This window comes from Anas acuta, chromosome 2 (genome assembly GCF_963932015.1).
Source record: "Anas acuta chromosome 2, bAnaAcu1.1, whole genome shotgun sequence".
Classification (NCBI taxonomy): domain Eukaryota; kingdom Metazoa; phylum Chordata; class Aves; order Anseriformes; family Anatidae; genus Anas; species Anas acuta.
This window is the reverse complement of record NC_088980.1, coordinates 33,775,002-33,838,717: the sequence shown is the minus strand read 5'-3', so window position 1 is coordinate 33,838,717 and position 63,716 is coordinate 33,775,002. Positions and strand designations below refer to the sequence as shown.

General features: G+C 42.1%; 2 protein-coding genes across 4 annotated transcripts; both read right to left on the bottom strand.

Annotated features, from left to right (window-relative positions):
• Positions 1 to 15,235: 15,235 nt before the first annotated feature.
• NUP42 (nucleoporin 42) lies at positions 15,236 to 21,854 on the bottom strand. Of its 2 annotated transcripts, none has more exons than XM_068674183.1 (7): positions 20,826 to 21,854; positions 20,469 to 20,694; positions 19,523 to 19,617; positions 19,147 to 19,223; positions 17,834 to 17,920; positions 16,077 to 16,161; positions 15,236 to 15,965 (listed from the first exon to the last, which is right to left on the bottom strand). In XM_068674183.1, the coding sequence occupies exons 1-7, from the start codon at positions 20,917 to 20,919 to the stop codon at positions 15,394 to 15,396; spliced, it is 1,236 nt and encodes a 411-aa protein (XP_068530284.1). In that variant the 5' UTR covers positions 20,920 to 21,854; the 3' UTR covers positions 15,236 to 15,393. The 2 variants fall into 2 exon arrangements, with proteins under 2 accessions (XP_068530284.1, XP_068530285.1); XM_068674184.1 differs by having other exon boundaries at positions 20,469 to 20,676.
• Positions 21,855 to 22,007: 153 nt separating this feature from the next.
• Positions 22,008 to 45,196, bottom strand: KLHL7 (kelch like family member 7). 2 transcript variants are annotated; one of them, XM_068674181.1, is made up of 11 exons: positions 44,885 to 45,196; positions 41,835 to 41,937; positions 40,814 to 40,907; positions 39,524 to 39,648; positions 37,098 to 37,273; positions 34,325 to 34,499; positions 32,777 to 32,919; positions 28,082 to 28,322; positions 25,285 to 25,486; positions 24,913 to 25,010; positions 22,008 to 23,266 (listed from the first exon to the last, which is right to left on the bottom strand). In XM_068674181.1, the coding sequence occupies exons 1-11, from the start codon at positions 45,002 to 45,004 to the stop codon at positions 22,983 to 22,985; spliced, it is 1,761 nt and encodes a 586-aa protein (XP_068530282.1). In that variant the 5' UTR covers positions 45,005 to 45,196; the 3' UTR covers positions 22,008 to 22,982. The 2 variants fall into 2 exon arrangements, with proteins under 2 accessions (XP_068530282.1, XP_068530283.1); XM_068674182.1 differs by lacking the exon at positions 44,885 to 45,196 and having other exon boundaries at positions 40,814 to 40,930.
• Between the last annotated feature and the right edge of the window lie 18,520 nt (positions 45,197 to 63,716).

Sequence of the window (63,716 nt, the reverse complement as noted above, 5' to 3'; positions counted from 1 at the left end):
CATTTTGGTGACAGGACACTGAAGGCAAAGTGATCTCAGCCGAAATCTGCTCCTTTTAAGTTTTTCTAAGAAAAAACACAAACTTAGTGTACTAAGTTATATCTCCTTCCCTGTATATGGTATATTTCACTTATTATGGGCTTGGCTTCAAGAGTTCAACACAGAAGCTCAGTTGCTTTACAGTTCACTGAAATTGCCTTGACTGCTCAAGAAATAAGCTCAGCACTTCTCTGTAATAGGAGCCTGAAAAAAATGAAAGCGCTGGCAGCTGAACTTTAGCATAACATTCTCTTTAATATGTTAACAACAAGAATGTGGGCAAAAATTTGCATTTTTTGGACTGTATTCCCACTCACTCATGGCAGTAATTCAGACACTCACCGCTTCTTTGGAGGCCAGACCCACTTGTGGACATACAGGCAATGGAAAATGAGAAAAAAGAACAATACATTATGCAGCACCCAGCTTTCTACCTATAAGCCCTGTTTAGATAGTAACATTTGTGGCATAAAAAGAAGGCAAATTCAGCAAGTGGAACTGCTGTGCTCCTAGAGATGTGCTGCTGTAGTGCTAGGAATTACATCCACCTGGACCCTGCTCCTGTATCTGGCAACAGTGAGGAAAGCTCATTCTGTGGCCTGGAGGGAAAGAGAAGGAAAAACGTACTTTTTGGTGTTGTTAATTTTTGTTTCTTTTGTTTTGTATTGTATTTTGTTTTCCAAATTGATCTGCTGTCGCTTGCACAGAGCTGTCACGTCTTGCTGGGACGCCAGATTAACTGGCAAGGCGCAGGAGGAGCAGCGTGGCCGTGCCCTGACTTGCCAGTTCCCACATGTACCAACTCAGCACCACATCCATGCATCTTAGGCAGGAGGAAGGACGGGCTGCTAAGGCAGCTCTGCAGCCCCCCAGGGCTGCAGCACAGGTGGAGGGGTTTGTGCTTGCAAAAACTTTAACAGAAACCGATGGCTTTCTGTCATTATGAGAAAATATCTATATTTTAATGCCCTACTCCCCAAAACATTGATTAGTAATCTCTAACACTTGCAATCACATGTAGGCAGAGAAATACAACATCATATACATTGAGTATATCAGAATTAGTCTTCTGAGTTTGCCTTAAACACTGACATCCTTAATTTATCTTTTCTGTGATGCGATTCTGATTCTGTTTTAAATCTGTATTGGGACAAGGCTATTTTCTTTTAGCTTTCTTTGCCAGTGCTGGAAAACTTAACATGACTTTATTGTGTTACAGTGTGAGAACCAAAAAATTGATTTAATGCAGCAGCCTACTCACAATCCCTGGCTTAAGTGAAATACAAAGGCTAAAATCTTTCTGTCTGTCATGTGTAATGCACTGATCACCAGAGCTATGAGGTCTGCATGGGAAATATTAGATGACTTGAAAAAAATTGTTACAGAAAATGTTTGTGCATCGTGTAACAGAAAAATCTGGTTCTTAGATCTATAGTTTAAATTGTCTCTCCTGAAGGAGCAGAAGAGCTTAACAAATCTTCCCCTGGACATGCTTAATTGCAGCTGGTTGCTCTGAGCACTACTGTGTGCCAGGAGCCTGAAAGGGAGGAGGCTCCTGCCTAACACAGGGGGTTACATTTTCACTGCAAATGGTTGGGTTCTGCTGCAGGGGAAAGGAGGTTTAACAGCTATTAAATAACTGGGATGTAATGTAAAATACTTGCAATTCTTCTCAGTAAAGGACATTACACACAATTTGAGTGGTCTGGATTTAGTCCTGTACTGTAAGTGCCTGATGTCAAAGTAGAAAAATTGGAATAGCCCTAAAGAAAAGAAAATAAAGAAATGAGTAGTGTAAGTGAAGAGGAGGAAAACGGATTGTACATTCAGACCCCTATAAATTTACAGTGATTTTTTTATGTGGTAGTCACAGTGAGTAGGGTTTAGATGGAGGCAAAAAGTTGTTTTTATGAAATAAGAACACGATAAAATGAAAATAGAGATAATCTGATCTTTTGTTTGCCAATTGTTTGCTGCATTCCCGAGTACTCAGTTCTTCTATTATTGCATGATACAAAAGACCTTTCAGCAAGTGGAACTCGTTATTGAATGGCGCTTTGTAGAATTAAAAATAGAAACACAAGAAAAATCAGCATGTGCTAAGACACATACACCAAGCTATGCTGTTAATCATTTCCACTGAGCAGTTTTCTTAGCAGTTTGACTTTTGTGGGTGTTCTGATAGCAAATAGAAGCTACTTTAGGTGGGTGCTGAGGACAGATGAATTAATTACTAATACATTCGTATGCATTTAAATTTTATTCAAGTCAAGAAGTTTAATCAAGAAATTGACAAATGTAAAGAAACATGGTATACAGCCCAAGCTGCCGTGTTTATTTTATTTAGAATATGATGTGAAGTCAGAGCTTCTTTACCTTGCAGTGGTATTTGTTGTCAAGGGTGAAATTCTGAAGTCCAAAGACAGGAGCAGCTTTGAAGCCATCTACCTGCTGTGACCACTGTGGCTTTGGGTTTTACACAGCTATGCAGTTATGTTCCCATCCCTTCCCATGCAGCCATGCTTTTAACTGGCGAAACAGTCCGTATTTATGGATGTTTACATTTTTTTGTAGAAGCAATCTACTGAATAGTAAAACCCAGCTGGAATGCACCGATCAGTGAAAATGAGCACACGAACCTCATAGTGAGGACGTTAGCTACGGTGACATTGCCTGCTGGCAGTGGGCAGCGAGGGGCAAGCAGCACCAGGAGGCTCCGTGGGTATGGTCTGCCCCTGTTGCTTCATAGAAAGCCCAGCTCTGTGTGCTGGTAGGTGTATTGAACTGTAAGATGGCTCAAAACTGTCTCGATTAAGCCACAGGTGATCCATCAGAATAGGGAGTGTTTGGTTGTTTTGCTTGTGTCTTCACACAGCACAAAATTGATTAATGATGTCTTCTGTCTAGCTAGAGAGAGAAAAAAGACTTAAAAGTAAATGTGTGGGGCTACATAACTGAGGAGAGAATGGAGAGAGATTTCTCAGGAAAGAAAATGTGAAAAACATCGCTATTGTCTGGGGATGTGTAGCAGAGGGTCTGCAAGGCTTCTTCCTTCTCCTCCACCCCAGTGGTCCAAGCAGCCAGAGGTGAGGGGTTTGAAGTACCTCCTTCTGCAGCAGGAAAAAGACTCATGAAGGAGGATACTGCTGGCCCTGCTCTTTGGGTGAATAAGTTACTTCGCTTTCTATAAGTAAAGGGAGAAAAATCAAGAGAAGGACGGGTTTAATAATACCTTAAGCAAGCTGATGGTCATAAACATGACAATATATAAAAACACCATGCTGATGTATATGCAGTAAAGGATAACAACCATCAGCACTCTGTTTGGTGCACAGAGGGATGGCAGCATGTTCCTGACCCCATACATCTTCCCAGCACCTCTAATACCCTACTAAGATTGTGTGCTCACAGTGATTGAAAATGTTTAAGGGCAACTTTGATTTCTTTCTTTAATTCACACAAAATGGAAAGGCTGCAAGTGAAAGTGATCAGAGATGACACTTTGGTGGAGGAGCCCATCAAAATGTCCTGAACCAGCTCCCTTCCCTCTGAATAACCAGCTAGATCTTCCCCTCAGCTCATGCAGTCTCTCCCTGGGAGGAATACTTACAGTGATGACTGCTTCTCTGCTTAAGCAGTTGAAAATGTTTCTGGCTATCTAGGTTCAGGGAAAAACTCTATTAAAATCACTAGGTCTTTCATTACGGATTTCGTGTCATTTCTTCAGGGCTCTTAGAATTAGAACATCTAGAAATAAAACAAAGAGCAAACAGTGTTATGAAATTTTTGAAGTCGTATATGGCAGGGCTTAAGGACATTATGTGAATATCTTGAAGGGCACAGGGAGTACTTTTGCACTGTTGCATATTCACATGGTTCGGACATCAGGTGACTTTTGCTGGAAAGCTTGAAGACAGTGTGTTCATGTAGACAGAAGGCAAAAGCCCCAGCAAATAATATCTTTTTGAAATTTTTGCTCAAATTACAGAACCCACCTCTCCAACACAACAGCACTGAAAGCAGAGGGATGTGCAAATTATGCCTTTCATTTATCTGTGACATGTTTTATAGTTTTCATTCCCATTGTATTTGAATGCTTTTCATGTGTTTTCAGATTACACAGAACACCCTCTCATAATGTACTTCTTATAGCTATTAATTTAAAATAAATAAATAAAAAACTTCAGATTTACAACTGAAGAAAGGTTATTTCCTGCTGGATGAGGCCCACCAAGTCCAAGGCTTTGAGATGGCTTCTCATTAAAACAAAGATCCCCAACACACAAGAAAAGCTTTGGATCTCAAGAGCTAGGTCTGATTAGAACATAAATGGGAACTACTCACTATTTAAATAGGAGCAAATATAGAATAAGACAAAACAAGCAATTTAAAAGAAACTCTACCCCTGCTCACTGCATTCTCACTGGAGACAAGTCCTTTTCTTCTGCTGCGCTCAGTCTGGGGTCATTTCAATGGCTGTAGGGCTATATATGTCTGTAAAGTCTATATCCTAGTAGTGGCCTTCCTTTAAGTTCCTTTCTGAATCCCAGTTCCTTCAGTGTTTAAGTCAGTCCACCAATGCTTTTGCAGGACATTGTGTGGGAAAAGAGTTGATGGATACAAGTTTTTTGCTAATAATAATTTACAGAGTTAATGCTGCGAGCAGACAGCTCTGTGCTTCATGGTACATCGCATTATTTTCAGAGAGCTTTTAAATTCAGTTAAGAAATGACTGGCCTGGGGTTTATAATGGACAGCTTGGGAGAGCAGGAAGGTATTTAATTCTGTTTCTTATGTACCTGAAAACATACCGAATAGAAGCAGTTCTGTACCAGTCCATGTAACCTTTCATTTACCTTTAAAGTCTCCAAATAAGCATATACTGATTTAAATCCTAACAGCCTGCAGCAGATTTCCAAGCTGAATAGGGTGGGGAATTTTAAAATATCATAGGAATAAATAGAAGACTTATCTGGCTAGGGAAAAGGATTCCTTTGATGTGTACATCTTCCCAAGTCTCTCTGTAATTAAGAACCAGCAAAATGAACTTGCTAATGGAATCACTTAGTGTTAGTATCACAGTAGTATTTAGAGGGCATAATCAGCCATCGCTGCTTTGTGCTGGGCATTTCATGAACATATAATGATAAGCTGGTGTTGCACGGCTGTATTCCTGTGCCGTTGTAGTTCTACAGTGTGGCCTCATCTCAGTTGGTCTTCTACCATGGGAGCTTTGGTGTCCTGGACAAAGGCAACCCCACCTGCTACTCGCCTATTATCTCCGTGATTTACCGGTAGCAAGGGAAGGTTGCTCCTGTATTGCCTCAAGCTCTTGTGGTAGCCATAGGGCCAGCAGGTAATCTTTGGTGGCTTCCGAATTGGCCAACACAGGTAGCCCAATTTGGGAACTCTTGTTTGACTATCTCAGCAAGTTTTATCATGCTTTGTATGATAACCATGTGAGAGGTCGCCACCTGGAGATGACACGGTATGAGCGGACAGAAGTTACGTTAGAGGAGATGTGGTTATCAGTTCAGTGATGTTTCCTGGTGGAACCACTCAGGCAGAGAGCCCACCTGAGTGGTTCATGAGCTTCAGTTTGCAGGTGAGGCTGAATATTCTCACTTATACCCATGCTTGTCCTGAATGTTTTGGACCCCTTTTTTTGCAGGGGCAGTGGCTGACCTGCAAAGTAAAGGGGGCTCTATATACGGAGGCCCGGTCAGTTCTCTCCAGTTTGAACAGAAGGAGCTAGTGCTGGCAGAGTGTTTGAGCCTGGCACCTGTGACAGAAAAACATCTCAGATTGTCTGAGTTCATTCACATTCAGCCTGTCCTGTACCTTAAGCCTTATGGAGTAAGTTTTGTTAGGTTTAAGACTAGAAGATGAATGAATATGTTGTAGGCCTCAGCTGATATCTGTAGCCAGCACTTTTTCAATTTTCAATTGTTTTGGCAAAAAAAGGTATTATCTGCCACAGGAAAGACCAAGGAAATGAATATGGTGTTACATGATATGATAAAGGGTTAGTGACTAGCCATGGGTAGCAACTGTCCAGTAGGAGGGGGAAATAAAGTTCTAACAATGGTCTTTAGACAGCAAGTTATTTCATTTCATTTACATGAAACATCGTTCACAGTATCTGTCCCATTGCAGAAGCTCATCTGCTCTGAACGTGTTTTCCCCATGAACTTCAGGGGACAGGAAGGATGCCAGATCCTGTGCCAGTAGGATTCTAGGAATGATGGTGCTTGGGGGTCTATCAGCACAGATCTGGAATTATGGATATTTTCGTTGATTTCAACTAAGTATGGAATGAGCAGCAAGTTAGCAACCCAGCGTGAAGCTGGGAGCCTCCATACCTTGCTCTATCTGGACTTACAAGCATAGGATTTCTGTATTGCTCCTCATTCCTGGATGAACTTCACATTCGGAAGTGAAAGAATTGTGCTTTGATATTTAAAACAAGTCGGCTTTGGCCCACAGAATGTGTGTATGAAACTTAATTTCCTTGAGATTGGTGCCCTTTGTCCTTGCTAATACCCCAGTGGGGCGAAGGCTTTGCAAACTGGATTTACATGGGTGCTGGTCAGCCAGCCAGCCGCTGGCAGTATTCATAGCAGCTGAGCTGTGCCTGTTTTTCTCTTAGTCGAAGCACTAATTCTGGTCTCCCTCTTCATCCAGCTGCCAATTCTTAGTCCAGCTATGAGAATACAGTCATCTTCGAGGCTTAAGTGCTTGGAAATTGGCCACAGGGTTTTAAAAAAGGGACTGGGACAGAAGGAATGACAGACAGATGATCAGACAGTCTAATCAAAACCACGTTGTTTTCTTAGGAAACCTGCTAAAACAATTGAGTTATTTTACTGTAAAACAGAAAACATCATGAATTGGACCTCAGCAGTTTTCTGGCTCCTGTGCACTATCTCAGAAACTTAAATTGCTGTTTGGAAGTGCTACTTCCATAGAGATTTTTTTTTTTTAGATAGCTAACAGGCAGCGTGACAGCTCTGTGGCATGGTTTCTAGAGATGGGTCCACGCCGAGGGTCTGCAAGGGCACACCAGACACCGTGTCTTCTTGGCTTCTTGGCTCCAGGTCCTCCAGCTGCATGAGTCCCCATGGGCCCAGCATCAGAGGTGGGAGTGCTGTAAAAAGCAATTTATTTCCTCTTGCTATATACCACGTACTGCAACATATACAGACTCCTAAGTAAGTGATCTAAGATGCAGAGCTATAAATTACAGCCACACACAAACCAACAGATTTTAAAACACACACACACACACGTTGTTCTCATGTACTTCTCAGTTATTTTAGAGGACTCCCTCTGTTCATGACTGTTTCTGTTAAGTTATTGTTGGAAGAATAAACCTTCTCAAAGTAAATCATCACACGGATGGAATGGGTCCAGTGATCACTTAAGTGGGAGAAAATCTCTTTGCTGCCAGAACCAGTTTACAGCAGCTGTGATCACGAAGTGTCTTGTGTGCATTTAATTGTTTGTTCTCCAGCATTGTATTTAATATGGAGGTACTCTGCTGCTCTTTTTAATGTAACACAATATTTTTTTCCAAACAGAAAGTAGATAAATCAAGAAGAAAAGGTCAGAAAGAGTGCTCTGCTTTCATCAGGACAGATAGGACAGACAGCCTTATATATCGTCAGATGCCCAAGATGACTTTGTTACCTTCATGCGGACCTATTATTGGCAACTGGATGTGTTTCCTGATGCAGGGATCAAAAAGTATTGTTTGTGTTACTTGTATAATGTGTGCTCTTTGCTAAGCATTGCTCTTTATTTGCACTGTGAAAAGAAGGGTGGGCTCATGCTTCAAACATACAGCCAAAATTTTGGATGTCCAGGCTTTTTCCCCTGGCAGTGTCAGGGATTTCCAGTACACCTGCAGCAAAAGTGCTGGAGTACTTTGTGCCATTCCTTCTCCTTTCTCATCCTTTGTGAATCATTGCTCAGAAAGGAAAAACAGGAGAAAGTCAATCAGACTGTCAGCAGGTACAGACAATTAAGCAACTGCTAGCAGAGAGGTCACTATCGTGTGGGGGCCCAGAGCTGCTCCCTCCTTCCCTGAGCTGTACACCGGGTGGAGAACCTGGTAAGAACAGGCTGGAGGAGTTGACTGGTGGCTATACAAGATGATTAAAAGCTGAGGGGGATTAGTTTTGCTAGAAATATCATATGGTCTGGGGTTTGAACATGTGAATGCAGGGTGCTGGTAGGACACACACTTGAGACAGCACCAGCTGGAAGAACAAGTTGTGCTGGAGCTGTGTCACCACCTACCTGTGGCGGGGTACAGCTCTGCGTCTGTTCTCGGCTGGCTCGGTGGTGATTGGAGTAATGCACGAACCCGGGGTCACCAAAGCCGTATGCACACGTCAGTTCCCATGCAGGCATCAGGAACGGGCACAGAGCTCCAGGGCGGTGTTGTTTCTGGTGGCCATTTCCCTCGGCAAATCCTGGGTGAGAAGGCCGAGCGGGTCGTGTCCCTCACACTGCATAATCTGGGGAATAAGGAGGTTGGTGGGAGTGGGAGACATGCAGGGCAGGGAGTCAGGCAGGTTAGATAGAGACAGAGATGTCTGAAGCAGACTCCAGGAAAGAGGCTCTGCTGTGAAATGTTAGCCTTATCTGAGGGCAGGCAGATCTGCCTGCAGGCCAGGTCCTTCTTTCATGCCGTGCCAAGTTCCTATGGAGAAGTTCAAGCAGCGCCTTGCTTTGTGAGAGCAACGTAGGGCATCCTCACCTGCTGGTGGGCATAGCAGAGGACCTCTTTGTCCCCAGCACCTTAGGAGCTGCTGAGCAAGCTCCAAGGCAGTGGGGGAACGCTGAAGGCCCTGGAAACCTCCCCTTGCCTTGTTGCTTGACCTCCCCAGAGGGTGACCAGTGACACTTGGACAGCCAGAAGGTGCTGGGGGCTGCCAAGGGGTGCAGTGCTAACCCTCTGTTCTGGAAGAGTTTCATGACAGAGTGAGCTGCGACCAAAGGTAGAAGACCACAGATGACTGGTCAGTACAACGAACTGTTCAAATCCTTTCGCCTCCCCTCCCTGCTAGGACTTTTATGTCTGAGGAAAACAGGGTATATAAAGCAACAAGTGCTATCGTGTGACTGACTAGTCATCCAGAGACAGCTTTTGTTCTAAATCTGTAAAGCTTTTTTTTTTTTTTTTTTTTTTTTTTTAATGTAACCCTTTGTTATAAGTTTGCTGTTTCAGTTTTATATGATTTTGGACCTATTTCACCATTACATATAATCCAAGAGAAACCTGGCTGTTAAGGAGGAGCCTGTATGTGTAGGAGTAAGCTACAACATCAAAATCTCATGTGATTTCAAGGAGTGCTTTAACGGCTGAAGCGCACCAGGAGCCAGAGTCCTGCAGATACTTGTCAGGCTGAGAAAAATGCAACAGCGCTGGTTGGACAGAAAAGGTGAGCTATCTGAGATCAGAACTGTACCTCAGCAGTGCCCCTTTTAAAGTGATGTGATTTTACACATACACACACACAAATGTTGCTTCTTCAATTCATACGGGAGGGTGGGTATACTCTGTATAATTAGGACTAATCTAATTACTTAGTACAGCTGGGGCATTTATATTGGGTACCTTCATGTGATTTACAGAGATAAGGGCATGCTGAAGACTTCCAGAAGCATGTCTGGATGCTGACTAGAAAGCATTTCGTTTGCCAAGAGTGCACTGCCCTAATGAGACAGAAATTCAGGTGGAACAGGATATAAGTGCTGCAGGTACTTGAAAACCACCAGTTCGCTGTTCTGATGACTACTATGCAATTAGCAATGTAACAGAGCTGCCCGCTGGAAGGCGTAAGATGTAAAACTTGTTTCTCATGCCTCTCACGTGACATGGTAAGGGCAAATCCCACTCACTGCCTGCAGAGAAAAGCACAGAAGACGAAGCAATCCACGTAACATGGGGAAAAAAATGTTGCCCAGCCTGCTGACATTTAAATCTCCTTGTTCTTGCTCCTCTTCCCTATGTTTTAAGAGCCATTTGTGTTATCTTGCAGGAGGGTAAGTTTTAGCAAAGAGCCTGTTGCATGATACCATGTTGTAAGATCATGCCTAGCCTTATTCTGCAGAACAAACCAAAAGCCTGCAACAGCATCATGGGTTAAATAAGAGTACTGCCTAGGGCTGCCTTGTTAATAACTGCTTTTTTTTTTTTTTTTTTTTTTTTTAATTCTTAACAGAAAAAACAAGCATTTGTGAGTGAGTTTCAAGACTGAGAAGCATATTTGCTTCCAGTGCTACAGAGAGCCCTAAATCTTTCCCAGGAGAGCAGGGAGCAGCATACAGCTCCTGCTTCAAATGCTCTGCTTCACACTCTTGTCAGTCTCTTCACAAGTGCTGGTGTGTTCTGGTTCAAAGGCGAGGGATCAGAAGTGCTTATGCTGACTCTCAGGTCTCTGAGGACATGTGCCGTTAGCCCTGACAGCAGGGATTTGTATCCTGTGTTGTCGTTTTGGCCTGGCCAGATCTTAGCAGAGAATTAATAGGACTTTCCCAGCGGGAAAACATGCTGCCTAAGGCATCTCTGAGTAAGCACTTCAATATTCTGGTTACTGGTCAAGGTGTTGTAAAAAAATCCCATTTCCTCCCTCCTGTGAGCAAACCTCCACCAGGACAGTCATCCCATACTACGACCTTCACTTTCACCAAGCAGGCATTTTTCAGCTCCTCTGATTCCACCCAAATCCTTGTTTCCAGCTGTTGATCACTTTGGCTGCTCTCTGAATTTCTATTTGTCAAGCTCCTCTACAGCAATGGTGTGCTCAGAACTGAATGCAGTGTTACTGAATTGCCCAGTGAACAAGATTCCTGTGTCTCAAACTATGTTTTCCTGATGGAATCCACTGTGGGTTCACCTACTGTCAGTACCCTGAGACCCTGCAGTTTTCAGTCTCTCCGTACACTCACTGGTAGTACAGATTTATCTTTCAGCTGCTGGCTTGTATGAGGTCAAATACAATTAGGTACCTACCAATAATGTCTAAATAGAACCTATGGATTTTCTCCTCAGATATTGACCAGGTAAAAATCAAATTACAGTTTCTCTCTCTATCCTCAGCATTAGGATCAGCATTAGTCTGTAGATCACAGACATAAAGGACTCACTCACTCATCAATGTGTGTGACTAATCTCTAACCCTAATCACTTCTGACAGCCTTCGTTGTCTATTCCAAATGCTTTAGGGAAAGTCAAAGTATCAGTCTCTAGAATCCCCCAAATTATTTGTAATCATCAACAAAAGAGGTGCCTCTGATTGCTAAGCTGTAGTATTTCCCCATTAGCACATCCCTACTGCTTTATTACTTAGCTAAACACTCACTCGTACTACGGTAACTCCGTTAGCTGACTCCCTTACTGACCAGTAAAGCCAACTGTCTGGACTCCTGCTGTGCTGCAGTAGAATTACATTCCATAAATATTTTCTCACCTGCCATTTATCAATAACTGCATTACATCCACGATGGTTTCCAACCCCCGCCCCATTTCACATATTTATTTTACACAGATTGCTACCATCTGTTACTGATCTCACCTCAGTGCACCTACACTAACAGGCTCTTTGTATTTCCCTCCCCTAGATGTTTGTGGAAGCTCCTTTCCTTATCTTTGTCTTTTGCTAAATCATTCTTGTTGATGCCTTTAGCTTTACTCTTTGTGGCTTAAAGCCAGTCAGTTGATTATTTGCAGCGCCTCCCACTCTCAGAGCAAGGCTAACGCACCTCTTTGCAGCCAAACTACAGAGCACATGATTACAATGCTTAACTTGTAAGAGAAAATAGTGTTTTCTGAGACTTGTTTTTCTCTTCTCTGTTAATAGCTCATGTTTTGACATCTCCCACTGCTGCCAGCATCGTCCAGAGGATTGAGGGCAGAGCAGATCTCCTTCGTTACATGCTGGGTTGCTTCCTCTGCTTGGGCAGCGGAGGGCATTTCTCTGGCATGCAGCCAGGCTCTAGTGCTGCTGTCTGAGGATTAATCCAGGATCTCTTGGAAACCAAACTTCAACTAATTCTTCAACTTAGTTGTTTGTACCACACTGCAGGAATTTCAGTGACTCATAAATCCTGTTATTTCAAAGTTAGGGAAGCACTTGAAAACATCACATGGAGCTTGAAGGTCCTAGCCTGCTTCTCAGAGCAAGTCCTGCCGATCACGCTGTGTTACACCTCCGTGCTTGGGCTTTCACCTCGTGTTTCCTGTTCCAAAACAAGGCACAGTAAATAAGCTATGTGACTGCTGCCACCCTATATGTATTTTTGGACACCAGACCACAATACTATGGCTTTCTGGATGGCAGCCCTCTAGCAGACAAAAAAGCAGATGTGAAAAGGAGAAGTTAAGGCAAAGAAAGGATCTGAAAAGGAAGGAGCTGAAAGGAGCTGAAAGGAAGGTATTATTTAGCCTTCTTTGTACTCATAACCAACTCTGATAGCAAGTGTAACAAACGCAGAACGGGACAAACTGCAAAAAATGAAATAGAGAGCAAATATTGGGAAAGATTGCTTTGATCTACTGACAAATTGTTGCTTATTTTCTGCAGTTTAGTAAGCCCATTAGAGCAAGACTATTTCTATTCTGTCCTTATCTCCACTTCTGCAGCCAAATAGACAGCTTGACTTTTGCTAGCAATGTCATATCGCCAATTCTTGTCTCACACTATTCTCTGTCATCTTTTTAGATGCTCAGAAGACCATTTGAGATGAAACATCCAGCCTTTAGTATTTCCTTTATAGGCATTGTTTCATTTTTCTTAGCATGTGAAGAGAGGATCTAAAAAAGTAATTGTTAAAAAACTTGCTCAAACATGAATTTTCATTTATCATCATCTAAAGCAGGAATACCTCCCTGAACCTTGCTCTTTTCATTTCTTACAGCAAAGTGACCTAGGACTTTCAAATTCCCTTCTCCCCTTACATCCCTGTAGGCTAGGATGATGTTTGAGAACATCTAGCCAATGTTGTTAGTCAGATTTTTCACGGTCCTATTATCATTAGTTATCAGTACTTTGACTTAAAAAGCCCTTACACATTTCAAGGCCTTGAAACATCTTAGTGCAGCATAACAGCAGCAACCTGCTGAGATACTAAGAGAGCGTAAAGGTTTTAGATGGCTCATCGCTTAAGTTTGGAAGTGGGCTGCTTTAGGGTCTTCCACTGCATGGCAGCAGCACTGAGGTGCAGAAGGTCAACAATCTTTCACTGCCCTTGTGTATGAAGATATTTCGACTTAGGAAAGATCCCTTTAGCATTCATCAGAGTATCCTTAAGTGCTATTTAGTCCCCCTCCCCCTCCTTTTGGTCCATTATTATTATTATTTTTTTACTAAACCTATTTCAGAGGATAAGTGTTAAGGAAAAAATGAAAAACACAGGCGACTTCAAAATCATTGCTGCCTTAAATGTAAGCCAAAATTATCCACAGTCTTCTGAAAGCATGCCGGGGATCCTTGAGGTTGTCAGTGGAACTTCTTTCTGTTACACCTTTACCCCTAAATATGTTCTTGCCATGCTGGAATACTGCTTTAATATGGCAACAGTAAAAAAAATGTTGCAGGAACTTAAAAAACAAACAAAACTTTTAGCTGTCTGATACACTTGGGTTTGAGAATCACTAAGGCTTCACAAATGAAATACAGGAAAGGGTATAGGATAGACCAAGTTTAGGCAGTTGTGGAATTCATCTAGCAAGCCACACTTTGTTGTTGTTGTTAAATACTAAGCTTTTACAAATGTGAGTTTAATAGCTTCTGTAAAGTTGTGGATTTTCTGCAGCTACGTAATGGATTTTGGTTTGTTCCTCAGTTCCTGTGTCAAAAGCTGAGTAACTGGCACAAGCGATCCAGTGCTAAGTGAGCCCTAAGAGATGCACATTTCTTAATTTGAACAAGTCTTAGCACTGCTCCAGAGATCCTGCTCAGAAAAACACGTTTCATAAGATTGAAACGGGGCTCCAAGCCAATGTATCAGTATTTTGTTTATGGGTTGCACAAAGCTTGCACTGGTTCATTAACAACAATAACAAAAACCAGATGCTTTACTTCATCTGCAAAACAATCACCCAAAAAGTTTAATAACAGCAACCCAGCACTGTAACATAACACATGCAATTTTATGGTTCGTGTACACTGAGCACATGGACTGAGGAACTCCGATTTTACTGGAGCAGAACGACTGCAGAGTGCCCACCCATACCCTGTCATACGAGATCTTAAACCTGTTCACGCTATTTTAGCAAGCCATCTTCCTGCAACAGCCTTTAAGTAGGAAACACATTTACAGTCAAGTTTTAAGTAGGACCATGAGTCCATAGCAAGATCTGAAATGTTACCTTTGACATTAAAGAAACAGCCAATTGACTTATGTATATCAGAGGGTCATTTTTTGCTTTCCTATTAAATAAGAGGTTAAATGATTTTAAACTGCCAATAGGAATGTGTGGCCAAGAACTAATATTGTCTGCACCTGACTCTAGAAGCTCCTTTGGAAAATTTCTGACCACTGCTTTATAGCATCTTGGCAAAATACCCTCGTATCATCAGTTCAGTATGGGTATGGCACATGCACCCATCAAGATTCGAGGCCCAGACAACAAAACTGCATCATGTCATGCAAATGTCATAAGTAGTTTTACAGTTGCTGAAAAGTTTTATCTAAGATGTGCCAAAACAGCAAACAGCAAGTTTCTTATTCCCGATGAATGCTTTCAGGGCTGCCCCTCACCGAGTGTATGACTTGAACGCGTGTAGCATGACCTCAGGCAGAACAACCAACAAAACCTAAATTGTATCAGCTGGGAAAGGGAACTGCCTCCGGGGCCACAGAGGTCTCCTGTGTGGTCTGCTCCTTCCCTGCCCAGCCACAATTATCAGAGGCTGCATGAAGCCTGTAAGTAAGAGACAAAAGCAAGGTGGTCCAACAAGCAGGCTGGCACTGTGTGCATTTCTTTCTAGCATTCTATTCACAGTAGCTGTGAATGCCACACCAGAGCATTCCTGCCTTTGACAAGAGGTTTTTAAATACACGTTTTGCCCACAAGTTCACAGTACAGAATATAAAAGGGAACTTTTACTAAGAAATTTTATTTTCAGTAGCTTATTTCATGGATATAAAAAGTCAACTCCAAAATAAATACAGAATGAAAAAATTCAATTTTTAAGTGTTTATTACTGCAGAAGACTGAGATGAAATGAAAATTTATCTCAGAGAGAGGCATTTTAACTCATGAGTCAATCACAATATTGTGTATTTGAGGTGTCATAGACCAGCTACAAAACGTGCCATTTCAGAATAAACGTACAAGTCTTAAATATTTAAAAGTTCTAGCGGTGGTGGCCTAAGAGGTATCTTTCCCATGATAAACCTTTTTGCTTCAAACTGTTTCAACTCCTCTGCTGTTAATTCACTCTTGGATGTAAATAACTTATCCGCTGTACCACCATTTGTGAGCACAGAAGGCACTGGTGTTACGTTATGTCCAGAGGCAGTGGCAGCCTGACCAAACAAAGTGCTGTTTGAATGTGAGGGGGACGCTTGTGCTGCTGCATTAAAAGCTCCAAAAGCTGGAAGTGGAGTGCTGCTTGAAGAGTTCACAGTAGAAGAACTGCCAAAGCCTGAAAACCCAGAAGATCCAAAACCGCTGGTTGGTTCAGAAGAAAGCTTAAACGAGAAGGAGGCTGCAGAGGGAGCTGATGGGTTGCCAAAAGCAGGAGGATGGGAAATGCTCGTGGAAGACATCGCACCAAATGCAGGAGGATTGCAGCCTGCAGAAGAGCTCCCAAAAGCAGGGGCATTTCCTGATGAGGCACCAAAGAGACTGGAACTTGTTTTAAAGGAGAAATTGCTGGCACTGGTACTGCTGCTGTTCACAGGAAAACCTGCAATTACAAATGCATTTAGAATGGGTACACCTGCGATCCTAAAACACTGCTATTTCAATCCCGCAGAAGAAAACTCAAAAAAAGTTGGTTCATAATGCAGGAACTTACTCGACGCCCCGAAGCTGGATGTTTGCTGTCCTCCAAATCCAAATGAAGGTAATGGCTGCATGACCGTGTTCTTTAACTCAGTGAGCTTTAAAAATTCAAAATACATAAATGAAAACTACATTCCAAAGCAGGCAGCTATCTTTCAATAATTATATGGAAGAACAGAACAGCTGCACCATTCAATTTAACACAACTTAGACAAAGTTAGACACTGATCATTTTCACTAATTGCATGCAACTGCAGGTATAAAAAAACTGCTTTGAGGCTATTTTCTGTGAAACACCCTAGAAGTACAAATATCTTCACTGACAGAAAAAAAAAATTGATAAATTGCAATGACCAAACACCTCTCTGAGCTCTCGTTTTTATCTCATCTTTTCTAGTCCGTTTGATTTGAGCCACTGCTTTGGCTTCTTCTGTTCTCTGACCTTCACACATCTGGTCTTCTGTGCTGAAGTCCAAATCCCACCTCCTCACTTTCAGCCCTGGACATATCGAGGGGTCTGTTCTTAAACTTGAACGCACTTCAAGCAGACTTCAGCTTGATCGACTTACTGTCTCCGTGATTATTTAATATTGGCTTTAACTGTTCTTGAGCATCCTCTTCTGAAACATCTCGATTCACAACTGTTTGCCAGCTTTCCAAGAACAACTAGCCTAACAACTAGTCTTTCCATTTCACCTAAACACAGCCTCTCTTCTGTATCAAATATGTATCAATTTCTCATTCTAGCATTACCAAAATGCTCTATTTATACTAAAATGGCCTGGAGGACAATTCTGTTCTGGTCTAGTGATTACGCTTCAGAAAAGCCATCATCAGCACAGGGGAAAAAAGGTGGGGCCGGCTGTTTGCACCCTGCTACGCATGCATATGACCCAGACCCATCCTTACGGTACGGTTACTCCCATGTGGCTTGCAATGATAACATTTTCCAACCCTGGGCACTGCTTTGCTAACATCATCCTAACTGGAATCATCCCGATTCACTACTACTTTCCTTAGGTAACTAAAGAGCTCTATTTCTAATCCAACTTGCAAGTAACTCACTGATTTCATGATTCCAGAGAAGGGTGGATTTGACACCCCAAACTGCATTCAAAGACTTCCATGTTCATCTGACTCAGCGCTAGAGCATTCACTCACACTTCTCTCACCAATAAAAACCACACTGAAGCAAGGATGAGGCAGGTTTCAAGCTCCAATTATTCTCTTATGTAATTCCTCCTTCCAGACTTCGCAGTTTCTCTACCATTTTCAGACTACTGCCAAGATTTTCATGCTGCCAGTCAGCCAAACATTTTCATGCCAGGTGTTCTTCCTCAGAACGATTCACGTATCTACCACTACAACTGCTGCTAAATCCAGGAACCAAACATTTTCAGGTCTCAGGTACTTAGTTGCAAAAAAGGATGCCCTAGAAGAATCATGTGTATTTGCTTGTACAACAGTATCCTGAGATATTCAAAGCAATACTTATCACCTAATTTTATTTATTTATTTATTTATTTATTTTTTACAAAGTTGTGCAGTTAAACCCTTTAATAACAGCTGAATTTTCTATGGAATATTTGGAAGATCCTTTTTTCATTAAAAAGAAGGTGGAATATTACAACTATGTCATTTAATTAATAGCCTTTTTAACAGAAACTATGTGAATCTTAAAAAAAAGACAAAAAAACACAAAACTTTGCCAAAGATGAAGCAAAAAATGACATCAGAAACAGAAATATTTTACCCTTCATTGACACTCACCAATGCTACTTTTGTTGTTGCATTTAAAGTCTTCAACTGCAGCAGCCTGTCTTTCCAGCCTTTTACTAATTGTTGGACAGAATTTAACTAAAACAAGGGAAAAGACAAGCATGTTTTTATTAGACTTGATAAAATGGAACTAGAATGATCTGATAGCAAACTACAAGAAAATATCTAGAATTAAAAAGAAAAAGTTAAGCTAAAAGACAGAATTTTTTCTCTCTTCAAATTTCAAGGCGAGGAGCTGAAATTTTTATTAACCCAGAATTCCTTCAATTCTCTTACTATTACCCTTTATTTTATTTTTTTACACTTTACGCAACAGTAAGATTAAAAAATGTCCTGGAGCTTTCTAAATCTAAGCTCTATCACTATCTGAAATAGGTGCTTGCAAAAAAAAAATACAAAAGATGCGAGTTTTATGTATAAAAGACTAAGCTTTTCTATCCTTGTTTTTTATCTGTCCCGTTTACTTATGGGCTCGCTAATTAAGCTGAAGTCCTAAGTTTCTCCCACATTTTCAGAGAAACAAACACACAAACAACCCCTTTCAAAACATAAAACAATTCAGAACAATATAATAGTATTATCCTAAAATATTTAGTTTTGCAGAAATTAACTTCCTTAATTTGAATCAGTCCCTTCAATGTAGTCCAACAGGTTGCTGCACAGAACATATGCAGCAATAAATAGTACTTGTGTTTGGATAACTGTGATTAAAGTGCTAAATAAGAAACCCCGAAGTTATTAAATAACTTATTTTTCAGGAATTTCTAACTTGAATTTCCCACATTTAAGTTTCCAAGAACACCCTATTTGAAGTCTAGACTAACAAATTTTCCTTAAAAATTAAGAAAGTATTCTGATGTCCCAAATACCTGTAAGAGCAGAGCACTTAATCTTTTTGTAACTGAATTTCTTAATTTTTCAAGAAGATCTTGCATCACAAACATCAATAATGCTTTTGTGTCTAGTCACATGTTGCAAGATCACATTATTTAGTATCAGTTCTTATACAACAGACTGAAAAATTCAGATTTTGACCTGGTTTATCAACAGAAACACATGCTTTGGATACTTACATATTTTTGAGGACTGTATCATATAATTATCGGAGAGAAATAAGAAGTTACGGCAGAGCACTCAGACTAGCAGCTATTTTGTGTACTATTTAGTGCACAGCAAGTTAAAAATACTTTGGTATTCTGATAATCTCCTTGAGTCTGGTAATCAAGTGAGTCAAGAGTTGACACCCGAAGACAAGTAACAAGTCCTATAGTGAAATAAAAAGCCAGTCATTTTAAAATACTTACATAGGTCTGAGCGCTACTGTTTGCTCTGCAGTTATAACACTCCAGACGCAATTCTTCTGGCGAGAAATCTTGAAAGCCTGCAAGGAGACAAATAATCAAAAATCTCAAAGAAAATATAACTTCCAGTCACCTTCTCTAGTTAGGAAGAAATGGGCCTTACTACACCATCTGTGATAAGTCAATCACTGTTTGTGTTGCAAAAAGGATTAACTACAGAAGATGCGAGTATGCAAAATGAGTTGGTAATAATCCAACATTCCTTCCTGTTGCATCACAAGGCAAGTGATCACCTTGAAATATATATACGTATAATAGACGTGGATAAGGAACATTTTAAAAAGTAGCAGTACGCAGTGACACTAAGAATATTACCTACCTGTAATATTAGGCTTGTCTTTCATAGGTGAGTAAGATGAAAACATCCATTGTCCTGAGGATTCCCAAATTTCCATGTCTTTCACTATACATTCACTAGAGAACAAAGTGTAAAAACAAATGAAGGAGGAACTAGGCAGTCAAAAGAAAAACACCACAAGCAGAGTCAAATTCAAGTACCTGAAAACACCAGAATTAAGTTTAACGCTAAGTAGGATGCTACTCTGGATGAACAACAGAACTACACAATTCTCTGGAAAAAAAACGCACTCATTCTGCAGGATACGTGTGTCCCTTCAAAGCGTTTTACTGTATCATCTAAAGTATAGAGTAAAGCAAGTAAATTAAACTAGGTCTTTAAAAAAAAACACACGCAATGTATGTTTAATCCCTGGATGGCACGTGCTGTCACAGGCTAGTTAGAACCTTCTCAGTATTATAAGATATTATGATGTGAATGAATGTGCACAGTATTAAATAGCAAAATTCAGTAAAGGGGGAGGAAGTAAGAGAAGTGCTCTCAATATGTTTTGGAAAAGAATCAAAAGCTTAAAAAAAGCTTTGGTGGAAGCACAGAAATAGAAGCTACGGCAACAGGCTGAAATCCAAATGTAAACAAACAGTGAAAGGTTAAAAACTGAAGCGGAGAGGCAGATTATTCCACAGTAACGAAACGTTACAGGCGCTCAGATGTTTGTACGATAATACACAGCTTAGTTTCTCCTTCCTTATCCTCCTGTCACAGCTGGCTGGCTGCCCTGCCCGGGTTCAATGCAAGGATCCCTCTCTTCCCATGGTACCAGAACTGAAAAGAATTACATGAAGCAGGGTTTTCTGTGCTTCTCCCACACATCCCCGCTGCCCTCCTGGGGACCGCACCCTCTGCGTTACCCAGTAAACTTTTAGCTCATCGTAAGTCCTTCCGAGGAGGCAGGCTGATAACTTACAGAAGTTTCTCGTCTTCATCCCTGTAGCCATCGCCGAGGCTTTGGCTGCTTAAGGCGGAGAACCTGTTCTGAGAGAAGTCGGCGCTCCTGCCGCTGCCGTGCTCCCGGCTGCCGCCCCACGCGCTGCTCCTGAAGGCTGACGGCTGGATAACGCTGCTGTACCTCTGCGTCGAGGCGCCCCATCCTCCTCCTCCTCCTCCTCCTCCTCCTCCCCCTCTGGCAGCGCCTGCCGACACAAGCACAGCTCCAAACCCGCCCAAGGCACCCAGGTGAGCCCAGCCCCTGCCGCCGCCGGCTCCGGCCGTGAGGAGCGGCAGCTGTGGCAGCTCCCCAACCCTCCTCCCCCTCCCCCGGTACCTTGCTGGCGGCCCCCTCCGCCGCGGGGGTGCTCGTTCCAGCACTTGTCGCCGAAGCGGCAGCGGCCCTGCAGGAAGAACTGGCAGATGGCCATGGCCGCCACAGCGCGCAACCGCCGCCGCGTCACGGCCGGCGCCAGGCAGCAGCCGGGGGTGGAACGGGGCGGGGCGGGTGCCGCCCGGCGGCCGCCGCCATTATGCGTGTGCGGGGCGGGGCGGTGCGGGGGTGGGCTCAAGGTAGCGGGCACGGTACGAGTCGAGGGAATGATGAACAGCGATGCCCTGGTGGTGCCCGTAACGGGGAGCGTCGTGGCTCTGTGGCCCCACTCAGGTGGCGAGGCACAGAGGGGCACAGAGCAGGGCCGCCACCACAGCGCCCCTCACGAAACGGCCGTTACGGGGGGCCCTCACAGCCCGGTGCGCACCCAGCCTGCTTCTTACAACCTGCTCCTTACGCGTTTTTCAGTAACCTAAGAAGTTACCCCTTCAGAACAAAGTTAGAAAAAGGCGCTTCACGTTTTTAAAAGCGGATACGAAAAATCAAAGAGCCTGTACAGCCTAAAGAGTACAGAAAAGTGTTTACAGTATTTTATAAGGATCAGAAAGGGCACTGACATTTGTTTCTTTCAAAAACAGAAAAGCATGGGGGAAAAAAAAAGCATTGTACATCATTCACTTACTCCTGAATAGAGAACCGAGGTACATAAACCCCTTTAAGCCCTTGAGCGCATCTACTGTTCTCCATACATGCCGAGTTGTTAAGAGGTACAAGAAAATCTGGAAGAAGTTTATCAGGAAGAAGGTTACAAAAAAGCTTTGAGAACTGAAATTGCACTACTTGTGAGATCTTCAGAAATAAAGTTGACTAAAAAAATCCACACCACCAGTGACACGTAAGATACAGGTGGGCAAGCATCAACCTTAACTCTGTAGTCCCACAGACCCAGACCTGCAAGAATGGGCAAGTTAGAAAAGTGACAAAACTGGGATCTTCATGAACTAGCATGGCAGGAGGACAGACCTGCATGGAAGTTTGTAGTTTTTCAGAATAATGTACACAATATCGACATTGATAGCCTGACAACTTGAACTCTATGCTGGAAGAAAAATTGTGATCACTTTTAGTATCATGTTGGCTGGAAACATTTACAAAACCAGAGATTAATAATCATGTGCAACGTCAGAAGACTTCTGCAAAATAACTTTAATGACTTGGTTCGTGCCATTTTAAAAACAGTCATTTTCAATAAAAATCAATACTTTTCTTTGTATTGACTTTGCTTTCCCATTCTTATTCACTTCTTTGATAACAGTTTGGCATCCACAGTATGTACAGCCTGGTTGCCTAGGAAGATGTACTGAGTTTGATATCTTGAATTTCCAACTCGATCCGATAGTGCACAATTATTGTGGACCTTTCCCTCCCCCCTGCCTTTATAAAATAGGAAAGTCTTTTGTGAGAGCTTCCCAAAATGCCAAAGATGACATTAAGCAAAGTATTTCTCAAATCTATCTATATATATGGCCTGTCTGACTTTAAAATCGCTATGCAGTCATGCAGATGATGGAAGATAATCACCAGAATAAAACACCTATTGTAATCTGGAGAGCTGTATAATCTATCCCCATTCACTATAGGAATCTAAGTACTGCTGTCCTTGGTCTTTCCTGAGCAAAATAATCATTGCATCCCAGTAAGATTTTTGCAGATATGTATGAATGAGAAAAATTTGCTCACATTTCTCATGACCCAAGCTATCTTTACTCACCTTTATCAAAGGAAGAATCTCTGTAACTGTGCTTGGGGGTCATTTAACCAGAAACATTATCTTCATCAAATACCTTGAGTTCTTCTAAATAACTGGTTTGGGTCTATTTTTTGACAAGGCCACACAAAGAGTCCTTTTACAGGAAGATGGCATATGTGTTCAGGTAGGTAAGTGGATTCTTAAAACACATCCCCATCTCAAAACAGACAATAAAATGGGCATCACAAAAATCCATGTTATACAATAAGCTGTATATACAAATTGAAGGACTGCATTTCAGTTTTTCCTATTACTCAGTATAACAAGATTCAGTAAAACATGGAAGCAAAGTACCAATGGCCATCTTTCCCCAAGTCCTTGAAGAATTTCTCAGGATCTCCTACACGTCTTCAGGTCTCTAATGTTTCTTCATTTGCACCACAAGTGTCTACAACACAGATTAAACAACTCGTCACTGGGAAAGCACGGACTTTGGAGTTGGCTATCCACTTGTCTGTTTCAGTATTATATTCAAGAATGTGCCCTAAGCGACCAACACCCTGAAAACCAGCCAGGACATAGACTATAGATCCCACAGCAGCACACTTCACTGTTACACCTTTCCATGGCATTGGAGACACCATCTTCCATTCATTCATCTTGATATCGTAATATTCTACGTTATCAAGGCCACCTACAAAGCAATGAAACAGATAACTGCTTATTACAATGTACTGTCAAGGCTGAACTTGAGCATACAAATGCTTAATAAAAGTTTAGTTATTTGCAAGGTTTACATTGAAAGAGAGATCAAACTAAAAATCCTTGAAAAGGAGGGCCACAGGCTTCTTTACTAGCTGCCCTACTCTTTTTAAATAGGGAAAGAAGAGTAGAAAGGAGACTGAAAATGAGAGATATTGTTACAAGTTTCACACTATAAAGATTAACATTTAACTTACTAAAGATTCTAATGTGTTGCTTCATGAACAGAACAAGGCCCAGTACATTACGGATTTGTGGCTAATAACCAAGAGTTAGGAAACTACCTTAAGCTTGCCCCTAGTGCGATCATGTCATTCTAGAGGAGTCTTCAGCATACTTTTACTTAAATAGGTCATATACTGACGGGGGATGTTTCTCCAATAAATTTCAAGGATTTTACTATCGTAACGGCCTAAGTGCCTTTGGAAGGGCTAATAGTTTCAAGTTATTCATTTGATCTATAAGATCAATATAAGATCTCTATAAGATCAAAAATATAAGATCTATGTAAGATTTGTTTCTTTAGGAAACGGGCAGTTATCATGCTTCATATGATCTACAAACAACTTGTTATCCCTATTTAACAATGACTATGAGGCACAGAAAAGTTTCCGCTTCCAGACATGAATTATTGTAGAAATGAATCTCTCAGGTCTAATCTCAAGAGGTATAAATATTTCATCCCATAGTTCTTCACCATTATATTAAGAACAATTTATCAGTATGGTTGCAGAATATAAGTAGCAAAATACTTATTGCCTCGGTACTACACATTCAGCAAATACACTAAAATTTTGCAAAGTGGCAGTTCATAACTATTAGATAAAGCACAAAGATTTTATCTACTGCTATTTTTAAATTAAGAGTCAATCATGTTGGAATCGTTTCAGTAACTAATTAAAGTAAAAGCTCTATTCTAAAACAGTATTAATGTGAAATTAGATATTCTAGTTACCATAAATAATAATTAATAAATCTCTTAGAAGAGAAGCTTTCATTTTCAAAAGCACTTCAGAAACCCTATGTAATTAAAATTAAAATTAAACTGTCCTGGGAGACAAGCTATCACTCTACTTTTACAGATCAGGAGATAGATCATAAAGTGACCTGCCTATGACAGTCAGTCATATTTCATTAACTAGGGCAGTCAAGAAAATTCTTACTTTTTGACCACTTGAAAATAGCTCACTTAGATTGAAGTTCCCAAAACAATGGCTACATTTTTACCTGTCTCTTAGGGGAATAACAAAGTTTCTCAAATACATAATAAAGGACTAAAAAAGCTAACTCATCCAAAAAATTACCTTTTCTTAAGCTTAGCCATACTAAGCTACTGCAGAACTAGGCTAAAACACGGTGCGTTTCTGAATTTAACTGTATTATCATTAGTAAAATGCTTTGGGAAATGAGATATAGTGATGTAAGGAGGAGAAAGGAGGGCAACAACGATGCATCAGCAGCACATGTTTTATAGTACTGCTCAAAGTTTTTCAGCTGACTAAAGTAGAATGAATTCTTTGCAAAAGCCTCCCATGAAACCTTGTGAGACCATGCAGAGGATTACAAGTGCTGGAGTACCTGAGCCATTTTGTCCACCCACAGCAAATATTTTGTCCTTTACAAACACCAGCCCATGATTCTTCCTGGCTTCAATCATTGGACACAGCTCAGTCCACCTAGAAAAAACAACACAATACCACAGGAAAATTGACAATTTAGTTCCTAGAAAATAAATATAAAATACATAAATAAATCCTGGAGTTGGGAATGTGAAAGGAAGCTGAAGAAAATTAGCCTTTCAAGTAAAACTACAAGTAACTGTTATGTTACTACTTAACTAGGGAAAATACTTTAATGCACACAATTCTTCCTATTCATCTCTATTTCATGCATTCCTTAGCTGAACAAAGCTAAGTGACCAAAAACATTCAGAGTTGATACAACACTTACGTTTCGGTGGCTGGATCATAAACTTCACAGGAATTGAGTACTCTTCCAGAAACATTGTTTCCCAAGCTTCCTCCACACACGTAAATGAGGCCATTCGCCTCCACCATCCCATGGCTGCAGCGCTGAGTCAGCATGCTGGGCTTTGTGTGCCAGCTCTCCGTTCTCGTATCGTAGCATTCGAACAAATACAGGGCAGAATTTCCTTCAAAAAATAAGAAACCCACCAAAGTGGCGTTAATTTTGATGGTCGTCCTTCAGGAGGAGAGTAACAGTAATTATCAAATTTGCTTTGTTAGTTGTAAGGGGAAAGGTGCTTTTCCACCACTAAAAATAGGGCCAACCAACTCGAAATTTGGGACTATTCAAAAAGCACATACTTGTAATTCTTTTATTGACTCTTTTGTTCCAAAATATTTAAGTTTATAAAATTGCTGCTTGTGTTTGAAAACGAGTATATGTTATGCAGGGTTTTTTTTGGAGGGGGGGGCAGACTGAATCAAGATGTGCGTTATAGTTTGATCAGCTACTGATCAAATTGCCATCAATCCACGCTACTCTCAGTACTTGGAGACATACGGAACTTTTGGATGTGGAGATGAAACCAGCTTTGTGAAGTTAGTACAGATTCATAAGAGTCTCTCTCTAAGCAAAGTGATTTGTACAATTCCCAGCATATTTGCTGCTTCTGAATTAGATAGCTAGATTATGTTAAAGCATAATTCTGACTTATTAGTGACCACAAAGTAGCTAGCCCTCACCATTTTACTTTCTTCCTGGGGCCTGGCAGATACTTAATATTTTCTGGAAGTGCAAGGTCTGTCTTCCTCCCTCAAGGGCCAATAAAACTATTAATTAAATCAAAAGTAATTTTTTTTTTTAATGTAAATAAATTGGAGCTTAAATACTTGTGCTTGGATGACTAGCCATAACGAAAGCAGAGGCGGCTGGATACAACCTGCTCTGAAAAGAGCCAAGCGTGTACACTAGCAGCACTCGCTCCCAACTATCATCAAGATATGTGGAAGTGTTATGTTTCCAGACCCAAAATACAGTAGACTTCTATAAACTGTATATTTATTTACTCCTACCACATAATTCTCATATCATTAAGAACTACAAAACGAGACTTTTTTTCTTGATGTAACTATACATCGGTATTGCTTTGAAGTTGTACAAATTCTTCTCCATGGGAAGTAGAGAATAACTGTCTTTAATGTCATTGCTAAAAAGTGAAAAGCTGCTGTTTTCACTCAGTAACATGTTAAGTATTTGTTCTGCACCTGATTATAGTGGAAGAATTCAGGAGGTTTAATGCTCTAACTCTGCTGGGTATTGCAAGTAAACCTGGATTCCATCAGTTCTAAGAGGTGAAACAAACCCTGTTGTCTCAGTGGCCTGGCACAGTACTTTGTTTTCCAAGCTCTCCAGTCAATGCAAGCAGCATGCAATTTTTAGATTTCTTTACAATTAAACGCACTACAGCATTTTCCCCAATTAATAGGTCTACATAATTGTTTGCTCCAATTTAGAAAACACTGTAATGAGGATAGATGGACTTGTCTAAAAAAAGCAGTGTTCACTGAACACCGTAGCAAAAATGAACTTGCAAAGTACATGAGTTTGTTTATTTTTATATGTTACTTTTCTGTCTTTCCCACGGAAGATCTAATAGGTTTTCGTGTTCCAAGCCCTGGTTAAACCAGTTTTAAGTAATGGGAAGTGTTATATCACATTTATCACACTAGGTGGCAGCTATAAACTGTCTTATTGTAAGACATCTGTTGCAGCAGCAGATATTTTAGAAGTCAGATAGCATTACTAAGTCAATTAATGGGAAGTTGCAAAATCTTGATAGTGTTTGGCACTGATTACAACTACTTTTTCCTGCTCTTTCCTCTGCAGTAAGACAGAACTCAATAGGATTTACTAAAAATTTCTCCCTAGATACAGTGTTTCGGTGTTTTTTTTTTTTAAAAAAAAAACTTTTTATGGATAATAGCATACCTACATCTCTACTTTAATCTGATGCATGTTCAGGAAACCAAATTTAGACAAAAATTAGTAACAGTTGCTATTATGCTAGGGTTTACGTCATCCACTAGTGTTTTTTGTTTGTTTGTTTTTTGTGGGAAGGGGTAAAACCCCCCAGTGGTCTTAGTTTAATTACAAGGACAAGTTTAACTACATCTAAATAAAGTAGTATTTAATCATCTACTGAGGCAAGCCAACAGTAACAAATTAACAGAAGATAACTTCTGATTTTTCTGTGAAATGACAAGACTAAAAAAAAAAAAAACCTGAGGTATAACTTCACCACCAAAACCAGTAACTCAAAAGCTTTATTTCACACTTTTTTCTTTGAAAAAAATAAATAAATCATGAGGCCCAACTTATACAATGTATGCCATTGCCAAAATGCAGGTACTCTGGCCATATGCCCGAGAAAATTTTAAACCAGTTCTGTGGATTTATGGAGGTGAACTAATAGCAGAGTGGGATGGCAAATCATGTTTGCTTGTCCCTAGTTAACTCTGAAAAGTACAGTGTGCTTTACACGCCAGTTAATGTGAATATTATCATTTCAATAAGTGAAACCATCTTAAAAACACAACAGAAATAGATTGTTGGGTTGTAGGGAGGAGAAAATTCTCAATATGGGAAAAATAACTCATTAGGCTAACATGGCAACGTGCAGTTTCGTTCCAACAGAATCATGCAAAAACCAGAAAAATCTCCAGGTATCTTTGTTTGTGCTTTTTTTTTTTTGGGTTTGGTTTAAAGATTTTTAGTGTCTTACCCACTTCTGAACCACCAGATGTATAAATTTTGCCCTCAGCAGCACAGGCTGCAAGGCTATCTCGAGGTGTTGGAGGTCCTAGCTTGGAATACCAGCTATCCTTCACCACATTGTAGCAGTCCATTCGCTTTATAGGGAAGAGCTGGGAACCACCCAAAATATAAACTACGTTGTCCCAGAAGACACAAGCTGCATCCCTGCGCTTTTCAAAGGGACATCGGATGTCTGTCCAGCTGTAATCCTGCATTACAAAGAACAGGTAATGTCTAATAGATTGTAACACTTACCTGCACAGCGAGTGTTTTTCAAACAGAGCTTTTCATAGAGATTTAGATATGGTCAGTTTTAAATTTCCTTTTCAAAACAAACATGAATACTGTTTATTGAAGAATACTCCTCAGGCGTACTCTTGAAAAATTCGCTTAGACACAGACATAGTTAGCTGCAACGAACCATGACATTATCAATTTCTATTTCCTCATTCCCTCTGTACACCCCGTACAGCTTCCCTGAAAAACAATTTTTTTTTCCCCCAACAGAATTGACCTCCTGCTGTTATCAAGTCAGAAACAATGCATGTAATCAATAAAGCAGAATTGCATTTTCTTTTATAGGAATGGAAAAAGACATCTTACATCTAAAGAAAATAAGTACAGAAAGTAAAACCAAACAAAGGCAATGGCAAAAGGGAAAAGATAATATCCAAATTGACAAGCAACTCAGTTAAAAAGCTCTGTGATACATACTTTATTACCGTAACAACTAGAAGCTTATTTACAGAATTTACAAAACACAAATGATCTATAGCTATCCACAGTTGATAGCATGAGAAATAGGGTAATGCTTTATCACAAATACTGACAGTCATGGTGCCTGGAAGCTGATTTTGCATGGATTGGCAAAACCAGCAAGTATCAAATATAGGCATTAAGGCTACCCAAAGCCTTAAGAACACCAAACTCAGCAACTGATGGCAGACCAGGATAGCATACAGAACAAGAAACAGTTCTTGAATAATTGCATCTCACATATTCCATGCCATCGTGAGCACAGCTTGTATCTTATGCTGAACAGGAAAGCTTGGGACCTGAACTTATCTCTGTCACCTCAGACGGTCTAGCTAAACCTGCTGAATGACCTTCATCGTAATGGTTCACACAAGACATTACATTATTACATTTTCTTAGCAAGGACATACTTCAAACACCTTGGTCAATGAGGAGGAACAGCGACTCCTACATGGGGGTTCAAAGAAAGAGGCAGAGCATGTTATAGTCCAAAACATCTTACAATCTTTTCCTGTAGCATCCCCCAAATCAAGAAGAGCTGGCAGGTGCATGTGGCCCTTTATGGTGAGAAACACGTCCTGAGGCATCCTAGAAAGGAAAGCCATACTACAGCATGGCAAAATAAATAGCTGCATAAATCTTAAGAAAAATGTCTTAGTGCTTTCTGCAAGATCATCATATTTTCTGGCTCAAGTTTCTGGCACTTTTACAGAAATCTGTTTTCCCTTACTGTTGTAAGGGCTGCGATCCGACCCACTTTTGTGGCTTCAGTTCCTAGCCACCCTTTCAATCACACCTTTACCAAATGAAAAGCCAGAGGCTCTCCCATAACCTCAGCACGCTCAGCAGAACCCTCCTCTTCCAGCAGGAGGCAATTAGGTCCTTTTCTTTCAGTGCTCTTCAGTGCGTTCGCCTGTACCCCACAGTATTCATCTCAACAGGGCTTTTGCGCTTACAAACAGTTGCTTGCCACCACAGCCAAGATCTGCAACCCAGGGCAGTGGGAAGCCTCTTTTTTCCTCTTTTTTTTTTTTTTTTTTTTTTTTTTGCAGGGGGTGGAGTGGTGGGGTTAGAAGGAAAGAAAGAACGAGATAAATATATGCTGACACTTCGCCTGCTGACCTTGGTTTTCAACAGCTGGTGATGCAGGACACCAGAGGCAGAAGCTGTATCTTTGTATTTAATCATTTTTGAAAGTTTTTTGGTTTTTTTTTTAATTAAAAAATTTAACTCACTAAAACTATCTGAATTCTTGGCAGCTACAAGGCCCTGCAGTGACAACAATTCCAGATGTCATAACGGGCCATCCTTTTGTTTAATTCCTGTTTCACTTGCTACTTCCTCTTCCAGGGAAGAACAGCAAAGATGTCTAACATGGACAACCTTGCCATTAACAGCATATCACCTATAGCTCCTTATCTCCTCCTAAGAGGCATGCTGGTTCTCTTAATTGTCACAAAACATCAATGCCAAAATCTGTTAATATTTAATTGCCATTAGTGGATTTTTTATTGTTAAAGCCTAAAACTAGGGTTAACAGAATAATTTCAAAGGAGTATTCCTACCTTAAAGTCATATGAAGTTATGTATAAATTTTAATCAAGAAATCATGAAAAAAAATTACTTCCAACTTGGGAAAAAAGGTTTTTTTTTAGTGCTCTGTGGAAAACTCAACAAGAAAGTATTTCCCACCACCACAAATAGAGCACCTAAGATTTTCAGTATAATTCCGAAACCAAACATCTCTACTCAAAATAGTGCCAGATTGCTCCACAAGAGTTTTATGCTCCAGTCTGCATCTGTTCCATCATTTTGCTCTCTTGAAGTACATGCAACAAAGTATTAAACAAAGCACAACAAAGACAAAGATAGTCAACGTAATTCTGTTAACAGTTTCAACAAACACAGCCTATTCAATAGCGAAATAATTTTTGCAGTATTAGTGAAAGTTACGTCACTCACAACCAATATAATATTTTCAGTAGAAAGATTACTTAAGTTTGTTTTGAACTATTTCTTTCGCTGATTCAATAATTAAATTATTGAATTTAATTAAAATCAAAAGTAGAGGCTTAGGTCACTATTCAATCAACCCAGAAGACAACAAAATAAGGAATTTCAATTCCTTCCCAAGGTCCTAAAACCTTGCAGAAGTCCATATATAACCTCGATTTTTGGCACTCTGATACTCCTGTTACTTTTGATAAGACTAATTAAAGCAGGTTAAACATGTCATGGAGATTTGCAGCCTTACATCCCACACTTCTTTCACATGCACGTGATGCTAATCCCACAGGGGTTCTGGATCCTTGGTTTGTGGCATTTAAGAAGCTACAGTCATAGTCAAAGATCAAAGACACACTCTAGGAAAATATCCAGAAAAGGACCTTTAAGTAACTTAAGAGCTAAAAATAAAATAAGTAAAGCTATTGAAGAAGACATGACAGGCTAGCTAAGAACACTTGAGGAAGCATATAAGCACTAGAAAAAAGACACTGAAGGGAGACAATGCTTATTAGAATCAAGTTCTCCAATTACTTTCTTCCTTCTCCTTCCCTGTCCCTACCCTTCTGCCCATGCCCAGTCCCACAGTTAATCCACATGCAAGACCATACAGCTCTAGCAAGAGGTAATTCTGCAAGATTTCTTCAAAAAAGAAAAAATAAAAGTCACCTACTCTGTTCCTCCCACCCCACCACGTCTTACTTGAACATACGCGTGAAGAAAGATGAACGTTATTCAAGAATTTGGGATTCTCAATAAAAATACAAATTAAATGTCTCGCTTTAAGTCAGCAAATTTTTTTTTTTTTCTCTGAACTTGATCAATGCTCGTAAGAGGTGGCTTCAATTTTATTTTACCTAAGGGAATGCAAATTCATGTTGGATGAGTTCAAAATGCACCCCAAGGCCTTGTTCATTCTGAATTAGATCTGACAGGGCTCCTGTTCATTATGCAGTTCAGAGAGATAACACACAACTGTTCAAAATTCTAACAAGCATTTAATATGCTGAGGTGAAGCAACTGGAATCTCTGCAACAAAATATTACAGTTGTGTAACTTCATAATTTATTAGAGAGCATTGATGCTTTGGTAGAAACTTATTTCTGTTTTATTGCATGTGCTTGGCTGGTAAAACAGTGTACGGGTAATCCTCCTGCAAGCAGCCAATGTTCCAACCTCATCTAGTCTGCAGAGCTGTAATAAACATTCCAGTGGCTTGACTTCATTCAGGAAACGTGGAAGAAAATATCAGGCAAAGCTTGATTGCTCTAAATTGGCCATCTCTAAGGGTTTTGTTGCAGAAATTCACTTTTCCCCACACTTCTAGGGTAACTGGCTGCCGATTCTTCTAACATACTGTTAGTTCGTGGAATTGTGAACCACTGGAATTTAGGAAAGGTTACACATTTATACTGAATGAACCAAAACCCCTTGTACTCTAAAACAGGTTCTATACTATCATAAAAGCCAATGTTTCAACTTACACTAAGAAGAAACTGCTCTGAGTTAGTCTCTGGACACATACGCGCATGCACATGCATATGGATTTTTATATATTCCTAACTGCCTGCCTGATGTTTCTGTGACCTTTTAGTTATTTCCAGCTGTGGGATGCACACACCAATCAATTCTTGACTCAAAAGTACTTCAGATCTCCCTATCTAATATTGCCAACAAACAAGCACATAATCATTCTACTCAGAATGAAGTCCTACATCTAGGTACACGGATTTGAAAACGCCTAATTAGCTACACTCTTCCAACTGCACACCCAAGAGGCAGGGAATACATCCTTCCCCACACCGTTTTGTAGAGCATTATGCCTTAGTTAATATCATCAGCAAATATAAACCGCGGAAGATTACAGACAGTGAATGTTAATGCATTCTGAGGTAACGATTACCTTTGGATTAAAATATCTGCAGGACTGGGGCTGTGAGCCTCCAAACAAAGCAATGCGGTAATCATGTTTTTTTCTTCTTGGCCGCGTACCTTCCACTAACTCTTCTCTGTCTTCTGGGGAAAGGAGATGGTATCGCATCCCACCTGGAAGGAACACAACAACTGTTGTAAATCCAGCGTAGCTGAGAAAGGGATGTTTCAGAGCCAGGGAGGGAAAAAAAAGGGGAGGGGGGAGAAATCAAGTTTCCACAGTACATCTGTACAGCTTAGTTTTGTTTTTTAAATGTAACAACGTGCAGTAGCACATAGGAGAATACATCCAGATTTACATCCCATTTCAATCTGCCTACTCCATGTGAAAACAGGACACGGATATGGATGCATGTCACATACCAATTTATCTATTGGCTCAATTTTTGCCAATACTACCAGGCAACTAAGTTTGCCATGCTGAAACTGGCAAAAAGAAGCACACCAAGGATGACTAGTACTGGCAGAACTGGGACCCCAAGGAGCACAGCACCAACATTAAAGAAGGAACTTCAAGGCAACAAGGAGTCACCACACCCTGCTCCTTACCCCGTGGTTTCTGATCAATAAGGAATGCATCTATGAAAAACCCTCACTGTTGTTCATAACTTGACAATGCGAAGTATTAGCTACATTTGCTATAAGAAAATTAGCATTTTCTTACAAAAGCATTCCAAAGAATACAGAAATATTAGTGACATTACAAACCAATAAAACAAAAAAAATGTATTCCTTCAACAATCCACCTAGTTCCATCTCATGCAAAAAGTATGACTGAAATTCTGATGGTTGGCAAATACTTACCAACGTATAGGCTAATTTGAACCTTGCTTGTTGACTGAAGGAAAACGGTTGTATGCCAATTTTAGATTTACACTAAAAAGAAGTTGCCTAAATAACTGCTACTGAAATGCAAAAATTCTTCGGGAATATTTATCAACATCTAGGCTTTTATTTTTTATGTGATAAAACTTCAAATTTGGTGTCTAAAAGCACTTAAAACTTATTTCCTCATCTCATCTGTACCTTGAGAATGTAACTATCTGTTAGCTTCAACTTCCAGAGTATATTAGAGATGTAAATAGCACAACAGAGGCTTAACATTCTTATTTGCATAGGGAAGCTTCACAATATTAAAAATTTATTTCTTTAAATTTTAATAATTCACATATGAATATTAGACACTGAAGTTACTGTCATGTCCCAAAGGCACGCTAATGCTTCCAATTACCCTGACAACCCATTGACAGAAACTTCATTACATTACACATCACAGAGTTAACATCGTTTGCTGATGACTTTCACTTCTTTCCTCTTGTTACATAAGAATGTGTGCTATTTACATGACAATTTGCTAATCCAACTTCAAATAGGTGCAACATCCTCAAGGGAACACAGTCAGATGTATTTAATGCAAAAATGTTGTCAGAGCATTTTAAACCAATTTTCAACAATCTACATTCCACAAAAATTTTAAGTTATACAGAACATCAAAGATTTCAACTAGAAGTCAACTTACTGATCACCATTTTAAGGCATTCTGGGTTATCCTGAATAAGTGGTTCAGCCTGAACTGTTTTACTTAAGAAGTTCTTTGATATAAGAGGAAATCGGACTTTAGCAAGAATGTCAACCATGTATGGCTGGCGATTTGGCTCATCATACTTCAGCCATCTGACTGCTGCATCATAAACCTTAAACAAAAGAAAAGGAAAGAAAAGGACAATGTACATCACCACAGACTCAGACAAAAGCTAAATGTCAGTGCTCTGAACAGATTCTTCTACCTATTAAGGGTTAACTTATACCAACATTTCAGTACACGGAGAATTCACAAGTGTATACATCTCCATCTTCCAAAAATGCAAGACAACACTCAGGCATGAAGTAAAATCCCTGTACAAAACTTTTTTTTTTTTTTATAATAAAAACTTCTACTGCCATTTAACCTTTTCTTCAAGTGGGAAGCATGAATCTGCAATTCATATTTATCTGGGCAACGTTAAAACTAGTACGCTTCGCATTCAATGTCACAACACAGATAATACTTCACCAGAAGTGCTGAAATAGCTCGTGCTTTATATAGTGTCGTGAGCTGACAAACTGCTTCTGTTATCGAATCAGTGCTGGGAAGTTCCAAATGCATTGCTATTGTGTCTTGGGGGACCATTTAAAAATATATATATGCTTTTTTAACTGCAGACTGCCATAAGTTTACTGTTCTGAGACTCTCCTCTCTATCTCCTCTTTACAGGAAAAGATAATGGGTTTCCTTGGCAGGGCAGGGAGGACAGGACAAGCAAGGTAACCTGTTTTATTTATGACTGTCCTCTGAGTCAGGAAGGTAATAGTGGACTTCCTTTCCATTCCTATGTACTAAGATATTTCAGTGCTGCTCTCAGACATAGCAAGCTTATCTGCTACGCTGCCATTTCAGAGTCAGCACTCGTTTCATTACAAGTGATTAACACGTTCAATACCTACTCGTTGTAGCTGAAACTGATCACAGTGATCACTTGTGAGTGATTTAGTTCTGCCATTAAATGTCTCTCCATATTATGAGTTATTCAGAAGGATTGCTAAACCTCCTCTGCTGTAATCCTGCAAAATGACCACAGAGCAAGGAAAAGTAGAGAAAGAAAGAAGGATTTAAGGCTCAAGTTCCATCAGCTAAGGAAATTCAGCAGAATGTTGGCATACAGTGTTCCTGTCCCAGTCAACAACAGAAACACTATTAGCATTCAGGAAAAATAGGCCACTTAGTAATCAAAGCTGCCCTTCCTGTTTCTGCTAAATGTAAATATGCCTTATACCATGCGAAGACTGGACTATGGCAACTTTCTATTGGTACTCCTAAGAAAGACGATTTTTTTTGGTATCACTAACTTTGCAGTTTCATACTGTACGTTGCCACTTAACAAGAGGAATTTTTATCATGCCGTGCTGTCTCCCTGAAATTTCTATCACCCCCGCCAAGTTGAAGCATCCCATCTTTATCAGCAAAACTTCAAGAATGTAAATTCTAAAGTGTAATTGCCACTACAAACTAATAAAATATAACACTTCTAGCTTTGAGACTGTTACCCTGTGGCCTGAACTCTTCCCAATCCATGGTAAGAATTTTGAACTGTGACCTAAATCGTATTTATACTTATAAACTAGTTAGCTGTCATATTCTTGTCACCTGATATTATTCCTCTACCCATAGTAATTCTTATTTTCATGTAACAGATACATTGAAGAAAATGCATTAATTATGCAAAGACTAAACTTCAGAGTCAGCAGAACACCCATTTCTATTTAAGTGCACACACATACCATCTTGATTACGAGATCCCTCTGTTGCACTTCAAAGAGGCACACAGACTCATGATGACATAGCTAAATGAACTTAAATTATCTAGTTCAAGCGCCAGAACCAGCTAGAAAGGCAAAACGTCAGTATGGTTTCAACAGATTTGATTGAGAACCTTCAAGAAGTACCCAGCAGCTACAACCATCTTGCAATCACCTCTTTGGGCTGCACTGCAGACACACCTGTACTTTATTTCCTTGCAGTAGGAAGAACATTCTGGCAAATAACCATTCAGAGCTGTGGTATACTGAATCAAGTTTTCCAAATGGGACTGCTGTGAACGTACTTTCTACCACAGTTTACAGCTTTTAAATGAATGGAGTTTTAGGCCCTTTCCAGCCAACCAGGCTTTTTTTATTTTTTTTTGTATCTATTCCATAAATAAAGGCCTTCCACCAACCTGTCACTGTCAATGCAGCTAGTTCTGACTGTTTGGTGCACCTTACTCCTAAGTTCCTGAGTTCTGGCAGATTAGTTTATGTATGCATATTTCCATCAGCAGCAGCTCTTCTCTGAGACAAGCTGAGGCTCAGCCCATACTCAGGTTGAGACACGCAGCCATTAAGGTGTACGTCTCACCCCAGTCTGGGAGCAACTCCTGTAATATAATAAATTTAATTCCATTCATGTTACATGGAATTGAAAGCCCTACAGCTATCACAATACAGAAAGCTATTTCGCTTACTCCCTTTATTACTTCTCTTTGCAGCTTGCTGAGACTACACACGAAACATCCACACTTCAAGTGTGGATGCTCATTAACATCGGGTTTTGACCAACCTAGGATACTTTTAGCAAGCACTGTGTGCATCACACACTGTAGGAACATACGAAGTGAGCTGCCTCAGCCTGTTTCTTGATTAGAAAACCATAGTGAAGTTCAATGCTCTTCGCTGCTAGTGGACAGAGCTCTTTTACAATGAAACAGGGATCTCACCTGGTCTTCTGCCCTCACAGTTAGCGTATCTTGGTTCAAGAGGTGTGTCACACGTTTAACATCAAGCTGAAGAAATTCATCCGTCTTGTAAACTTCAGTGAAGTGTTGATGGATGAAGTCATCTGCAGTGGCTTTCAGTTCTGGACAGTCTAGGCATTCTGCTAACACACTTATACCTGCAAAGGAAAAATTGAAAAAATAATTCCCAACTGAACTGCAATTACTACGGAGAAAGGCGGAGAGAGCTGGGGCTGTTCAGCCTGAATAGAAGGCTCAGGGTGACCTCACTGCAGCTTTTCAATACTTAAAAGGGGCTTATAAGAAAAGATGGAGAGCAACTTTTTGCTCCGTCAGACAATGACAGGACAAGCGGAATGGTTTTAAACTAAAAGAGGGGAGATTTAGATTAGAGGTTAGGAGGAAATTCTTCACTCAGAGGGTGGTGAGGCACTGGAACAGGTTGCCCAGAGAGGTTGTGGATGCCTCATCCCTGAGGGTGTTCAAGGCCAGACTGGACAAGGCCCCAAGCAACCTGATCTGGTGGGTAGCATCCCTGCCTATGGCAGGGGGTTGGAACTGGGTGATCTTTGAGGTCCCTTCCAACCCGAGCCATTTTATGGTTCTACTTTTAATATATTAAACTAGAATAAAAATACCATAACTTTGGTAATAGTTAGAAACCTAGTTCATATTTATTGATATGCTTTTTCTCTCTCTTTTAAAAAAAAAAAAAAAAAAAAAGAAGAAAAAAGGTGCTGTTACAACTCATCTGCAACTCAAGACAAACTAAGATAAGCCCTAATTTGTGATCCCTATCCCTGCAGAACTAACTGGAGAGCCAGGCCTGTAGCACTTGCTGCATTAACTACTTCCCCACTATTTCCTTCCCCATTGTGAAAGAGCCAACAGCACGTTAACCAGGTCTGAGCCACACTACAACAACCCAGTCTAACCAGCACAGCTTGAGAGAGTGCTTCCAGGTTTCATGACCTCCCCTGACCTGGTCACGCAGCAGCAGTCACCAACCCAGCCCAATTTCCTGCAAGGGCCACAACCAACTGGGACTTTTGTGTGTCGGTAGCAAACTCTGCTGCAGGCTGACACAAAGAAGTTGAGTTGATACTGCATCAAGAGCAGAAAGTTGGCATAAAGGTATAAAAGGCAACTGCTACTGAGAAGCACCGTTTCCAACCCTCCCTCTAGTAACCTGGTAAGCTGATGGATACTCAGCAGGAAATCTGCTCATCATGCTGCAAATATTCCCTCTCCTCCTCCTTTGGAGGTTGGGGCAGTGGTAGAAGCAACCCACCAGTGAAAGGCAATCCATGGGATGCAACTCTGAGCTTCTCTAAGTAGTAAGATGCAAAATACAATAATAAAATCCAAGCATCTCTCTGATGAGCTGCTGTCCAAGTGAGAAATAACAATTTTGAGAGATTCCAGATTCACCACGGTTTCTTTCAAATACACATTTTTATGAGCTAAGGGCTTGCCCGTGAGTCTGCAGAGAACGCATTTCAACTTGTAAAGCATATCTTGAGGAAGATTTGATTTAATCTCTATCTCCTTTTTGATATAAATTAGCAAAGTATGCAAGCGTTAAGAGAATATAATTAGCTTTCTAGTTAACAAAGACCACAGAGGACTGAACATGCCCCAAAGCAAGCGTAAGTGGCATTTTCCTTAGAAAGTAACGTCTTCCTTCCAGCAGTTGTTTCGGAGCCACTGCTGTACTGCACTGAAGCACCAGTTGAATCCTTTAATTCAGAAACTGCACAAAACATTTCTGTTGATATTATAAACATCTATAACATACTTGAGATATCACTAGGAGAATAACATAACCAAGGTCAGTAAGAAGCTTTATAGATTTTCTTTAATCAGAGACTAAAGTGCTCCAAATCTTGGAGCACCAATACACACCAAGTTCTGCTTGTTACCTTTTTTGTAACTCAGAGTTTACAGTAAGGCTACAGGGCATATTAACTACCAAATCCGCCCAGATGACAATCACAGACATCACTCAAAAGAAGCAATTAAAAATAGAGCAACATAAACTTATCCTCTTCATATTTTTTAGAAGATAGGCTAATTTTGTATGAACTACGAGCATCAAATTCCACCTCCAAGTACAGTAACAACAACTGAAAGCTCCACCTTATTAAATACGTAAGGATCTCAAACAAACAAGAAGCTACAGGCTGCTGCTAAACTGGGATGAGACCTAGCAAAGTCACTGGACCTTGGTATTGAACAGAAACTGCCAGGTCACTTTGTTTATGGCAAGGGAAAACAGTTTAGATTGAGCCAAATTATTTTTCCACCTATCTGGATTTAGCTAAGCAGTACTGTCTTTTAGATGATGCTATCTATGTTTTGAGAATAGCAAAGTTAAAAACAAAGTAAAAAGTCTGCATTTCTCTTACCAAGACAATTTGAAGCATCGACTTGTTCTTTCAAGAAATCCACACACATTTTTTTCACAGGTTCAATCTGATATTGGTTTGCTGCATCTAGTAAAGACTGGACGTTATTGCTGTTAACAGAAATTCTGCGGAACAGAAGACGCAAAGTTAGCACCAATACCTACTTCGTTGGAGCCAAAACACCAACTTACACCAATTGAAATAATGGCAAAATTATTCCCCTGCTATTTCCCCTGGCATCCTTCTCTTACACGCAAAGAAGACACAGCCTCCCCTCATGCTCTTTCCAAATTGCTTTGGTTTGCTGTACTTTGCTAAGGAAGGGCAAACAGTCCCGGATTTTAAAGGCTAAGCCTCTAACACAGGCCATCTGGAATACCATGCTAATTACTTTGACTTGTGTGGTGAACCATTTTTACGAAACAGAAAAGGAACAGAACCTTTTCCTGACAGCCACCTACTCCCTAACAGACATCAGCAAATTTGGTCTAAACTCATTGTGGACACCGCTCTGGTTGATCTGTCTAAAGCATGTGAGCACAACAACTATTTGGGAGTGCCTGAAGAAAAGGTCCAGAGCCCACAGGCAAGCGTTTGTGTGCCAGCAGAGGCAACAGTACGGCTGGGGCGCTGACACTGTGTCTGACCACGGATGAAGCATACAAGGCTCCTCTGAGAAAACAGAAAAAGCCTTCTTAAGGAGAGTTAATCCCATCAGCACGAAGATGAAGGGCCTGCCATCCATCTGCCATAAGAGCTCGTTGCAAAGTGCTGTTCACAATCCTAGCTGTTTGAGCGAGCTTTGTATAAACACTGCAGTGCCTGCAGTGCTATTTAAAACCAAGCATGGGGGCAGCCTGAGATAGAAGGGAAATGCTGTTCACACAGTTGTTATCCACTCGGCCCGACCAGAGGTGAAGGTGCAGCTCCCAGAAATGGTTATCTGTGATAGCTACTATGGGCATAAAGAGAAACCCCTGCTGGTATCAACAGGGGCCTGGATTTCGGAACAATGGGGAATATCATTTGACTCCAAGACTGAAGCCAGAAGCATTCTGAATTGCCTTCTGGAGACAATTACCACCCTCTTTCGTCTGTGGGGCTTCCTACTGATTAAATAAAAAGGAAAAGGGGAGGAGAATAGAAGGTCTAGTCACATCAGACTTCAAATGAGTAAAGGATTATAATAGTAATAAAACTGATGAATCATGAAAGCATTATTTTAACATTTTACCATTTACAATTGGCAGGCTTTCTAGCAGAAATGTCATTTTAAAATACCAAAACTACCTTGCAGTATAAGCAAACTCCACAAGCTGTTCAATAATGTCAGGTTCTGCATCTTTTAGCTCCACTTCGAAGGACTTGGATTCAAGCATATTCGCTGCAAATAGATTAAAAGACAAACTACATCAATAAGCCACTCTGGTTATTGTAGTTTCCACTGTTTGCAAAATGTAAAGTGATCAGACAAAAGGGGAACTTGCTAAGACTGCACACAGTTGATTGGTGTGTCCCGGGATTATTCATGCAAGTCATGAAAGAAAGGAGGCAGTGTGACAACCAAGAGAACTCGTGCGCACACGTGCTTCTGTTGTGTCAATTATGCTGTAAGGTGTATTAAATAGAAAGGGTCAGAAATGCTGCTGACTGCAGTGCATTCTGCCAAGCCAGCATTACCAAAGACAGGAAGCACAAACTGCACTACTAAAAGCTATCTCCATATTCACGCTGATAATAGAGCCAGCTCAGAGCTCCCCACGCATTGCAAGTTCACCCGCAGATGGTTACAGGTCAACCACTGGAAGGCACACACATTTTACTGTTACTTACCGTGCTATAAAACATGCACTGAAGTCAATTTAACTTTTGCATGCCTTACCTATGATTTGTAACATAGATACTACGTGGCTGAATTTGTAAAGTTAGCACAAACACAAGAACGCCTATGTTCCTGGAAGCCTGTTTTGTACGCGGCAGTGCCTAATGGTGGGAAGGAACAGGGCAGGAATCCTTTGTGCCACAGGAGTAGCAACTCCCAGTTTTCAGGTTAAGGGAGGGAAAGCAACTGCAAGACAGTGTGTGGGCTCCAGCTGGGCTTTCATACAAAGTAACACTTGACTTGATCAAAGGAGAGAAAGTGAAAACGAGGGGAATGGTTAACAGAGACGAATGGAAGGATACAAACTGAAATCTTCACTCACACTTATCTCTGAAATTTATCACTTTCATAAAATAAACAGCTTGTCAGCCACGTATCTAACAGCATATTACCATGAAAGCATAAAATCAAACGATTTTGAAGACTTACTAGTGAACATCAAGTTAAAAAAGTGACTTGCTGAAGCGAGCACAACACGGTGAGCTGGGATCTTTCTTTCCTGAACCATAAGAATGACATCACATAGAGTTCTCTGAATCAAAGGAAAAAGACAAACAGAAAAAGATAAGCATTTTTTGAAACACTTTCAAAAATATTTCTCTAACAGCAGCTTAAGGAAATCCACCAGTGTCCTCAATCTGCATAACTCAAAAGAGTATCATGTAACAAAAATATTTTCTGAAAGGCAACCAAGTCAAACCTTTGGTCAGGTTGAAGAAAAAAAGCTCAGTTTTCCCCATGAACTTGTACCTTAAAGCTGGTCACTGAGAAAATATGAACTCTAAAGCTTTTCCTGTGACATTTACATCAACCTCCTATAACAGTCTCTGCAGAATCTAGCGCGGGCTGCATTGACACTGCAGCCTTTTCATCCATCAGGGGCTCTCTTACCTACCCAGCTGTCAATTTTCATAAATAACTCAGAGGATCCCAATACCCGTAGAATCCCACCACACTGCCCAGAATGAAAGTGATGAACAAATTCAAAACATTCAGCTGGATATGTTAAATGAAGCACATCCCAAAACCACCACTTATATTGAAGAGTTTGAATGCTCACACCCCATCAGCAACTAACTTTCCGACAAAATACACTTTTATTTCTCATTGTTTGCTCATTGCATATAAACAGCGCGTGACAGTTCATGTAGGAGAGAAACTAGAAGGACAAAGTAACAGAACTTAAAAGTTGTCAGGAGACAAGAGGAAGGGGTGAGGGTAAAAATATATTATTTGAATAGATTTTAAAGTGGTATCCTTGCTAAGAACACACAGACTGAAATGAGGGCATGCCATATTGCAGTTAATTATAACATTCTCTTATTAAGAAACACTGTTTTTAGGAAGTTGGCTTCTCAGCACTTTCTGTTACTATGTTAAGCTCATGAGACTATTTTGGGTAACACCTACCTACACCCATCCCAATGCTAACCCCAGAAAGCAGCACTTCTACTGTAGGAAGGAAATACACTTGATTAGAACAGTGTTAGAATTTTCTCCACACACAGACTGTTACCCAGGGTTCAACTCAGGCTGATAATCCACATGGAGCCTTGTGAAATAAATCTGGTTTTTAGTTTCTTAGAGGACACTCATCAGAGAGTGGAGGGGTGTATGACACCCAACTTTCTTTGTGCACCCATAGCTTTAAAACATTTAAGACTGAATCAATAAAAAAGACCATGTGAGAAAAATTTCAAAGGAAATCTTTTAAAGCTGGAATTCCCAGCACATCTGGTTCAAAATAAGCGTTGCACATTAGCACTACAAGATACCATAAAATTCTGGGGGCAAGCTGTGCTAAGGCTTGCAATGCTGCTTGACCTACGTGCTGTGTTTGTGAGGTATGCTTAGTGTCCACATGTTTACTGCCTCAGCTCAGCATCTGAAGCATCTCAGATATCCTAAAGCCTCTCTGGGCGTGGGAAGAAATATTTGTCAGCCAGAACGGATCATCGCTTTCCTTTCTCCCTCTGTGATGTGCCTGGGTGTGACTGCTCCGTTTCAAACACCGTACAGAAATTCCCAGCAAGAACTTCGTTCCAAAAGGGCCCACTTGCATCACTCCACAGCTCCAAGGATTCAATGCAAGACCAGCATTTCGTCAACCAGAGGACACACCCAGGCATCAGCTGGCATTGCCGAGCTTTGTGAGTTCAGCGACACCTTGCAAACCTACCCCAACTTCATTCTCAATAGCTTCCCTCTTGGCACATCTCCACTCAGCTACAAAGCGGTAACAGAGGATTTATGCGTGTCACTAAGCTATTTGACAGCACACTCACAAAGATATGGGTCACCTCATTCTGGAGATGAGCAACAACTCCTCCATGCTCCCAACATCTCACCAGAACTAAGCGCAGATGTGTTCACAGTTTGCTTTAAAATCCCATAAACGTAGCAGCTGCCTCCAGATCCCATCTCACACAAAAAACAGCTTCTTAAGAATTAGCCGTACCTTCCACCCAGACCATTTTCCTACATCATTAAACCAATGCAGTCAAATTGGTGGCGTTCTGCACGCAGGTTGCTATAAACCACCACAGGAAAGTTTTCACGCACAGCATACTGAGGTTTTATAATCAATCCCGTACAATCCCATTAAAAAGTTCTCAAAACACATACGAGAGCTTCCTGCAGGTCCTATTGAACCACAGCATAATGAGCCAGCTGATCCAGTACGCCTTCCTCTGGCTGCTCCTCCCACAAACAACCAGAAGCAGGAGTGCCATGAGCTACATGCAAGTTTCTAGAGGGGTGGACAGACGTGCAAAGCCACCACCTGAGGTCTGAGTTGAAGTTTTTGGGAAACTCTGGCACAATAAAAGACGTCAAAATCCAGGGTCGCATCCCCGCTGGCACCCCAAATTTCAAGACATCCAGAAGTACCCACAGGTGTCACAGCAGCACTTCAGCTTCACCCTCTCACACCGGGGCTTGATTCCCTCTACCCAAGAGCAAAGAGCACCAGCACCTGGCGTCCCCCTGCCAACAAGGACAGTGGTACGAGACAGACAGCGCCCAGCTGAGTTACTGGGCTCAGCCGCACCCTGGAACATGTTTTACCTGATTCAAAGCAGAAGGAAATCCTACAAGAAGTAGGTCATAGGCTCCGAGCGCCAACGTCAGTCCTAGCGCCCCATTACCTGCAGCCACCACAAACCCTCCATCGAAGCCAACTCAGTTCTTCATACACAGGGGCTGAGCTACGCAAAAAGCTTTATGCACACAAGTGCAGTTGACAGCATTATTAATAAAAGATGTATAGGACATCGGATGTCGCCTTTCAGGACACAGCCCAACAGGCGGGCACGTTAATACCCGCCGAGCAGCAAGTTCCCCTCAGGCTTAGGGAGCCGCGCAGACCCCGCGCCCACACCACAAGTTCGGGGCTCTCAAGGAGAGGAAAAGCCCTCACCGCTCCTCAAATCAGCACGGGCAGATTTGGGGGGTTTCACGCGTTTTTCAACGCGCGTTACCTGCTTGCGCATGCAGTTCATGACGCCCATGAAGCCGGCCAGCAGCTTGGCCTCCTCGCGGGCCGCCAGCTTCTTCTCTGTCTTCTTCTTGCCGCCCTTCTCCGCCCCGGCGGCGGCCATGGCCCCTCACCGCCGGCACCGGGGAGCCGCCACCCCTCGCGGGCCGCATGCGGCTCCGCGGGGAGCCCTCGGAGACCGCCCCGCAGCCAACGGACAGACGGACGGACAAACGGCCGGGCGGACACACAGACAGACAGAGGGGGGGGGGGATGCCGGAGCGGAGGAGGCGGCCCTGGGGCTGAGGGAGCGAGGCGGGGCTGCGCAGGCGCGGGCGCCATTTGGCGGGGCGCTGCCCCCGGCTGGGGTTAACAAAGGGATGGAGAGGGGTTGGGGAAGGGGAACTGACAGGACATGAAGGGGGCTACGGGAAGGCTGGGGAGGGACCCTGTGGCACGGGGTGTAGGGATAGGACGAGGGGTGATGGGCTTAAACTGAAAGAGGGGAGATTTAGATTGGATGTGAGGGGAAATTCTTTGCTCTGGGGGTGGTGAGGCGCTGGAGCAGGTTGCCCAGAGGAGCTGTGGGTGCCCCGTCCCTGGAAATAGCATCGCAGAATGGCTTGGGTTGGAAAATCTCAGAAACCTCAGAAATCTTCTCCCACCACCCTGCCATAAGGCAGGAATGCCACCCGCTAGATCAGGTTGCCCAGGGTCTCATCCAACCTGGGCTTGAACACCTCCAGGGAATCCCTCTCGCCCAAGAGCCCAGGTCAAGGCTTGTTTTTAGAGGTTTATGCTCAATTCCTCACCTGAGGGGTTTTGCAGCTGTGTTGTTCTAGGGACTGGTGGTAGTTGTGTGCATTTGTGAGTGTTGAGTGAATGGTTTCATCCCATGCATGGAGACCACACCAGCTCTTTTTTTGAAGTTCCTCTGGCTCAGCCTTGCTCTGGCAAGGTGGCAGCAAGGCTCAGGCTTGTGTGTGCTGAGGAGAGAGTTGTAATGCATTTATCATCGGATTATGAACTCAAAAAAGCTGGAAAAGACCTCCAAGATCATCTGGTCCATCCATCTCCCTACCACCAATGTCACCCACTCAACCATGTCCCTAAGCACCACGTCCAGCCTTTCCTTGAACACCCCCAGGGACAGTGACGACACCACCTCCCTGGGCAACTTGTCCCAATGTCTTACTACTCTTTCTCAGAAGAAATGTCTACTAATTTCTAACCTAAACCTCCTCTATTTCATTGAAATAAATGCACTGACACACTTGGCTTTACAAATTTTACTATATAAGAGATATTCACAGATGAAGAGTGCATGTGGGAGCGGTGAGGTCCGGCTGTTCCAGCAGTGGTGATGAGTGGGGAGCAGAGCGTGATATCAAGGCAGCTGCATCACCACGAGCAGCCTGGATGCTGTATTAGAAAGAAAATTCTACATTTAGCTTAAATTTAAATGGTCTTATGAGTAAGTGTCCTAGCTGAGGTGAAATCCTATATTATTTTTTGATGAAAACCAGCTAGCATTTATGTGTGGGTATACCTGTGTTTATATATGCACTGCTGTGTGTAAATATACAAAGTCACAAATGAAGAACATGTCAAGATGAGAAAAAAAAAAAAACATATTCATGTCCTAGATTTCTAAGACACCAGAATCTTGGAGTGATGGCAGAAAATCATGTAATCTCAGGACAGCATCTCTTACTCAGAATTTTTAGATGGAAATTGGAAAAAGTAGAAGTCAGCTCCTCGTGAAATCTGAGAAATTAAATTCAAATCATTTAAATGAAATGGGCAGTTTGTAACACAAATTGGGAATTTAATACAAGTGAAAGCATTATAATACGTTGTGTCTCATCTAAACACGTTATTCTCAAATCACTCTACAAACATTAACAGTTTAATGATGTCTTATCTTCTGATTCACAAACTGAGGTTAAAATTAAAAACGGAAAGGGATTATACTCTTCTCTCAAGTGCATTTTATTTATGAGTTTGACAGGGAAATAACTGTTCTGGCACAAAGTATCATGTCTATTGCGGTTTTGAAAGTATATCAAATTGTATTTTGAGGGATGAACTAATGCTGCTAACGGGGTTAGTGCGGCACAGCTGAATACTCTGAAATGTTTTTGTGAGCATTGTTTGCTTAATCCAATAATTTCTAATCCACAGCGTGGTAGAAATGTTTCCATTGAGAAGCTGAAGTAATATCTGTGTTATGCTGAAATTTAGAAGATTAGGAGGGCCTGGTTCTGTGGTACGGACTCAAAAGGACACTGAGTACTGGTTGTGTTCAAATCTTTGCTAGACTGAGACACAAACTCAGGATATTTGCAGCAGGATGCTCTTCTGCTGCTTTGACATTGGGGTCAGATTAATTTCCCTTTTGTCATGCTAGCATTAATAATTTCTTATATACTGTTTATAAATGGTGATTGTTCACTTCTGCCTTGTTTTCTTTCCAATTCACAAAGCAAGACTAGGAGTAAAGAAGGCAAAGAAGACTGGACAAAAGACTAGAAGTTCTGAATCTGAATGTATGTGATAACACCTTATTTCACCATGATTTGGACTGATGATGGCAGCTACTGCCATGATATAGATAGAGCTGTCATTCTAGCTTTATGTCTTGTTATCTTGAGCCTGGGCCTACGCACCCTCCCCCCATGCTACTCCTCTGTTCAGATGAAGAAATGCTACTTTCACCCTCCCCTTCCTCTACCAGCACAGCCTCTGCCTCTTGTGGGAAAAGTGGGTATGTTGGGGAAGGTGGGGAAAATGAGGAGAGTTGAGGGTCTTAGGAGGAAAGCGAGGGGGAAGGAGGGGGTTGTGCTGGATGTGGAGAATGTCTCATGCCAACTTGCAGTGCAGATTTCACCATGAAATGGTGGATCCTAAGGGAGCTCTCATCCCTCTGAGATCAAAATGCTGGGAGAGAAGCCCCTCCGTCCTGTGCCAGGCCACCTCCCTTCAAAAGCATGGCAATCCTCTCCCAAAGCTTTGATGTTACAGTGATGCCTAGCGGTATTATGGTTCTATTTTTGGCAGCACTGTAGTGAAAGATTCAAATGCCTTTGGTTGGCTTTTGTGGCAGGTCAAGTGTCTTCTGCTTATGTGACATGAATGACGGATGGACCTGAGGGGTGCTGCTGTGCAAAGAGCCGACAGTCCTGATGAAGCAGTGGAGACAAATAGAAAGCCGTGGCTCTAGGGAATGGCAACAGGCTTTGCTAAGTGTATGCGGGCTGAAGCAGGGCTGGCACTTATGGCAAGAGAGAAAGATCGCCCAGATGATCCTCTAATTATATATTTAACACACACTGCTTTAAAAGCCAGCTCTCTTGAGTTTGTGATCAATTGATATTCTGTTGGTTAGAGAAATACAAGCCAACACATCACATCAGAGAACAAAAAAATAAATGACAAGCACTCCAATCAGACGCTACTGGATGAATGGGAATGTGACATCAAAGATGAAAACAGACACTTAACTGGGGATGGTTTTAAGCCAGGGATTGTCAGCAAGTTTGCCTCTGCAACATACCACTTGTGGGTCTCAGGTGTATTATCTAGCAAAGTGGCAAAAAGCTTTCTAATTTTGTAATGTTTCTGATTCTTTTTATGTTAACCCATCTCAGATATTTCAAAACAAAACAAAACAAACCTCCAGATTGTTCTTTATTTACCCCAGATGAGTTCTTTTTTGCAGTACAGCTGCACATGAAAACCTTAACAATGTTACGGCAGAAGGGGGACCAGGACAATTCGCAGCACTGACACTCACAGGGAGCATAAACTTCAAGGATGAGGTGGGTTTATCACCCCATTAGCTGGGACACCTTACTACATGCATTAAGGAAATCGAATAACGTTTACTTCCTTGCTCTCTCCGAAGCAGTGGGACGGCTTACTCTGCTGAAATCAGCATTCTGGTTTTGACTGGTACATTTTTAACTCTCACTGGTCTTCAGAGCATGCTCTTACTGGCTGCCAGCAGCCTCTTCTGTGCAAGGACGTCTTGTGCCACCTTTTGTGAGTCCTTCTGAGCTGTGCCAGAGCACGGGGGGAATTCTGTCTGAAGGATTTTCTCAGGTCTGAACTATTTCCAGGGTACTCCTTCCTAATCAGTTTATTAGAGGTCCTTCTGCTTTCTTGGCTCGGAGAGTTGTTTTACTGTCTTGAATTAAGGCTTTCTCAGCGCTGGTTTCAATTTTTCCTTTCCCTCCCCCCGTCATGGTTTAGACTCGTGCCTTCAGTTTAATGGAGGGCAGACTTGCACTTCTGTGAACTGTGGCTTACAACAGCCCCTGCTATTGCAAATTTTCTCTTCTGGTAGGTGCCTGATGCATCAGAGCTTTAAAGGCAGAGGAAAGAGAGGCTAAAAGGTGTTTGTTCTTTATTTGCTTGTAAGAAAGCAAATTTTACATCATTTCTTACATGATGTAAGAAAGTTAGTTTATTTGCCTTTTTGCATTAAAGGTTATGGTCCTGCTTGGTTATCCTGAGAACCCCAGACCACAAAATAACTCATAAGCAAAGCCTCAGCTGACAAAGTGACTCTTTGCAGACCACGTACCTGCTGAAGTTTTGCTGCATGTTACCCCAAGCAGGAAATGAAAGTGGCACTCCCACCTCAGGGAGCAGGCAGAGTGGGGCTGCCCTGGGAGACGGGGGGAACCGAGGTGACCCCAGTATGGCTGGTCACTGTGCTGGGATGGGATCTGCTCCATTTCAAACATCTGTGCCTCCAATTTTAGGGTCCCCACTGTAGAGAGCAGTTTGGGTACCCAAAACTCGATGAAGGCAGATGCCCCCTGCCCTCTCTGGGTGAATTTCATGCAATTTAATCACACTGTCATTGTAACACAACACATCCGGATCTCAGTGGTGAGGTTTGGGACAGGATGGGGGAGTGACCGATGGCAGTGTTGTCCTGGAAGCCCAGGTTGGTGTGTGCCTTGTGGCAGGCGGCGGTCCTTCCTCGCTGTCAGCACTTCCATCTTGGCTCGTTGGGGAATGATTTATCACCAGGGCCAGCCAAAGGAGGCCTTTGTGACACCGGCTTGTAAATACTCTGAAAATAATCTCCTTTTGGGAACAAGTAAAATAAGCAATATGAGAAGGAAAGCAGAGGACTCCAGATCCCTGTCTGGCTGACCCCAGCCGGTGAGTGAGATGAGGTTAATTCTGCCACAGGATGCGCTGCACAAAGCCCTTTAGTCGTTAACATCTGCCCTACTCTGAATGCATCTCTTCTTTTTTGTTAATGTTCGGCACTAATTCCAGACCTTCAGTTTAGCTTTTCCACTCTGGAGAATGATAAATATTTAGACTGCCTACAATACTTTTATCCCAATTCACTTCTCTGCCCTTTCCTCGAGGAAAAAATAATATTTGTATGTGTCTCCAAGCCAGATCAGTAACTGTACTAGTGTGGGTTGTAAAAACGTGTCAGCAGAGCAGCAGAACATGGCAAGTGTGTGTCAGCACACCAGTGTTTGGGTTGGTTTTGCTGTCCTGGTGCCCTGCGAGGCTGTCCCGTGGGATCTGGCCAGGGGCTGGGACAGCGGATCCTGCACGTCCTGCTGTGCTCTTGGATCCTGCAGACGCCCAGGACTTCCTTGTCCACGGGTCAGAAGAGCAAGCAGCCCTGCTGAGGGAGATTTTGCAGCAAGGTCATAGTAACTGTAGGATAAAAAAAATGAAGTTCACAGGGGAATGAGGTGTGAAAAAAGAAGTAGCTTTTTTGATTTCCATACTTGAAGTTAGTGGGCACGAACCTGATGAAGACTAAAACCTGCATTCTGTTCAGGGAGTTGTAGATCCCATAACCTTAAAGTGACAACATGCTATAGTTAGCACCTGTCTCCCTCAAGCACCTTCTGCCTTTCAGCATGTTCTAGCAACCAGAGCCCCCAGATGCTGTCTTCTCCTCCTCAGATCTAGTCTTCTCCTGGGAGAAACCCAGAAGGAAAAGGATTAGCTGCAGCTCGATATCTCCTGTTGAGGATGGCTCCAGTGTTAGAAGATCCACTCCACAAGTTGGCAGTGTGTGTTCCAGTGGCTGAACTTGTTAAAGCTCACAGTACATTAGCCTCAGAGCTGGAAACAAGATCATGGAGTAGTGGAGCTGTTTGTGCAAAGTCCAACTCAATGAGTAACGCTGCCTTTTTGTGTTACGGAGGATGTCAGTCTCTCCATAACTAAGGTTTCAGCAGCTCAGAGATGTGTTTTCAGCCAAATAATAAATATTATCTGCCCTTCCAGTAAAAATCTATATTCAAACTTCTTGAATGTGAATATTTTCAACATGAATTTGAAAGGTTTAAATTTCTCTTTTTGAAATAGGAACATTCAGGACAATGCAGGGACAATGAAGCCAGGGAGAGATTCCATCTGAATTACTGTCGTCTCTGTGAGCTTTGCTCTCAGCTGAACTGAGGTACAGAAAAGGAGCACAGCTCTAACAGCTGAGCATAGCTGCCATCACACCTACCAAGGAAGGCTCCCAAATGTTGGATCTCATCAACAGAAAAAGTTGCTATGAGTAGTTCCAATTCATAGCTTTTTACTAATTTCCCTACAATGAACAAGGGATATTCCTGAATCTCTTCTACCTGAATAAGCCAATAAATAAATTGCTTCTTCTTTGAATACACACACACACACAAAAGACAGGCTTGCCAACACATGGGAAAAACCCTTACGGAGGCACACTTTTAACATGGTTTTTGTTTTGTTTTGTTTTTGTAGCAGAAACTAGGAAATAGCAGAACTGCCTTCCTGGTGATGCTGGATTCTCTCATCATTCAGAGGAACTCGCATGCTCTACACCCCACCGGTCCACATGATTGCAGTTCTATATATACATTTTTAAACAAATCACATTTTTCCATTCCAAATGCTGCCTGTAATGGGATGCCTTCAAGAAAACAATGCATGAGTCATCCTCAAGAGACGTGCGGTGGAGGCACCTCCTTTGGAACAAAGTCATGTACGTTCATCTGAAATACCCAGTTATAAACATGATGGTGATACTTACATAACTGCACGATGACCTTAGAAGCAATCTGTTTTTTATTGTTGTTGTTGTTGTTTGATTTTTTATGACAGTAAGCATTACTGTTGGCTTGTTGATGTTAAAAGTTAGAATAACAGCACACGAAGATTAAAATGCCAGCTCAGTTATAGCTTGTTCTGGGTTATGTTAAGAAAAGAAGCATGAGCCAGTGATCATTTAAAACTCGTAAAACTTTTATTCCTTGTTAAACACTTCTTGTTTGAATGCCTGGATGTAAAAGATACTTTCTGAGGGTTGATTCTAGTGGAACTGCAAGGTGGATGGAGAGCTCACTAGGGATTATGGTGAGCAAGATAGTAGCACGCACAGACTTCTGTGGATTGTTTTTTTTTTTCTGTGTCCATTTCTGTATTAGGAAAATTTTATTATAGAATAAAATTTCACAAATTTCCATACATACATGGACTTTGTGCTGGCTGTGGTTCTCAACCCCTTGGCACTGGTTTCTAGTTTTCCCACTCCGAGAGGTAATGCAAGGAGAAAAAGCTTTGAGAAGGGCTCATATATGTCGGAGCTTGCTTGTTGCAGGTGTGATGGAAGTCCTCACAAATTATAAATGAGTGGTATGGTTTATTTTGGGAGGAGCAACATCATTTTGCATGGCCTGATGCATGAAATTCAGGGAGTATGGAACTATACGCCCAGCCAGCAGGCCCGTGGTGTGGCTGCAATGCTCTCCTGTTGCTGCTGTTCCACCCTATCTAGGAGAATTGGTCCTATTGCTCTCTTCATCACTGGGATAGCATGCATGTGCCATGCATAAACACTAAGCCCAACTTCACCCACTCCCAAGAGAATTCACATGAGCTCTGGTGAGTAATAAAGGCTCAGGAAATCTGGTTAGTTGGCAAGTGAAGAGACTGTACAAAAAAATGAGTCATTCCAGCATCGAGCTGAAGAAAATAAAATAAAATACTTTGCCCCTCTAGCTCCTCTCTCCCCGGTCACACACTGGGCTGATGCTTTGGACGTGTTTTATGGCACAGAGGGGGGAGATCTGTAGGGCCTGGGAGCAGCCTGGACTCCGAATGACTGCTGAAGGAGCAGCAAGACTCAGTGCTAATGAGGCTGCTCGCAGTAACGAGCTTTGAGGAACCATCTTGGAATGATGCTGACGTATTTGTCATGTTCATTTGCCTAAATATTTGTTCTGTGGGTAGGAAGAAGCTGGTTTTGAAAGAAACAATGATTAATGATGATTAAGGGAAGCTGCTCTGCAGTTGACTGTAACTGATCCTCTTAGGTTCCAGCGCAGTTAGCCATATGTAAAGAGTCTCTGCAGTCAGGACAAACACAGCTTAAAAGTATAAAGCAACAATTTATTGGCTCACACACATGCAAGATAGCTGGGATTTAACAAGCTACCAGAGCTCACATGCTCATGTCCCCTCAAAGGGGGGTCCTTGCAGCAAAGAGTCCTTGCAGCACCAGTCAGGATGGGGTGGGCTGGCCTCTGCTGCTTTCTGGAGCAGATCAGAGTTGTGGGGTTGTTGTCTTTCACCCAGTCTTTCACCGAGTTTTCACCCACCTCTGTAATTTTACCTTCCCTTATTTTGCCTGGACCTCACGGCGCTTGGCCACGGCCTTGCAATCCTCCCAGAAGCGTGAGCCAAGGTTATGCAGCTGGGCTGCATCAGAGCTAGACCTTGGCACACAGACAGTGAAACCCATGGTGGGGTGGCAGGGGAGGTGACAGGGAGAGATAGGGGCACGAGGTAGGGCTTGGGAGAAGCGCTGGGTCTGTCTGGATGCCAGCCCATGCAGTGTTAACTGAGTGCCTGTTGCTGGGATGCTGGGAACAGAGCTGCTGCCTTCAGCAGCGTGTGTTGTTGCTGCTTTAGAAAATAATCTAGAATCCAAGCAAATTAATAAAAGCCTTTATGAATATGTAAAGGTCAGACAGTGCCTGTTACGCCGTGGTGTCTCACTCTGTCGGCCGTGGCAGTGTGTCAGTGTCTCCCCCAAAACACACACACCACTGCATGGATATAACAGGGCAGTTTCCACCAGGCACTGAGGGGGCTGTGACACAGCCCCCGACCCACTTTTATCCAAAATAAACAATGCTTCTCACCGCCCCCCTCCTGCCTGCAAGCCACAGGATCGTCAGCTCCAAGGCCAGATTCATGCTGTTGTGAACAGCTGCAGATCTTAGATGTAAGCACTTAGGAAAACCACGAGTCCAGCTCGGGGTGGTATGCTGGATGAATGTCAGTGGAACAACTCACTTAACCTATCTGAAATCCTCCCGAGGCTTTCTTTAGATGGTTGGGTTCTTCCCTGCCCTGTGCAGCCCTGGCGTGTCCTGTCAAGCAGCTGTGTTACTGCATTGCCACGCAAGTGATGCTTGCAGCAGGTGAGAGGCTGGCTGCACTGACTCCATCACAGAAATGAGCCTGTACAGGGCTTTGTGTCTCAAGGGACCAAGAAACACGACGTCCCGCAGTGCAGGAACTGCGAAACCTAATGGGGAGCTGCAGGCCCTACGTGGCCAGCAAGAAGCACGGTTATGGTGTTGCAAGGGCTGCTCCAAAGAGTCTTAGTCTTGCAAGATGCATCCCCTCTGGCTTGGTCTTGCCAAGTGTCTAAAAACATTAATCCTGTTGGCATAGATCCTGAGCTACAGAGATCTAAGCAAAGCAGAGAGCCAGCCCTGCAGAAGGTCAGGCTCAAAACAGCGACTGATGATTGCAAAGGCTTATTTTTGTTTCTGTTCTCACGAGGAGAAAGGAAACTGAACATGGAAATGGAGAAAGGGGGGGCAAATTTATCTCCTGCAGCTTCTGCACCAGCCTCCAGAACAATGCTGCTGTGCCCGAAGCACAGTGGGGCAGGTGGGGTGAGCTTTGGTGCAGGCAGTTACCTCCGATAAACCCTGTCTGCCCCAGATGAGGATGTCCTGGTCCCATTCACTGCTCAGGGCAGCTGCACGGGGGTTGCACAACAGTTCTCCCTTAAGTTGTGTCCGCCCCAGGAGGTTGTGTTGTCAGTGCTGAAATGGTGGGTAAGTAAACAGGATATTTTGTGGTATGTGTGTGTGGAAAAAAAAAAAAAAAAAAGAGGTGTATTGCTTCTTTTAGTTCAGTCAAAACAGATTTTTGTACTGACATTTGTATGAGAAATTCTGATACCGTAAGAATATTCAGTCCTAATCTTCATTGAAGGTACACAATGAGGTATTTGCAGATTACCAAGGTGGACTTCTGAGGATGACACGAGCATAGTAAAGATGAGCAATCAGTGCTCCTGGTGGTCTTTGTGCAGCCACAGTCAGACACAGGCTGATCTATGATCTGACCGGTGTGAATGACGGTGGTTTGGGACGTTTACAGTGGGTAAATGACAAAAATGAGGAGAAGTAATAAAACTCAGCTCTGGGATGCAACAAGCCAATGAAGGATATGTGTCTGGGAGAGACAACAGGATCTGTACAGGCTGAGTTCTGGGTGTCCCATCTTCTCCAGCCTAGCCTGAGGCTGCGGGAAGAGCAGACAAGGCACAGGCCGTGCAGTTGGTGCCCGCACAAGACCAGCCAGGCTCACAGCAAAAAGATAAGAGGCGAAGCCAGCAGACTCAGGGGCACGACACGCAGTCTCCAAGGAGAAACAAACTTCAGTCTGAGACCTTGAATATGAAACAGAGCTGAAACACTCGTAAACCCTTTGAGAAGACACAGGAGGGGGAGATCACCTCTCAGCAGCTCCCCATGGAGACGAACTGGCAGAGGCAAGGGGAGAGGGGTCATAAAGGAAATTTAAACAAATCCAGTCCTGCTGGATAGGAGGATGGCAAGCCTGACAATTGTACGTGTGGTGCGGACAGTTTCACTGTTTTAGAGATACGCTTTATCTAATGGCTTTCATACGCAAGTGTAAGATAATTGAGTTTGAGCTGGCCATTCATTACTGCTGTCATTGATTCTGGAGAAAACAGAAATAGTTAGTATGAAGGACGAGGGCACTCATAACTCATGGTCTGGGAAGTGCAGACAGGGCCCTGGCTGAAGGCAGAAGCATCATATTTCAGCACAAACACACACACACAAAAAGAAAAGGTGATAGCCAGAGGCTTGGGCTGTGGGAAGAAACCTGCTCAGACTGAGGTGAGAGGCGTTCTTCAAGCACAGCAGTGCTAAGAAGCTGCTTTCCCACATTTCACAAACACTTTCTGAGTATTTTCTTTCCTTTTGTGTCTTCTTCCTATGCCATATCCATGATTTCCCTAATATTGTGATTTAACTTAATTGTTGGTTAAGTGGAGTTTTTTAAGAAGTCTTTTGCAAAAACCTTTTGAAGCATCTTTTTTTTTTTTTTTAATTTTAATTTAATTTTTCCCTTTCTAGCAGGGGTACATCACTACCGGGGGAGCAGTGCTCTCCTTTCAGCTGTGTGACCCCCACCTTTCAGCTCACTCCCGAGCAGCCAAGCACTGACAGCATGTTTCTGGCCTGCCAACCCTAATACCTTGGGCAGTAGATGTCTTCTTTTAGCAGCAGCCATCTGCTGCCAAATTGCTTTGCCAATGCTCTTCTGATTTCTAGGCAGCCTGAAATCCAGGACAAGTGTGCTCAGGAAGCTGGGCAGAGGGCACGTCAGGCTTCCTACCTGTTCCTACATAGAGCAGCTGCTCAGCACACGAGTCCCTGAGTGTACCTTTGCCTGTTGCCAAGCTCAAACCCTAGGGCCCTGCCCTCCAAGCCCCACGTTTGGCTGCCCTGGAGGTCTTGTTTCCTCTCCTCTTGCTTTCCACCACGTTCCTCTCATCAAGGCTGCCAACTGCAATGATTCCTTCGTGTTATTCTTCTGTCCTCACCCCTCTCTGTTAGCCCAGTGAATTTCCTTCTTATGGAAAAATTTCCTGACTTTGTATATTGTGAATTTTCTGAATAATTCATAAATTTCAGATCACCCACTCATCTGCAGGCCCCTGTTATTGTTTCTATTCCTGCACTACAAGGAAAAAGAGACTCCAGGAGACAAAACACTTTGTTTTGTTAAAGACTCTTCTTTTTATTTTTATTTATTTATTTTTTTTGCCTCAAATTTATTTGACCGGGACTGTTTTTGTTTGGCTTCATGGCAAAATCTGGCGAAGGGAAGGGAAGGGAAGGGAAGGGAAGGGAAGGGAAGGGAAGGGAAGGGAAGGGAAGGGAAGGGAAGGGAAGGGAAGGGAAGGGAAGGGAAGGGAAGGGAAGGGAAGGGAAGGGAAGGGAAGGGAAGGGAAGGGAAGGGAAGGGAAGGGAAGGGAAGGGAAGGGAAGGGAAGGGAAGGGAAGGGAAGGGAAGGGAAGGGAAGGGAAGGGGGTAATAAATGGACTTGATGCCTGCCTTGCCCTGTGCAGGCAGTGGGAACTCCTCAAGTGAAAATGTAGCAAGAAAATATACTATTTTTTTTTTCATGTAAACATTCAGTATTTTTATTGTGAGTAAAATTAAACATCTCAAATGTAAAAATGTTGCATATATTTTCTTTTCAATTTATACTGGTTTACATAACCAATTTCTAATATCTCATTTATTTTAACAAACCTTTGCTTCGGACTTACATATCTTTGGAGTGCAACAGCGAAGTATTCTTCTAAAGTTAGCGATCGTTATATCTTTCAAGAGATGTTTAACAAGTTCATTTCCTTTTCAGCTAATCGTTTAAAAATATCTGGCTGGGTCATTTTTATTTACACATAGTAGATGAGGTTTGAATCATTTCCTCTCATTCTTTTTTATCGCGCGTCTCTTGAGGGAGTGTAAAATAGAGCAATAACACTGACATGTTGCTTTCTGCCCATTTCACTCCTCCACCAGTTTTCAGGACGAGGATTTGCACCAGCCCTGCCGGTGCTGGAAGTGTTAACACCTGGACAGCGAAATCCGTGCTCAACCCCATCCCCTCCAGCAGATGTCATTGCGACAATGGGAAATACCGCTGGGGATGCTTGTGATGAGAGGTCCTGTGCCAAGGGAGGCAAAAAGCTTTCTTGTAGTCGGCTTCCTTTCTGTCAAAATGTGATAGCTCTCTCAGTGTTAGCATTTACAGAGTGCATTGCGTTTCTGTGATGCTTTGAAAAGCATGGTGGCTATTAAAACGTAGTCACCAGGCGGGTCACTGGGCTGTGGTTCGTGGCAGCAGGGTTTATACGCTCCGAGGGTGGCCACAAATACAGATGTATACGTGCACACGTGCATGTGCAGTTCTGTTTGTTGGCTGCTTGCTTTTTCCCAGCTACAGAGCTTTATTCATTCGGCGTCCCCTGCTCAATGCCATCTCAGGCTTTCTGTCATACTTTATTTATTTATTTGTTTATATTTTTTCCCCCAGTTCCTCCTTGGAAGTGATTTCTCCGAAGGAAAAGCAAAATCCTCCTACTTTGTTTCTATCTACAACGAATCTCCCCCCACCTGCCAGCACCCGGTCACTTTTAAGACTCGGGGCTGTCTGAGTGAGCGATGTGTCTTACGATGGTTATTTAGTGGTGAACAAAGCCACGACCTGACAACATAACTGGCTATAATTTTAATCTGTCAAACAGAGAGCAAACCCCCAGAAAAGGCAGGAGACAAGTCAGTCCCTGGCAGTGACACACACAAGGGCTGCCAGGCTGGAACACACAGATCTGCGGCACAGTTAGAGAAATGGGTTGGAAATATGTTTAGCTATTGTCAAATGCTGATCTGATTTTATCAGGGAATAATACCTAAGATCATGAAGTTCTTGCACAAAACAGAAACCTTTTTTCCCTTTGGATGTCCCAGTGGTTTGATCAGATATGTGATACGTACCTAACGCGTGTGGTCCCTTTTTAATTTCGATCCGTGCTACACTGATGTTCTTCACGACAGAAGGATGCTCCGGTGAGGTGCTGTCAGGTAACAGAGCACAAGCTGAGCCACGTGAAGCAAGGAGGCTGCTGGGCTGAGATGTGACTTCCTAAAAATCAACAGGGTGCATCTACATCAAATAACGAGTCCGTAATTTGAATGTTCTCTTTTCACCAGATAATAGCCCTATGAATAATAAGTTTATCTTCTTGAAAATGTCAGGCTTTGAGAAAGTAGACAGCAAGAAAGCAGGGCACTAACGGCCTGATTAGCTTGAGAGGCTGCTTCTCCTCCTTAGCACAGTGTCTAAGACTGAAGCCTGTCTCTGCCATAGGGAAAACGGCCAGATGATTAGACCAAATTTGTGACCTCCCACGTTAGAGGGAAAGTGAGCCATATTGGCAAGATTTTTTTATTGTTCACATTAAAAAAAAAATTGGCTGGAATCTTGTCCTTGACCAAGTAGAAAGACTCTCTGCTGGCAGGAAGACAAAATATTTAGTTAAAACAAAACAGTTGATGCTCTTGACGGAGGAAGAGCAGGCATCTAGTCTGATTGTTTTGACAAAGTGAAACCATCTCAAATGAAATATCAAAAAAGCCCCATAAGTGTCTATTAAAATACATGAAGAGAGAGGGATGCAAAGATATAGATGCCAACTATAAAAGCATAAGGTGAAGTAGGTTATCTGTCAGAAAAGGTGACAACACACAACTACTGCCTCATGTCTGTTTTGGATTTTGCTTCAAATAGGTAACTTTTTGGTACTCGTATAGTCCTGTTCAAGAATGCTTACATTCCCGTTAACAGTGTTCTCATTCTTATTCTAAAAGCATTCTATAAAGCTGTAATTTAGTATTTCAAGTTTCACTTAAGTCTTAAAATATTCAGTCTGCAACCCATTACTTTGAGAGAAGAGAATAAGTGCAGCTGATAAAAGCCCGAAAGATCAGAAGACAACTCACGAAGAGGTATCGCTCAGTTCTCTGTACCTGCCTTAAATCATGGTCAGTACACCTGAACTCTTCTTACAAACTGACCTGCTGGTAATTTCAGGTTTTCTTCCCACGACCTGCTCCAGCTGCAGTGCTATCTGTGTGGTTGGAGCAGGACTTCCTAACGCCCACCTTCTGCCTCCCTTGCTGCAGTTAGCCCTGCGATATGTTACCCTATCTGCTTTAAAATAAGCGTTATGCTCCCGCAGGGCCATGAGCCTTAGTAATACAGCTGGAGCCTTAGCATTTCTAGGGGGAATAGGTTGAATTGTGGAGTCTTTGGACCAATGCTGGTTTTTGTGTCTTGGAAGAGGTACAGCTGGGAGGCGGATGGCATCGTGGTGGGGTCGGGTTGGGTCAGATCAGACTGATGTTGCTGTGTGGACCTACTGCTGCTGCTTTTTAGGGCTGCTCCCACTGGTGCTGCGTGGAGCCCACTGCTGTATACGTACTAAGGGCTTACTAACACAGGACATCAAGCCTCTTATCCAGGATGGCAGAGGGAGCTCACCTCCTGGTTTAGGGGTTAATGGGGTTACATCAGGAGGGAGAGGTTCCATTAACAAAGTGTGTGCCTGGGCTTCCAGCCCTTGGGATTCAAAGGCAGAGCTCACCAGCACGACCCGAGGGTCAGCAATAATGCAACACCAGCCACTAGCGCCGAGCCCAACCCCACCCTCTTCATCAGCAACCACAGGCTGGCATTGCATGGGGATATCGCATAAAAGTCCTGCTGCTTGGCAGCCTTTCTTTTGGTACCTTGCTTAGCAGGGAGGGCTGTGGTGCTGAGGATGTGCAGGAGGCTTTGTGCTCTGGTGGGTGTCTGCCACCTTCTTCCAGCTCCCCAGCACAGCCTCCCCTGCTTGCGGTTCTGTCCCGATGCTGAGTAGTTGCTTTTATGTCTTGTGAGCGCAACCTCCACGCATTTCTCCTCTTCCCTTCCCTTTTATTGAGTGCTGGTTTCTAGGACTCCAGGCTGTGTGGGCTCTGAGGCAAGGTTTATGTCTGTCCCCTCCAGCAATTAATCCTGGTAATTGCTGCACTACAAACCTACGTGCGTGCTTTTAACCTCTGCTTGATGCTGGTGTTCGTCACAGTCGCAGTGCAATGTGTTCTCAGGGAAGTGTGAGGAAGAAGAAGCAATGGGCTTCCTGGCTCTCCTGCTGTAAGAACAGTTTATTCATTATTTAAATTTATTAAGATTTAGTTCCCGTATTTTTGTTAAACTTTGCTTTACATTAGTGGTACAGTGAGATTTTTATTTTTTTTTTTCTCTTACTGGATCTGTGTAGTAGCCTCTCCTTAAAATTTAAGCAAAGTCAGGAGCTATTACATTTTATTTTCTAGTGTTGTAAATACTGTTCCTTGGTTTTGAGATAATACAAAGAAATGGAGACTGAGTTCTTCAGTGTTTGAGTCAAGCAGCCATTAGTGATTTTTCACTTTCCTGAAAGATCTTGTAAAGAGATTTCAGCCACAGCAGTTTTCTGTCAAAATGTGGTTTTGATAAAACTTAACTTTTTGTAGGAACATAGCAGTTTCGTTTGTGTTTTTAAGAAAAAGTTATCCAAATATTTTATTTGTGGTTGGAACTAGAATATTAAGAGGAAAACCATAAGTGCAAACTGAACATCTGATGCTGTCAAAATATTTATTTCTGCCAGTTGTTTCCCAAAATAAAAACTGCAGAATTTGTTTTGCAGAAAGTGTTGACTTTTCATTTTCGTTTGGAAGGAAATTTCAGAATATCCGTTTTTTGTTCTTAGGCCAGCATTATTTTCCTTGAAACTGCTTTCAAGGAGGATGTCAGAGCAGTAGCCTCCGGGGACCCTTGCATTTGGTTCGAAGCCCTTACAACTCTGCTGATTGGAAGAACGACTTGGTGCTTGCTCATGGTCCAAATCAGAGGCGCTATCAAAGGCTCTGTGAAGGGCAGAGCGAGTTCTGGGTGTTGTTGGCAATGTTAGCTGAATTTCCAATCAAGACAGGACTGCTCTTAAGTCTGAAGTGAGCGTTATTCCATCCTGCCTGACACAGAAGGGCTGCTCCATGGAGGTGTTACCAGCCTGAGGCCACAGTCACAGCTTGCATGGCCTAGGCTGGGGCTGGGACAGAGGAGTGACACAACTTCTGCCTCCCTGAACAGTGCCTTTCTCGGTGTCTTGCAGGCTGTGGATTTGGTATCGGATCAGATGACTGGAAATAACTGCTATTTTTTCCCGATGTCCAGATGCACTGTTTTTTTTAAAAATGGACTGTGCGTTGAATTGAGCTTTAAGAATGCGGTCATATGACCGAGATTACAGTTGTTAAGTATTTATTTATCAAGGATTTCTATTTTTGAAGAGGCTAACAACCCCATTATAGTTTGCAATCCAAATATAAGAACTTACAATGAAAAATGCAGATCAAAAATAGTCGAACGGGCAGAAGCTGTTGGTTCCAAATTATTTTCCCGAGCAACAAGAATACTTTGTGAAAACTAAGGGAAACTGCTTCCTGGAAAAACTGTTTCTGAAACAACACTGAGCAGCCTTGGCTGCTGGGGAAGTGCAACACAAGTCCTGATTCTTTGTGGCTCTCCTCTTAGAGGGCAACTTGGAATGGATTTCTAATGGGAAAAAAACCTGCCACAAATGTAAGATTAAAAGGTAATAAATGCGGCGTACCTCTGTGCATGGAAATGTCAATCCTTAGTGAAAGGATGCACTGCAAACAGTTTTGGGCATTTAGGGTATTTAAGACTAATGTCCTAGGAGTGCCTAAAGCACTAAAATAATTTAAGCAAAATGAGAAAGTAATACCAGGTAAATTATTCTCTTTCAATAATGTGACCTGAAGTTGCAGAACTGTCAATGTATCTCATGTGAAGTATTTGTGTGCCTTTCATTTGTGCATGATTCATTACTTTTACTAATTGTTAGAGTCATAATGCATCAACAACAGTAACATTAATAACTAATGGCAGTATGATCTCACTGCCTCTCTTTGCAACTAGCAGGGTCACCTAACATGTCCTTTATGTCACAACCCACAACAGCTCTGGGATACAGCATTCACATCAGCACCTGCACTCCTTCCTGATGCTGTATACATGATAGGTCTGAGGATACAGGCTGACAAATTTGTTTTTAAACTCCTCTTGCACTGCTGCATTTTTACTCCCATGGTTTGTTCTGTATTCCATGCTGCTCCCAGATCTACAGGACTGAGCACAAAACCAGGTCAGGGAAGAGAATATGGTTTTTAAATGGTCTTTTTTCACTTGGTTATCTTCAGACTGAATTGGTTTGGCTACTCAGGTAATTGTGTGGTCCCAGAAACCAAAAGGATCTCAGAAGAAGGTACAACCAGCAGGTGGGAAGCGTTCTGATGGGAGCTGCTTATGCCCGCACTGTTGGCAAAAAGTGATGGAAATGCAAAGACTCTGTTACTTGGTAATTAGAAGGGGAAAAAAGAGCATTAAGCAATCTGGCTCTGATTCAGATGTATGTTCTTTCTAAGGTGAAAAAAAAGACAGAAAATCTTACTCATAAAGTTCTGTTTAGTTGTTCCTAAGGCTATGTCATTTAACTGTCTCTCTTCGTCTTACCGTAGTAAAATAACAGAACACCCTTACACCTTCGTTGGAACTAATACCATCTCTTTTTTCAGGAAAACAGACCCATTTTATCCAGTGTCATAGAAACTGATGCCAGAATCAAGTTAGACCATAAAACAGTGGGAGTAACATAACGAGAAATGACTTAGTAAGAAAGACATTTACATTCTAAAAGCAATTTCCATGTGTTATTTGTGTTATTGAAGATCCTTGAAAATAACCCATACGTTTCGTTGTCACTGAATGCGAATGACACACTGGACACCTGTGGAAATGAGTGGTAGGATGGTACAGGTCAAGACACAGCTTAAGCAGAAAGACACCGAAGTGTG

Bases quoted from the DNA above. Each gene is read 5' to 3' on its own strand.
- NUP42 (XM_068674183.1), bottom strand. From the start codon at position 20,919: ATGGCCATCTGCCAGTTCTTCCTGCAGGGCCGCTGCCGCTTCGGCGAC. The intron at 16,162-17,833 runs GTGAGTGTCAAT...GAATTTTTAAAG, and splicing joins CAACAACAAAAGTAGCATTG to CTCACTGAGTTAAAGAACAC. The intron at 15,966-16,076 runs GTAAGTTCCTGC...TTGTAATTGCAG, and splicing joins ATCCAGCTTCGGGGCGTCGA to GTTTTCCTGTGAACAGCAGC.
- KLHL7 (XM_068674181.1), bottom strand. From the start codon at position 45,004: ATGGCCGCCGCCGGGGCGGAGAAGGGCGGCAAGAAGAAGACAGAGAAG. The intron at 40,908-41,834 runs GTAAGTCTTCAA...ATCTATTTGCAG, and splicing joins TTTTAACTTGATGTTCACTA to CGAATATGCTTGAATCCAAG. The intron at 25,011-25,284 runs GTAAGTGTTGTA...TGTTTTTTCTAG, and splicing joins TATGATCCAGCCACCGAAAC to GTGGACTGAGCTGTGTCCAA.